The following is a 59,900-nucleotide window of genomic DNA, read 5'->3' as shown; positions in this document are numbered from 1 at the left end:
TCTATTTACATCTGAAACAAAAGAAAAGGTGGCATGGTTGCGGGCAACTTCTACTTTTATAGGGCATCAATGAAAAATATAATTTTTTCTTTGACTCTGCTGCTTAAATCATATGATAGTTTTCTTAAGTTTAAACAAGCTTAAAATCAATTTTTGTTCTCTTCTTATTTTTAAAGTGAATCAAAAGCATTTTAACTGTATCTGCAAAAAACTGTGACGTCCGGAATCCGAACCGATGGTGGAATGAAAACAATGATAAAAAAAATAATATTCCTTTTTGTCTCATCTTTCTACACATATAATTAATTTCCTTACACATATTTTTACGCATTTTAGAGTAAGTTTTTACATTTAGATTCAGTATTTCTGAGAAAACGTTCTAGTTATATATTTAACTGGTAATAAAATAATAAGATACTTTAGTAATGTTTTACTTTAAAGGTTAATCAAGTAACTCTTCATATTTCGTATTTGCCTTGAATAAAATAATAATTCTAATCAGATTACAAATTTGAAATGTTGTAAACTGTAAGTTTAATTATTGAAGACAAACTGTTAATAACGTATCACGGGTCATAGTTGTTACATGCCTCTCAAATTTTAATCTAAGCCAACTGATAAATATATTATGGGAAGGGGGGGGGGATATGCTTCATGAACTTTTCTTAATAACTCAAAATGTCTTTCATCTATAACCAATACGTCTCCTGATATGTTACTGTATGTAAACAAACCTCTGACTCGTGACATAGTATAAAATGAAGTGTCCAAAAAGCGTCTGTTTGTTTGAACTCGCAAAACTCGAGAACTACCCGGCCGATTTCGCTGAAATTTTCAATTTGTTCCTTTAAGTCCTGAGAAGGTTTGCAGACCAGTTCGAAAAAAATTCGATGAATAGTTCTTCTTTTATTCCAATTTAGGCCCAATTTTCACATAAATTCCCGAATATGGGGGTTAAATATTAGTCGCGATTAGTAATATTATATATCGTTGGAAAGGGAAGAATTTTCCGCGTTCTACGCAATTTGTTCCAATGCTCTAACTTAATTGCGGCGGGAGTTATTTACGTTTTTAGCTCGAATTTGTTTAGGCTTAGCTAAAATTTAGGCACTACTTTCTTCATTAAATTTATCAATAAAAAGTGAATGCATTGTCCTACAGTTTTCGTTTTGACACCATTGAAAAGAGCTACCTTTTTTACTCCAGATCTAACTCGACCTATGGTCGGAAGTTTAATTCTCTATCTCCATTAGAAAAAAAGTTACAAGCGAATTAAATGTAGTTCAAAAATCTGTTCTCTATTCAAGTTTTTAACTATTTTGTTTTGCTTTTCCACGGTAACGAGTTTTGAATCCATTGTTTCTATCTTTCTCATTTTCAATTCTGAAACTTATTTTATTTTGTGTTTCCATAGTTACGCTTTTTAAATCCATCTTTCTCATTTTATTTTAATTTCTTAAAAGTATTTTAATATCTGTCATCATTGTTTGGAGTTAAAATTTTGCATGATGATTTATTTTTTCTTTTATTTATGTCTGATTGTTGAATATACATCACTTGACACAATTTTTGTTTTCAAAATAGACCAGGCAAAGCCGGGCAACGCAGCTAGTTAGTTTATAATAGTTTAACAACTTGACAATAACTTGAAATGCTTCAAAACAATCAGACATGGTATTTTTCTTTATAAGCTTGACAAAAATAGGATCAGGACCAAATGATTTGGTAAGAGGCAGTGGTGCAGCCAGAAAAACTTTCTGGGAGGGGTTTTAAAAGTCAAAATTAGTTGCTTTCTTTTTCATTTATTTTTAATGTGAAATATCATTCCATATGTTTGACCAAACAGATATTATTTATTCACATCATTAAGCAAATAAAAAATGTTATGGCTCAGTAATTATTCCTTTCTATCATTTGTTTGAAAATAATAAATAATTTATTGATATCGCAAAAAAGGAGAGGGAGTGCACAAATGCATTTATAATTACCTTTATTTTAATCTTTTTTCATTGGTGGTTTTTTATTACGAGTTCATTTGAAACATCTCCTTAAAGCAGAATACTATTTTAGTTGAGAGGTTTGTCGCTGAACACATGCTTGAACTGCAGAACAATTCTGTTCACGTAAAGGGAAACTAAAGAAAATTTTCTGCAGAAACTCTGCCAACTTTCTGCAAATATTTTGTAACTAAAGATGTAATTTTGCAAAAATTCTGTAATTTTTTACAGATTTCTTCTAATTAGAAGTAAATCTAAAATCAATGCAGACTACAAGTATTCAGCTGAGAACTCTCACAAAATATCAAGTTTTATGCATCAATTGCAGGACCTTCGGATTTACTTCGAATTTGGAGAAATCTGCAAAATTACATTAGTTAAAAGATATTTTCAGAAAATCTCAGAGTTTCTGCATAAATTCTACAGATTTCTGCAGAAAATCATGTTTGACTGCTTTATGCCCCTTAAGCACCCGCATGCCCCCCATCCAGATATCCGTATCCGTATCTGCGCATATCCGAGGGAAAATAAAGATGCGTATCCGTTACTTTTTTGGCGGATCTTAAACGGATCATTTCTATTCTAAAATTTTTTAAATATTTGAATAAAAGACTCTTAAATTCCATTTAAATTGGGTTTTATTCCCTATTTGAATTATAAGGTATCATTTCAGAAGCCAATTTGTATCCCCCCCCCCGGTTTCAAAAAGGAAGGGGAAATACAGTTTAAAAGTGTGTATCAGTGTATCTTTTTGTGGCATCGTAGCTCCTAAACAGATGAACCGATTTTGATAGTGCATTTTTTGTTCAAAAAGTGACTTGATCGAAAGTGTTCTTAGCTTGGCCTTGTTTTTGTAGAACTTTAATTACCGGAGATATTAATTAAAAACCGACTTAACGTTTTTCACAATTATGGTAGTAAAAATTTACCTGTATGTTAAACATTTTGGCCCTAATTGAAAGAACCAAGTTTTTTTGCGTTTGATATTTATTTGAAACTTCCAAGATATATACAGTAGGAGCTATAATCTTGTTAAGTAAATTCTAAATGCAATTCTAAGCCTTTATACGCGTGATTGGTACAGATTTCATAGTTGGAAAACAAGACAAAAAAGCTCAATGATTTAAAATTTCTATCTGCTGTCAGTTCATAGTTGTTAACAATGTGTGTTCTGACCAGTGTTGCCAGATGGTCAAATCCAGAATTCCCCAATTCCCTTCCAACTTTTCCCCAAAAAGCGATGTTTTCTATCAAAATTCCCCAAATTCAAAAATTATTTTTCCACCAATACTTTCATAAAATGAATCAACTTCCTGTAATATTTTTGTCTCTTGAAGAAAATGTTTTCCCCCGAATAGCAAAATTTGTTAATAAAATTCCCCAATTTTTTTTGTCCCTCATTTTCGCTTTTTTTTTTGTGTTCTTTATCTTTATCTTTCTTTTTCTTTACTAATAATAAAGTGAAAGTCTCTCTGTCTGTCAGGATCTCTGTGAGGCGCATAGCGCCTAGACCGTTCGGTCAATTTTCATGAAATTTGGCAAAGAATTAGTTTGTAGCATTGGGGTGTGCACCTTTCAGCGATTTTTCAAAAAATTGATTTTGTTCTTTTTCTATTCCAATTTTAAGAACATTTTCCCGAGCAAAATTATCATAAGATGGGCGACTAAATTACCAAGTTATCACAGGGTTGGCTTTTTGCCGGCAGAAACTAGTTTTTGCCGTGCCAGTGGCAGAAACTGGTTATAACCGGTAAAAACCGGCAGAAACTGGCAAAAACTTAAAAGCATCTTTAATTACTTAAGTGATTGCCAAATAATATTCCTTTAAGTAAACTAAAAAGTTAAACTTCATTTCATCATTTAAAAAAATAAAATCCTATGCTAATTCCCTTGGTTTAGTTCGAGAAGGGAACTTTTCAATTGCAGATGCTCCTCATGTATGGATTAATCCAGCAAAGGAAGAAAAATCATATAGGTGCTCATGAAAGACAAGCGACATACAAAACTAAAAGGCATTTCTGATTTTAATTTGCTCACTTATATACTTCATCTAAATTTTTTGTGATCGCAATTATCACATGCTTCAAGAAGAAAGTGCCAGAATTTTACTTGCCAATATTAACATAGATTTTGTACCTAATGTCACAGCTTTGCAAAGCAAATTGGCCCTATTTTTCGAAACTTATTTTTCCGTTGAATTTCTCCCTCTACCACAGTCACTACATGGTGGATCAGTTTAAAAAAAAATACAATAGATGAAAGTTTCACAAACATTGCTTGTTCCTTCATGCATTGCTTGCTAGCTCTTCTGTTACAAGAATATTCTAAAATTTCTCATTTGTACATATTAGATTGAGAAACTGTTTAGATTTTAGAAACCACCTTTTCTAAGAAGTAACTGCTGGGTTCAAACAATGTAACATTTGATTTTAAATTGTAGTAATATCGTAATTAAATTGTGCTTTGGTTAATAATTATTTTTTCCATGCACTTCCTATTGCATGTCAATAATTTAATTTTTTTTTCGATTTTGTGAGTTTTTGCCAGTTTTTGCCGCAAATGTGGCAGAAAGTGGTTTTTGCCATGCCGGTTTTAACCGGTTTCTACCAGTGGTTTTAACCGCCTCGGCAGAAACTTTCCAACCCTGAGTTATCATAACGTGAAACTGTAACGTGGGCAAGTCAGTGGGTGAAAAATTCATCACGCATTATTTGTAAATATACAAGGGAACCAAAAGACCTTTTAATTTTCTAACTACGGGCAAAGCTGTATGGATGCCACTAGTCATAAATACAAGTGCATGACCGAGAGATAAGAAAAAGCCAAATATTTTTTTCTACTCGCATTTACTACTCTGCTTCTGTATGTACATTACTAACTAACTACTTAACTATGATTTTTGTACTTAACCTAGTGATGTGTACTTAAACTATGATTTTTGTATATATTTATCCAAGAACATTCTTCATCCCACTTATTTTTATCTGTTTCACGTATAACTAGTTACTCAAGCAGAACATTAATGTGAATTCCATAGCATAATATTCCACATAATGCGAATTGCGAATTCATAAAGTTGAGCAAAGCTAAACCAATGCTGTTTGATACAAACGATACAGATCTACCAGATATCAAGACTTGAATTTAAATACGGAAAAAAAAAAATCCCACGAGGTTTTTTTTCCCCAAGAAAACAATTGTTCCCCAAAGAATTCCCCTCAAAACCCATTTCCCCAGAGTGCACCAGATTTCCCCAAAATGGGGAAATATCCCCCAATCTGGCAACACTGGTTCTGACCTGCGAAATTCATCTTCATATGAGGTCGGCCCTCAGGGACGTGTTTTATTTTTATTTATTTATTTAATATTGGTTTTTGTTATGTATTTAGGGTTTGTGTTATTCTTCATTTTGGTTTTTCTCGGCATTCTTTAAAAAATATGAGAATAAATTCTCTATTTACTGTTTGTAAAGGTGTTCCCGGCTCTGTTATTCTGTCGGTCGGTGTAAGTTGGGTGGAATGGGTTAGCGCTGCATTTATACTGAAATAAAATGCGAAAAATATTTCTAACCTGTCCAGTAGCAGCTTTGCACTCCTGCTCCTGCATCCTACATCTATCGAGTAAGCTAGAAATAATTTTTCACATTCCATCTAAACATTAACACAGTGCTGACCCATTCCTTCCAACTCTCCCTCAATTTTAACGGAGATTTCTTTAAAGAGTAAATCATAGTCTTGATTATATTTTTGCCGCAGTTGACTTTTTTTGAAGAAACTGCCATTATTCTGACGGGAATACCTTCTGTAACAAATTTTACACTTGGATAGTTGAATTGGGTGAAAAAAAATTTTGAGATCGGTATCCGTTTCCACGGATCTTGACACTAATGATCCGTATCCGCGGATCTACTTTTTTAACGATCCGGCACATCACTACCTGTAAGACCAATCCGTAAATGATTGGCTTTATAAGACAAAAATTTTCAACATCTTTGTGTTGCCTATAGCGCTATAGGCCTTCATTGCACTATAGGCCATGTACTGTTATTCTGAAGTGAAACACTGCTTCTAATGGGATGAGATCAAAGCGCTCGGAATTTTTCAATGTTTGGAGGAAGAGACGGCAATTTGAGGTGCTGAGAGTCAAGATATTGTACATTGTTTTGTATTTTCTGTCAAGAATGTGTGCCTGAAATTTTAATTTCATGCTTTTTTCTGCAGTAAAACTAAGTACGGAACAAATAAATAAAGTGCTCCTATCACACTCCAGTATGAAACAGCTTTTTATTTTGTAATCATGGTTTCTGGAAAAAGTCATGTTTTTCCATTATACAATTAAATCTTTCATTAATTGTTATATTTTCTAACGTTCTGAAGGTAAATTTATAATGTATGAATTTTTTTTGCAGAATAATTTTGGTCAAATGATTTTATGTTACAGAAAATCATAAAGTATTCTGCTTTGGGATTCAGAGACATCGATTCAATGTCCTTATGATTGTTCATATGACAGCTATAAGAGCCTGACCATTTTCACCATTCTGCCAAAATCATTATAGAAATTCTAAATCCAAGAGAGGAATGTCACAAGCCTGAGAAGTGAAACATTTATTTTATTTAAACAGCTGTTTAAAACTCTTGCAAAGTTCATCTCGGTCAAAATAAAGATAACTAAAACTTTGTCAAATGCAAGCTAAAAATGGTTTTGATATGTCTGGGAGAATTAGGAAAGAGAACCCGGAATTCATCATGAAGAACTTGAACCGAAAGACAACACCTGGTTTCCCTAAAAAGTATTTGTGTAACGCTAGACGTGCTACATGACCATGTACCTTTTGCATTTTATTAAAACTATTTTAATCCTCTGCGGGAACTCATCACAAAATAATATTTCTATGTTTAAGAAATCTATGTTTTCGTATATCCACGTTCTATGGCCAAAATTGTACAAAACTGACTTTATACAAACCGGTTTTAACCGTGGTGAAATCCACCAAAACTGATGCAACCCTTTATCTAATTGACAACAGTTAGAAATTTTATTCATTAAAGTACTCATGCCCAGTGAGCACGATTTTTGTGCATGCAACTTACAACACTTGGGACATTTATGGTGTTGCAATTAGGACCCCATTTGGGGGACAACGACGGCCTCCCAAAGAGATGGAAAAGATGCACATGATACACATTTTACACAAGTCTGTGATCAGGCCCGGATCTATATAAATTACGCCCCTCTTAAAAAAATAAAGCTGTTCCCCCAATCTACTGGATTTATATACCAATAAGAGTCACAAGCCGCTTAGTTCCCATGGGCGCACCCTGCATTATGAGGTCTGCGGCTACGTAGATCCGGTCCTGTCTGTGACATACAAAGAGGCTCCTAAAAATGTACTGAGACGGGCCCCAAACCTGCAAATCTGCCACTTATGTTGAGGAAAATAATAATTTATTTGCTTCATTTATTCTTTAAAAGCAAATTGAACTATATTCTACAGTTAGATTTTAAAATAATTTATACTGTTTTTCTTTCAGATACATCTGTGAAAATGCTTGCCAAGACTTCAAATCCAATGCTAGTTTTGCTGTTTTACAGTGTCCTTATGGTGACTCTGCCTATTAGTTCCTTCTTTGTTACTCAGTATGTTGTGGAAAGATTCTTAGATATTGATAGCAATAGAAGTTACATTTATGCAACAGCAGCTAGTGTATTAATTGTTCATGTCATTCTGGGACTTTTTGTCTATTATGCTTATAAGGAGGATAAGGTCACTCCTGTGAAGGAAGACTAATGGAAATATTTTTGTAGTTTTTCAACATTTTGTATCAATTGAAGTGTGTCACTATGTTTTAGATGACTTGTGTAAAAACTATGTCATTTAATTTGTGAAATGATGATGTACATTGATTCAAATGGTACATGTTTTATGAAACTTGCAAATTGAATAGATAAACAGGAAAATTTACATATTTCTGTATATAATCAAGAATGGTTAAACTCGCATTGTGTGGAATAATCCATTTAACAAATACATTTTCTTCTTAAAATACCTTTTTTTTAATAGTATTGTATTGAAAAATTATAAAAATAATTGCTGTTAATTTAGTATTTCTTACATTTTATAATAAATAAAATAGCTATATTCATTCTCAGTAATTTGAAATAAATTTTTAATAAAATGATACTCTGTAAATGTTTCCTATTCTATTTTTTTTTTTTTTTTCAACATTTTTCAAACAAATTATGCACCTCCCATTACAACTATTTATTATGTTGCAGTAATTGCTAATAATTGTGATACATTGATTGAACCACTGATCAAATGAAAAGGAAAATATATTTAAGTGAATTGAAAACGGGTTTATCTATAGTTTCTATTTAATTATTTCCATTCAAATTCATTCTCATCTTGCTTCTCTTAAAACTTATTAATCTGTGCATTTGTGGGTCTGAGAAAAAATTACTTTTTAACTATTATTAAATCATTATAAGATAAATGATAATGTAATACATTTTATATGTAAGTCTTTTGTGTAGCTGTAGATCATTAGTTTTATTTTCCTTTTCTGACAATGATAAGAACTACCATGATATTTATTTATTTTTTTTTTTAAACAAATAATCTATACAGTTAACAATAGACCCTATTCACATGACGTCACTTGCAGTTATCAACCATCACTGAGGGTACTGTAACAGACGAAAATCCCATTCTCCGGCATACATTAACGCATGCATTTTTTTCAGCTTACAAACTCTTATTTTTGTTCAAAAAAAAAGGTATTTCAAAAATTTTGTTGTAAAAGAATGATGAATGATTTTTTGAAAATGAAATATTATTGTATTTTCTTGATTTTAAGCCTCTCGGCTCCTCATCAGAAAATAAGTCAAAACACACTTTCTTTTTATTTATCCCCTTTCTCAGCATTTTTTCATGCAGTCGTAAGCCCTATGCATGTTTATCATTTTCATAAAATCCAGTAATTATAAAATAATCAGATTTCTCTATAGCACTACTAATACTGAATTACAATGCTCGCAGTCGAAAAGTTAAATAAAACCTTGTCACACCATTGGTAGGGTCCATACGATAGTTTTGCCAAAATTTCAATGTTTTTCAGTCTCGTTTTTTTCATATTAAATGATTAAACCTTAAGCAGTCATCTCAGTTTTGTTGCTTTCAGGAAAGTTGCGGCAAAATTATCATAGTCCTCTAAATGAATCCTAATTTAGGATGGATATTATTTTTTATAGTATTTGAAAAATTTAACTCCACTATAAATCAGAACTAAATTGAGGAATGAATTTGTCATCGGCAATACATGAAGAAAAGTATATAGTTAAATCAAATGGAAATTTTAGTTTAAAAAAAATTAATAATAATAATAAACAACTTATTATAAATTCAAATGTGACCGAGCGCATTGATGGTGGAAGTCTCGACAAATAATACAATCAGTACAAAGCTAAATACACTGCTACATTGCAAGAGAGGTATTAGGCAGCATACTGAATACAGCAAATTTAAACAGATTGAATACATTAAAATCAGTAAGCATATGGAGGATTTTTACTTCTGTTTTGTGTCTTTCTGCGTTAGAGGAAATCTGAAAATGTTCTTATCTGGATAATTGTGTCCTATTTTATGAAAATTTGTAAATATCAGAACCTTTGTTTGAAATATCAGAATGCTGGAAAAACTTTTATTCTTAACTGATAATATGTGTAGGTTTTAAAAATATTTTTTAAATGTTAATAAGTAAATATGTGTTTTTTCGTGAGATGTAAACTGGGGTAGATATAAAGAGGCATACCCCCTTTTCTTTTTGTATTGCATCAAATTTTAGTAGGTACAGTACAAATGTCAATCACCAGTTTGTCCTTTTTTAAATTGTTTCTTAATTCTCCTCATATTTTGGGTCTAATTTTTCTACATGCTACTATCATTCAAAAGCCTGTGCTGAATTTTATTGGGCAAAATTTTATCAATGTTGGACTTACTAGTAAAATTTTTGCTTTAAGTTTTATACTTGAGAAACAATAAAACTAAATAACAGTAGTTGAATTATTATAAAATTTTACACGTTAGAAATATTCACTTAAAATTGAACATACAGAAATGATATAGAGTTCTTGTCAATTCACTTTTTTTGTATGAATAATAGATTCTCAAAAGACTATTGTAATTATCTTATATGTTAAAAGTATTTATTATTATTTTTATTATTATTGTCCTTACAACGTTGGTGAATGGTCTATTTTAGAATCAAAGAAAAGCCTGAATTATTTAGATTTTAATTGAAGTATTTTAGAGTTAGTAGTAGCCTCTTATAAGTTATTCTCTTAGCTTGATGTAGACTGAAAACTACTTACAACACATCTATTAATTTATCATTTTTGTAAGTTTATCATATTACACTTTTCAATACAGTTCAAAATGTTCCAGAGTTTGGAATAAATTTCTTTGTTAGAGTTTTGCTTATAGCGGAAGTTGTTTCATTAATTTTTAACAACATTTTAATTTGTTATTTTAAATTTATTATTGATTCAAGTACTGTATTAAAAATGTTCTGTTAGTAAACATTTGTTTACATCATTTGTTTATGATTTTTGTTTGTGATTGTCTAAATATTTGTGTATTTCTGCAATTACCAGAGCCTTGCAGTTATATAATCTCAAATAAGTACAAAATAAAGTTTTAATCATATATTATCAATGTAGATTGGAGAAATGTTGGACTTTTAATTTTCATCTCACATTCCATTTGTTCCTGTTCTGATTGTTTTTTCTTTCTGCTTCATTTTGTTGATCTAAAGTATTTTTATTTTATGTTTTGAATTATTTTTTAAATGATATATATATATATATATATATATATATATATATATATATATATATATAGATAGATATATGTTTTGATGTTATTAAATACTTCAATAACATCAATTGCATGTACTTTAATAAGGTTAGTTGAGACAGTGAGAAGCAAAGGAATGTAAATGGATATTATAAAGTTTTGAGTAAAACGTTTTTAAAGTTCATATTTCAACCAGGCTTTCATTAAACTTTCCCCCCTGCATTGCAGCACTCACCAGAGCTGCTAGTACTATCTCTAGTCCCGAAACAGAGGAGAGGATTGCTTACCATTTGTACTGGTTATCTCCAAATTTTTAATTTTGACACATCCCTTTGCTTCTCACTGCCTCAATTTTGCTGGTACATTTGTGAAATTTATAGTTTACTCCTACTGAATCATGCTTCGGATATTGTTCGGAATGTGTAACGGTGATACTAGGTTTTGAAATGTTTTTGATTGTTATGTCCAACTTTCCTCTTTGCATGAAAGTTTTATGTGTTGTATTTTGTAAATTTCTTTTATGTGTTATTCAAAGTTTTATATCATTTTGGTATTGATTTCTGTTATTAGTAGATGGCACAACTGAGTGATATATTCCTTATTTATTTAAACCACTACTAATAACATTCTGATGCTTTAGTCATTTATAATCATTTCATTCAATCATATGTATGAGATAAAAATTTATTCAGAAAAATATCAGTTTTGGGAAGAAATGTTTTTCTTTTTTTCAATTTTTTTTACATAGCTTTGTGAATGAATTTTGCAGTACATAAGTTTTTTTTAAACCCTTTGCGGTTCTACATCAGAATCAGTCTGTCATAAAAAATTTACTATTGTGGTCCTATGTCGATAATGTCCTGCTGGTATTTTAACTGCTGTATAATATTTGCATACTTAAAATGGAGTCTCTAAATATGATCCTAGGATACTTGTATGACTCATAGTCAGAGCTGCCAACTTTTTAAAATATTGTTAAGAGTTCGTGATACAACTTCAAACTTTCTTGAAATAACGACACTTCTTGAGAAAACACAGGAGATTTATTTACAGCTATGTACAGGAAGCGTAGTTACAACAGCTAAATCAATCATCAGCAATTAAGCAAATATCAATTAACACCGTAAACTCAACGGTTACACACTTATTTACATCCAAATACGCAAAAAAACAGCTAAAAGGCTTCATAAAACAGAGCTAATACATGCTCTCCAGCGTACTGCTAACACGATTCACAAGCAAAAACTAACTCCATGCTGCACGGCTATTTATAAACATCGACAGAGAGCTTCTCAGATATTCCAGAAAATCGTACTCCGTTCTACCACTTTCTTATTTCTTTCCATTCACAAATTTTATCATTCAGAAGTGTGGTCACCGTATACTTCAGTCAAATGTGCGGGGGCTGTATATTCATAACAAGAAACTATTTACAGGTTATGTTACTACAATAATTTTAGATGAAAGATAATTTAATAAACGCTAAATTTAGCTAGATTACGACAAATTAATCACAAAAATAATTACTATTTACAGATTTTGTAACAATATAGATTATTATCAGAGTTTTGTGTATGTGTGTGGGGGGGGGGGGGACTTAAGCAGCACAGTTAATAGCAAATGAAACACACACTGTCAATAATCAATGTTTTTAAATTTACAGTTCAACAAGTAACAGTTTTTTTTTAAACATTTAATGACTTTGTTTTTTCATGCATAACGAAAAATTGATTTTGTTTATTTTCAAATAAACATTATATACATAGGAAATGTAAGCACGATTATAAAATAATTTTATACATGAATATTACCTGTAATGATTGAAATTTTTCTTGAACAAAAATAAATAAATAAAAATTCCCAAGTTTTAGATATGTTTTTGTATCATCCTCTTTCAGGGCTGCAGTTCCTAAAAGCGATTTTTTTTTTCTCTTTTGTATCAATCTCTTTAGATTTACCAAGAAAGAAAATTCTTTTTTTTAAATAGTCCTGAAAGAGTGAATGTCAATAGATTGATAACTTTTTTTGTATATTCTGTGTAAAATTTATTTGGTTTTGATACAACGGAATGGCTATTTCAAGTTAACTGCAGTTTATGCAATATTTTGGTTTCTTTTTTATCATCTTCATGAAAGCGATTTATCAAATAACCAGCATTTTGGATAACAGATTATTACTGTACATTAATATTCTCTACGTCCTATGGTTAGAGTGATTTCACACCAACAGTGTCAGATTTATATCTTTATGAAAACTGCTTATTTTTTTTCAAGGTGAAATTAAGATATGTTCTCCTATTTTCAGCACCGAACATTTTTCTTTTGCTAAAACAAATCACTACTTTTCCAGATGTAGTAATTCATACAGTTGAAAATATTTTATGAATGCTAATCTTTTTTTTTAATCATCTATCATTTGAGTGAAAAACATGCCTCTTGTGTAGACAAATAATTCTGTGTGTAAAGTGTTATTTGTATGGAAATGTTCGTTTTCAAAATTAAAAACTAGATGTACATATTTGATTGATATGGAGTACAATTTACAGCAAATAAAACTTTTTAACATTGTTTATTATATCATTTTTGAATGTGCATACAATTGATCTGTCTGCATCAGTCATTACTTCTTTATTCTAAAACATTTTTCCTCCTGGTACTGTCAGTTTTAATGTCCCTTAACATATAACGCAGTGAGAAGCGAAGGGATGTAAGTGGACATTTTCAAGTTTTAAGTAAAACATGTGTATAGATAACTTCCTAGGTAGGCTTTCATTGAATTTTTTTTCCGAAATCATTATGTATAATAAAACCTGCCAGGGCTACTAGTACTATCTCTTGCTCCAAGACAGAAGAGAGGTTCACCTACCATTTGTACTGGTTATCTCCAATTTTTAAATTTTTCCAGCTGCATCCTTTTGCTTCTCGCTGCCTCATATAATCATGCAATAACTTGATGACAAATCAAACAGAATTTCACATTAAATCTGGATGAAAAATTTAATGTAAAATTCTGCCTTTGTCTAACTGCAAACTAGTAGTATTGAACCGGTCTATTTCACACTTGGAGCGTTGCTGTCAGCACTGAGTAACCCGTAATAGAGAGGAGATAAAGTTTAATTCTTTATCAAGTTCACAGCTTGCAGAAAAAACAAAAAAAAAGTTCCTTCTAGAACTAAACGAGCCTACTTTTCGTCTTTCAACATCTATTTCTAGCATAAGGTAAATATTTTCTCAATTAATTGAGGTTGCTAATTATATGGAGCATAGCATTTCAACATTTGAAACTGATTTCAAACAACAAAATAGCATCTCTTATGCGAACATGGCTGCCACTGGCGATTAAAAAGATTATTGCTACTGTTTTGAAGCAAATCAACTATTTTAGACAAAATATGGTCCAGAACGACTTTGTTTTAAAAATCAATTGCCAAAAGCGGCGGCAATTTTAACGAAATACCGTAAGAACTCTTTTTTTTTTTTTCCCCTGAAGGGAAAAAAATTTAAATTCGCCAATTAGTTACTTCTAAGTTGCCTACTTTCCAAGGACAAAAAAAAAAAAAAACCTCTATCGCGTTTTCTTTTTTTGAAAATGTACGTTTTAAAAAACAGGAAAATGACGTGAAATAAACATATTCATGATCAGAAATATGATTTTTTTTTTTGCACAAAAAGCTCCGTTTTTGCGATCGTATTTTTCTAAAGAGTTTGCTTTTGCGATTGCGGTTTTTTTTTTCAAAAAGTAAGTTTCCACTTCGACTATTATTTTACTGTTTGCATTCTGAATGCATGTCAACAAAAAAATGTCTCTGTTTAATTTATTGTTATTAAATTTTTTTTTTGAAAACAGCTCAAATTTTCCGATTGTAAATTAGATACACCAAAAATTATACCAGAAAATATCGATATTTGTTTGGTGTTCCTTATGCAAGGGTTGTAAACTGTTCCTTTTTTCAAGGGGTGTTCAGAGAAATTTTTCCCCTGCTGTGAGCGGTCCCGCTTACAAAACGCAACCAAAATATGTCTATTTATGGAAATTAGTTATTAATATGGCAAAAATGATTTTTTTAAAAATGGGACTCTTGTTTTAGAATTTTCTGCATCTGGTAACAAAAGTATCTTGTGGTCTAAAACTAGGCTTGCCAGATTTCTGAAATGGTCAACCGGGACACCGGAATATCGCCCCCCCCCCCCCCCCGCCGCGAGTATTCAAAAGGAAACCTGGGGATGATAGCGGACTCAAGTAAAATTTTCTGAAGACAGTGAAATTTTCAGAAACTATGAAGCACTCGACCCCTCTTCACCCCCCCCCCATAAAAAAACAGACATGCAACCAGAAATTATTAAAATGAACCATTTTAAAAGTTTTCTTTTTTTTTTTCAGCTTTAAAATGTGTTATCAGCCCAAAATATTTGGAAATTTCGGATCATAAACACCCCTTATGGGAGGGAACACATCCCTGGCTGGTTCTTAGCGTATTTTAGAGGGTAGTTCATTCTCAATACTATGAATAAATACTAATTATGAGCCTAAACCAGGGGTAATAATGAATGACACAAGCAGATAAATTTAAACATTTTATTTTTTACATGTAAATATTTATTAGTTACTTTAGTAAGAAGAAATATTTTGAATGAGGAATAAAACCTTGAACAATATTTACATGTATTTTTCATTCGCTAATCGCTAGGACTTTGTTTGAAAAGTACTTCTTGGTTTTAATGTTGTTGTCAAAATCCTCACAAGCTGATTCGATATTAATTTTATTAGTCTATATTTCAAATGACAAACTAATTATCCAAAATAATCCTTCACAGTTAATGTTTTTTAGACTTTTTTGGTCATCTAATCAAATTTATCTTTTTCTGGAACTTGAAGTAAACTGGCCGGGACACCGGGATTTTCCCTGAAAACCGGAACTGTCCCGGTCAAACCGGGACGTCTGGCAAGCCTATCTAAAACACCTATTTTTAGTAGCGGAACTCGGTGGTAGCACTGTAAAATAAATTAATAAAAGCCCTGTTGGCATAGAATTTATACTAGTAATTCCGCGTAGCGCATTTTTAACGTTTATTTTTTAGTAAATTTCAACCGCTAATGAGTTTTCTATTGGGAACACTGAAAGTTAGGCTATTTTGTCTAACAATCAAACGAATCTCTACATAGTATAAAATGAAGTCTCCAAAAAGCGTCTGTTTGAACTCGAGAACTACCCGGCCGATTTTGCTGAAATTTTCACAGTTTGTTCCTTTAAAGTCCTGAGAAGGTTTGCAGACCAGTTCGAAAACAATTCGATGAATAGTTCTTTTTTTATTCCAGTTTAGGCCCAATTTTCACATAAATTCCCGAATATGGGAGTGAAAAATTACTCGCAAATAGTAACATTACATATCGTTGGAAAGGGAAGAATTTTCCGCGTTCTACGCAATTTGTTCCAATGCTCTAACTTAATTGCGGCGGGAGTTATTTGCGTTTTTAGCTCGAATTTTTTTAGGCTTAGCTGAAATTTAGGCACTACGTTCTTCATTAAATAAATCAATAAAAAGTGAAGGAATTGTCCCACAGCTTTCTTTTTGACGCCATTGGAAAAAGCTACCATTTTTAATCCAGATCAAACTCGACCTATAGTCGAGAAAATAAGCTTTTATCTCGAAAGGAAAAAAAGTTACAAGCGTTTTTAAATCAAATTTAAGAAATCTCGATTCCATTCAAATTATGAACCATTTTCTGTCACACTTTAATTCCTTAAACTTATTTTATTTTGTGTTTCCAGGGTTACGCATTTTAAATCCATCTTTCTGGATTTAATTTTTTAAAAGTATTTTAATATCTGCCGTCATTGTTTGGAGGGGAAATCATGTTTTTTTTTAATTTTTTTTTTATTTATTTTTTACGCCTGATTATTGAATATACGTCACTTGACACAATTTTTATTTTCAAGGTGGACCGTACAAAGCCGGGCGACGCAGCCAGTCTCTAACATAGTATAAAATGAAGTCTCCAAAAAGCGTCTGTTTGTTTGAACTCGCAAATGTCGGGAACTTTCCGGCCGATTTCGCTGAAATTTTCACAATTTGTTCCTTTAAGTCCTGAGAAGGTTTGCAGACCAGTTCGAAAACAATTCGATGAATAGTTCTTTTTTTATTCCAATTTAGGCCCAATTTTCACATAAATTCCCGAATATGGGGGTGAACAATTAGTCGCAATTAGTAATATTATATATCGTTGGAAAGGGAAGAATTTTCCGCGTTGTACGCAATTTGTTCCAACGCTCTAACTTAATTGCGGCGGGAGTTATTTACGTTTTTAGCTCGAATTTGTTTAGGCTTAGCTGAAATTTAGGCACTACTTTCTTCATTAAATTTATCAATAAAAAGTGAAGGAATTGTCCTACAGTTTTCTCTTTGACACCATTGAAAAGAGCTATCTTTTTTACTCCAGATCTAACTCGACCTATGATCGGAAGTTTAACCCTCTATCTCCATTAAGAAAAAAAGTTACAAGCGAAATAAATGAAGTTCTAAGTTTTTAACCATTTTATTTTGCGTTTCCACGGTAACGCTTTTTGAATCCATTATTTTCATCTTTCTCATTTTCAAGTCTGAAACTTATTTTATTTTTGTTTCCATGGTTACGCTTTTTAAATCCATCTTTCTCATTTTATTTTAATTTCTTAAAAGTATTTTAATATCAGTCGTCATTGTTTGGAGTTGAAATTTTGCATGATGATTTTTTTTTCTTTTATTTATGCCTGATTGTTGAATATACGTCACTTGACACAATTTTTGTTTTCAAAATAGACCGGGCAAAGCCGGGCAACGCAGCTAGTATAGTATAAAATGAAGCCTCCAAAAAGCGTCTGTGTGTTTGAATTCGCAAAACTCGAGAACTACCCGGCCGATTTCGCTGAAATTTTCACAGTTTATTCCTTTAAGTCCTGAGAAGGTTTGCAGACCAGATCGAAAACAATTCGATGAATAGTTCATTTTATATTCCAATTTAGGCCCAATTTTCACATAAATTCCCGAATATGGGGATGAAAAATTACTCGCAAATAGTAATATTATATATCGTTGGAAAGGAAAGAATTTTTCCCGTCCTACGCAATTTGTTTCAATGCTCTAACTTAATTGCGGCGGGAGTTTTTTACGTTTTTAGCTCGAATTTTTTCAGGCTTAGCTGAAATTTAGGCACTACTTTCTTCACTAAATCCATCAATAAAAAGTGAAGGAATTATCCCAGTTTTCTTTTTGACAGCCTAAGAAGAGCTGCTTTTTTACTTCAGATCTAACTCGACCTAAGGTCGAAAGTTTAACCCTCATCTCCATTAGAAAAAAAGTTACAAGCGAATTAAATGAAGTTCAAAAATCTGTTCTCTATTCAAGTTTTTAACCATTTTATTTTGCGTTTCCACGGTAACGCATTTTGAATCCGTTGTTTATTTCCATCTTTTTCATTTTCAATTCCTAAACTTATTTTATTTTGTGTTTCCATGGTTACGCTTTTTAAATCCATCTATCTCATTTTGTTTTAATTTCTTAAAAGTATTAGTCGTCATTGTTTGGAGGGAAAATTTTGCATGATGGGTTTTTTTTTCTTTTATTTATGCCTGATTGTTCAATATACGTCATCACTTGACAAAAGTTTTGTTTTCAAAGTAACCGGGCAAAGCCGGTTAACGCAGCTAGTAATTTTACAAGAAGCAAATTGAAGAAGAGAATTACCAAAAAAAAAAAAAAAAAAAAAAACGAAAAATTCCAACATATTATTTTGAATCTGAATACGGGCCATTCGAAAAGCCGCCATTTTGCCCTGCACGATTTCATTACAAGGAATAATTTTGAACGGTATAACAAAGTTTTTGTTTAAGAAATCACACATATGTTTGTGATTTCTAAAGCAGCAAATTTTGTTTATTACTGTTTGACCACGGATTGTATGGAATTGGCAAACATCCAGTTGGGGCGACTCCATCTGAATGAGGGGGAAAATAAAAATTTTATGCGCGTATTCCGCTTATTTGAACGAGACCTCAGCTTAATTTAGAGGCTAACATACATCTGCAAAATCTGACATCCCTGAAAACTAATAGATGCTTCCATTTCCGCGTGTAAACCGGATGTTTACCTTTCCATACACTCCGTGGTTAGACAGTACCCTTTTAATTTTTTTTTTACATGAAATACATGAGATGTCGCGTGTGGGATAAATTGACCGTTTTCCTTGAAATGGTCCATATATATATAAATCTGTACTAATAATAAAGCAGAAAGTTTAGATCTCTGTGACACGCATAGCGCCAAGACCGTTTTGCTGATTTTCATGAAATTTGGCACAACATTTGTTTGCAGCATAGGGATGTGCACCTCGAAGCGTTTTTTCGCAAACTCGATTTTGTCCTTTTTCTATTCCTATTTTAAGCCTATTTTTCACGTAATTGGATATTATGGAGGAGAAATATTTCATTCACATGTTTAAGTTTTAGGTCATTCGCAAGTTTGGAATTTTCTGCATAGTAAAATTAATTCTCCCACTGGCGTTATTGTTTTTTTTTTTTTTTTAATTGTTTATTTCGAAAGTTTCTTTTTGAACATGTTCTTCGTCACAAACTATTCCCAACTAAATTTATTTGAAGCAAATCTTCCTTCAAGTTCGAGATCTAGATTTGATTAAAAATTCGCCGTAGGCTTTAATATTAAAAACCTTTGAATTTTTCATTTTAAAATATGATCTTCGTCAAAAGCTTTTTCCAACAAAGTTTGTTAGAAACAAATTCACCTTCAAGTTTGGGATCTACAGTCGACTCCCGCTACAACGCGATTCGACTTACGCGAAATGGCTACAACGCGAATTTTTTACAAGTAACGAATTTTAGAGCTAACGCGATTTCCTCGTCTACAACACGATTCTTTTTTAAAGGAAGTATCGGCTGCATTACTGGCCACTAAATATTGATTTCATGAATGTTATTACACCCCTTTAGCATCACTGACAGCAAAAATTCCCACACCATACAAGTCTGCACGTTGCGTTGTTAGTGCATCAAATAACCACTCAGCTTCTTTCATTTTTTTCCCCTCATTCCAAATATTAAAGTTCATGGAATATAATGGCACCTTAGTGCGCTGTTTCATCCTAAGTTTGAACATGGGAAAAAGAAAGTTTCTGACAAAAAAAGGTCAAGATTCTTGATATGCTTGAACTACCAAACGTCGACGGTAGCACGACAATAAGTATGAGTGAAACCTCCATACATACAATTAAAAGTCAAAACAAAAAAGATATCCGTAAAAGTTCATAACTTGGGTTAGGTATTGAAACTTGCACAGTAATGTCTAAGCAAAGTAAATACTATTATGAAAATGGAAACTGCTCTTGTTATCATGGATTAAAGAGATCAGGAAGAGGGGCTGCTGCCACGAATTGAAACGTTATAAAAGAAAAGTGAATCAACCGAATTTAAAAATGTACTAGATAAGAATAACCATCTGACCATGGAGCGTAAATCATCATCTTTATTTTTTAACTCATAAATATTATTACTGTATCTACTGTACAGTACTATTATCGTGCAACATTTTATTATTACTACATACTGTGCGTGCCGTGTTGTTTTATTTCATGTCTTTCCCTCCCATTGATCATTTTGTGCATCTTAAAGTACTTTATACTAAATTATATATACAGATAAAACACCTTTTTTTTAATTTTTTAAATACGGTAAAAGTTCAGTTCTCTTTGTATAAGAGACTAATGTATACTTGAGAAATACTTTAAAACAGTTTAAGAGGTATTTATAAATGCCTAAAAGAATATGGTATGATAAAAAAAAAAAAAAAAAAAAAAAAAAATGGTATACATACCTTTTTCTACAACGCGAAATTTCGACTTACGCGAGGGGTCTTGGAACGCATCCCTCGCGTAAGTCGGTACTCGACTGTACAATTGTCTTAAACTTCCTGTAGGCGTAGCGTTGATGCTAATTTTTTTAAAAATTCGTTTTGAACGTTTGTTTTCGAACATGTCCCATCCCCCCCCCCCTAGACCTTATTCTAAGGAAGTTTGTTTCAAGCAAATCCTCTTTTAAGTTCAGCATCTGCATTTCCATTAAATTTCCTCGTAGACGTTAATGTTAAAATCTTTTGAATTGTTCATTGTGAACGTTCGATTTTGAACATGGTTTTCTTCAAGAACTTTTTTCAACAAACGACATTTTCACCAAAAAATAAACAGCACATGATCAAAAAAAAAAAAAAAAAAAATCCCAGTGTGCTCTGAATCTTATCGCCAAGTTTTCAAATTATGTTAAATTCTTAGTTATAGGTTAATGTTAAACACAGTTATGTTAACAATCTTAAGAGTTATAAGCACTGTTCGAATCCCCGACCTCTAAAATATCGCAAAGAACATGGTTCAAAATTCAGCTGTATTACGACGTGAATGGTATTCTACGGATGTTTATGACTCTTTCATTTGCAGGACAAGGCTAGACAGGAGCGCCAACTTGCAAAAATTATTGAGGGGGCCGAACGTCTCCATGGGTTGGGGAAAGGTCATGGTTGGGAGGTGTCAAGGGGGTAAGTAATCCCGGAAATGTTTTATACTTTTGTCCTTTGAATATGCTATTTTACATATATTTTCTGATGTGTATAATTTGCATGATCCAGTATAAGGTGACAAATCTTTTTCAAGGTGTAAGAATCTAAAAGTTTGTATACACATTTTCTGGTTCAATTACACCGTGTCGCTTGTCTTAAGGGACATTTCTACAGTTCCATTTTATGGTGAGAAGTGCAGCGGAAATATATTGCTTGTGACTATAAATCTAAAACCAACTTTCGAAGTTCACCAAACATCCCCCTCATATTTGACGTAACTTTTTCGAACAACTTTTCCAAGAGAGCCTACCTAAGATTTGAATTTTGCTCGCATTTTACTCAAAGCTTTTTCTGTTACCTTCTTTTATTTTTCACTGCCTCAAATCTTAAATGAAATAAAACACATTGTAACAACATCAAAAACAATTGCGCAAATATCAATAAGAATTGCTAGCACTTTTTTCAAGGTTTCGATTCTCTTTTTCAATGCAAAAAACTGATGTGATCAGGCCGCGTGCTCATGGGATAGGCGACATATTTCTGTAGCTCAGAGTCAGACTGACGTAAATCCAGAAATTGCGGTTTTACGTTTATTAGTGCATTGTATGCAGAAGTTCATTCCGCATCGAGCGCCATCGCCATGTGAACGTAATTCCTAGAAAAAAATATATACTTTTCAATATTTTACGAGGGTTAAAAGAGCGCACGTTCCAGCCTTCGCATGATCCAGAAAAGTTTTCCACTCGCCTGTAAAATTATCATAATGTTACTTACGTACTTCTGGCTCTGAGGTGCAGATTTTAGGGGCGGCAAATTTCATGATGGCAAAATTTAAGGAGTCAAAAAAAAAAAAAAAAAAAAAAAAAAAAAAAACTCGAGAACAACTTGTTTCTTAGTTATTTTTCTTGGCAGCTCAAATTGCAGCAACACGTGAGAGTATACTCGTTGATTAAAAATATGTATCTTTATTACTGGGAAGAAGGGAAAGAACTTAGCAACATCGCCTGGGGAGACAAAACTACTAAAGCTGGCCCTGGTTGTGATCCGCATTTTTTTTCCATCCCTAAGCTCTTTTTTAATTGCATTGAACAAAAGGTCCTTCTTATCCCCGAAACAGTTGTGTGCAATTTTCAAATTCGAGATTGTTATTAGGTTTTTCACTTGTCGCACAAAAATAAACATTTTATCTCTTGTAGGGGTAACTTGACTTCTAATTAAGATAAGTTCTTTAGTTATTGCACTCGGTCGCTCATTAGTTTCAGAAGTTTTAAGGTACAAGCCTTTCTTTTAGATAAATTTATTCTTTCACGATTCACGAAATCTTTATTCTAATTTGCCAGCCCTAGCGGATTGTACTCGCTGTGTCCATTCGTGTGACCTCAAGCGTGAGATGTTACGAAAACAATTTCAAAGAAAAGGCTCATTCTCTCCCGCCGTCCTTGGCTGATTTTGCGACTGTCACCTGCAAGCGGCGCACCTTTTCAGACAGGCGTGCTGCAAAAGACAGCTCCGATTGCGCCGCATCTCTGTTGGTCTTTCTTCCCAAAACGTAAGTTCTTGTTTCTCTTTTCTTCTTCTTTTTTTAATTTTATTCTTTTGATTTTATTCATTGATATTTTTATTGCTTTTAATTGTCTTGCGGAATAGATCGGCGTTTGTTCACGAAAATATCTCGCATTATGTATCATTATTATTTGCCACTGTAAGTGCTTAACTTTGCATCGATTATAATTTTGGAAGAAACAACCAGGGCCGCGACGAGAGGTCATGTCAGCTTAGTCAAAAACTAGGGGTCCGACCCTTGATGGGGCCCAGCTTGGAATCATAGTAGTATAAGTTTGGCAAGTTTTTGGAGTGGAGGGGGAACGGTGAGGGCGACGAAATTGACAAGGGGCCCGCTTGACTCTCGGTGGCCCTTGAAACAACATTACTATTTTTTAATTTGCAAAATTAGCGATAACACTTGGCCACAGGGCGATTAAATGAAAATAATGGCAATTAAAAAATCATGAATCAATCATCATTGAAACTATATTACTTGCTTTGATTAATGTATTCAAAGATTGTCAACATCAAAAAATTGCAGCAAGAAAAGTTTTTGAGAACTTTGAGTAAAAGAAAAAAGTAGCGACTGGTTAAAAAAAGTGTATATCAAGGAAATCATTTCTTCCGGCCACTAGCGACTTAAGAACTCTCCGAGTTTTGCCCATACTATTTTTATCCTTTTTATTCATAGTTTTATTTCTGGTTGAACAATGAAGAATGTATTTCTGTTAACTGCGAAACATGAGTCGTATATTCGTTTCCATGTTGTATTAATCCTCTCTAATTATTAAAATTTCTCGCCATCCCTAGTAGCACCCGATATCTTAGCGTCATCTGTACGTCATTGCCGTATATCGTTTCATCTACCCGATATCGTATATCGTTTCTACTGTATAGCTCGTCATCGGCACGATATCACACGAAACGGCATTTTACAAAATTGCTTATAATAGTCAAATTTCAAAACTGTACAGTTATTTTTATGAATAAAATGGAATAAATCAAAAATAATTCAGTTTTAATAAAAAAAATTCAAATATTTGAAATTTCACGCACTTCTCTAATCGCGACGCGATGACGCTTACGTTATCGTTACAATGACGCGTAAACGATATAGGCAGATATCGCAAACGATGACTGCACAATGACGCTTGCGTTATCGTTACAATGACGCGTGACGATTTTGTCAATGGCGCACGCTCTGTCGGATTAGACATCATTTTATATCGTGACCCGATGACGCAGCGATATAGGATTGGTTATTTTCACGATATCGTCGTACGTCATTGTAATTTCTTTTTTTTTTTACTTGTACCCATTTATATTGGATAGTCACTCCTCTCTAAACAAGAAATTTCGAAAATAATTTATTCTACGTTCGAAAATAAGTTTCATATTTTTTCATTTTTTTTTAAAGGAATTTTCGGGATCTACATTATGACATTTGACTGTTTTGCGTCAACAAGCTCTAAAATTCAAAGTCAAACTCTAAAATAATGAATTTGTGTTTAAAATTTAAACATTGTTTTAGCGACAGTGAGTTTGAATGCAAGGTAATGGAACGCTGTTATGGCTGAAACATGATTTTTTTGTTGCTAATTGAAACTAAATCACAAATTTAATTCCTTATGCAAAGCTGCTTCAGTAAATTTATTTCAGATGAAATTCCATTAAAACAAACACTTGCATTGTATATAACTAGGTTTAGTATTTTTTTAAACGGTACAATAAAAATGGCAGATATGCTTGCCTGCTCCTGGATTATCCATCTCATTACTAGAAATGCTGCAATTTTGAATATTCTACAGCAAGATGAATTATAGTTTGACATTTTTTCCCCAATAAATTTTGATTTTCTTATTATGTCCCCCCCCCCTCCCCTGGCATTTTAAGAAGACCCTGTGCCCTCTTTTTAGTATTTCTCAGTACACTGTCCTTGCGGGAAAAAAACACAGAAGATCTTGTTTTAAAAATAGGCCAAAAAGCACTGGTGGAATGGTTTAATTGATGGAAAAAACTGCTTTTCTTTTCTGCTAATTTAGTCATTTAAAACAGTTTAGTTGACTGATTGCAATTTTAATTTACAGCATATTGCATGCTTAATTGAAAAAAATGTTGTTTTTTCCTGGATTCTTTTCGATTATTGTTATCAAAATATATTTGTCCCAAAGCTATTGCATTGAGCGTTACTGTACTGTTTTTTCCTAACATTTGCAATGTGTATATGTCCATTGCCTCGCTCCCCGTGAAAAAATTTTAAATGATGGGCTTAGTGCGCACTAGAACTGCCTGAAATTCTACATTATGGTTGCAACAACAGACAAGAAAGCTAGTGAAATAGAATTCCAATATATACAGTGATCTCTCGGTAACTCAAAGTCCCAAGAACGTGGTTAAAACCTTCCAATAATCAGCAGTTCAAGTTACTGTAATTTCCTTTCCTATCATTCTCAAGTATAATTTTTATTTTGTTTCTCAAGAATAGTGCCTGATACATAAACTATTATAACATGCATAGTTTGGATAAATTAAATATTAATATGTATTAAATAAAAATAACTTTACAGAGAACAGAATAAATTTTTTAAGATACTGTCACTTAATGGGGTAACAGATAAATGACTACACCGATTGTATGAATAAAACCTCCAGAAACCAAAATTTTCCCCATAGATGCAGTTTTAAAGACAGGGCTGGATTAAGTTCCATATACACCCTAGGCCAAACTTTGAAATGACGCCCCACCTCACATCCAAACTATATCGAAATCAGCCCCCCACCCCAATGGGGTTAGGCTCAGAAAAGGCCTCCTTCCTCGTATTTTGCTTTGTCCGTAATATATACAGTTGGCTCTCTGTTTAACGACGGCTTTTCACGGTCCCAGATAGTCCACTATAATGTTAAAAGCATTCTATTTAAGGACGCTTTCTACTTAAGGATGATTTTTTGTGGTCCCTTGAAAGTCGTTAAACAGAGAGCCTACTGTATTTTTTATTTTTAAAAATATTTTGTAAAGCATCCTGCCATACTTTTTCTTTTCCAAAAATATTTAACTTTTAGTTTTCCCATAAAGGAATTTTCAAATTTCAATCTCAAATTTTTGTTCCCCCTGAAAAAGGAAATATTGATACTTTGGGCTGAGGTGGGTATCTTATGTATTTTTTTTTTTTTTTATTTACTTAAATTTAAATATGTCTCTTGAATTTCCTGATACACTTTTGTTCACCATTCATTTTTTACCTTAGGACCATTTATAACTGCAAGTATCTCTTCCTTACCATATTCTAAATTACTTTCTTCATTTTATTTATTTATTTATTTTTTTTTTCTATTTAAAACATATTTTGGGGCATCCCATGTATTTTTATCCACTTTGTTGGGGTCTTCGTGATGAAATTTTGAATAAAAATGCTCCAAAAAATAATATGTTGGCAGCAAACTCCGATAACTGATATAATTATGAACAAAATATATAAAACTGTGTATATAATTTGCTATCAATTTGAAACTTTCATGCAATTAATGTGTGTGTAGAGAATTTCAGCAGTCTATGGCAAATATTTTGTGCAAAATAGGTGATATGTCTTGCAGAGGCGCCCCAATGGAGGTGTCATGGGACATCCCCAAACTTTTTCTCTCTTGAACCTGTGCAACATTTTTTTTTCTTTTTCTTTGTGCCTTTGAATGTGAGCTCTTCGAGAGGACCCAGTCTAACCCTGAGCAAAGCTATACTTTGAAGAAATTATTGTTCAAATCAAAGATATTGAAAATTATCTGCTTTTACTGGAAAAGGACCTCGACTCAAGCATACACCCCCTCAGCTCTCCTCAAATAGCTTTTTTTCTGTCTAAAGATCTGGTTGCATATCTATAAAGTTGAATTTTGCTTCTTCATAATAGCATGCCAGTTTTTTTTTTTTTTTTTTTTCAACAAGCTATTAATTTTTTTTTCCCGTGACGTGTGCCCTTTTCGGCTTGCACTTTTAGCCCAGGGCTTAGGGTGGCCTATTGTGTAATCCGGTCTGATTAAAGACTCCAGCTTAATCGAATAATTTTCCTGGGTAATTGAATAATAGTGATCAGCTTTCAAATATTTTTGTTGAGAAATTTTTTAAATAAATTTGAAATTAGTAAGAACAATTATTGACGTAAAAATGTAAAACAATATTTTCCGCCCTCAACGGGCGAGAAAAAACTTGAATTTTCCATCAAAACATTTCGTCTATTCTTATTGTTTTTTCTTGCTGCCATTACAAGAAAAGACTATAGTGCAGTCCTAGGGGTACATTTGAGACATGGAAACAACTTGGTATTAAGAAAAACTTAATTATTTTGGGACCAAATGGAAACTTCGAAATGAAAGAATGTTTAAGTTATAAGCCTTCGAGTTATCGAGAGTCGACTGTAGTATAGTATTCTGATTTTTTTGCTCTTGAAATAGAGGAAGGCTATCATATTTCAATTTTTTGGCTCTTGGTTAAATTTTGCCGTAAAACTAAAATTAGGGTTAAAACAGATTTAACTTTAGTTAAATAGGGATGACCACCTGAGGGGGGGGGGGATCATGGTGCCGACTGCGTCCAAAAAGTTTTTAGGGGGTATTTTTTACCTTTTTAGGGAGGTTCTTGGTTTTTGGGGGGTCTTCGTGATTTTTAAGGGGCCTGGGCACTCCTGAGTTAAAACTGTTTTGCGAAATTCCTTAAGGGCTACAATAACAAATATAGAGTGATTTAGCAGTAAGTTACCACTCCTAAGCTAGGGCTAAGGCAGAAATACATGAAATACAGCACGGTTATCGAGGCCTGTAACTATAAATTTTGGGCCCTCCTACAACAAAATCTATATGCCCGCCCCTCAAAGGCCAACAGTGTAAATTTGCAACGTTAATAAGCTGTAGTGCTCATGTTTTTTTTAAAACCTCTTAAGGCTCTTCTATACCGTCCATCTTGGATTTCGACGCTAATGCTTTCTCTACGGGAAAATCTGCTACCTGTGCAAAGCATAACACGAGAAATTACTGGAATATTTTCATGCGGTTTGTTTTAAACGATGGCTATGACACAGAACTAGATATGCGCTTTTTTATTTTTTCTGTAATTATTTTGAAATTTTTTTAATAGCATTTTAAAACTTTAAACGACTATTTTAACACGTTTGAAAAATGATATGGAAAAACTGAAAAAGGAGCGCAAAAGATTGAACATTTCTCTTTAAAAACATATTTTGAGTTTGTTTCTGAGACAATTTGTTCTATTGATATTCTCCACGGAGTAAAGCCTTGTTTTCGAAAAATTGTGAAAAACTGCGAAAAACACGCCTTTCACCAGACCACACCCATTTCCTCCCACTTTGAGGGGCCACTTTCTCTTCTCCCCCAGGGTCTTCAGGGTCTTGGGGTCTTGTCTTCTGCTTCTCCGCTCCTCCGCTTTGCCTCAATGGCAGGCAATAAATTACTGAATCCCTACTAATGACCATTCATTCTTTGTCGTTTTGTGTGTTGGTCTTGTATTTCTGTGACATCGACGAAACTCGTTCTAAAAAGAAGTTTTTTTCTTCTTTCGAGTTCTATTCGATAAGTTTTTGAAATTATTTAGGTGATATATTTTTCAATGCTGTTTTAATATAAGTACCCCGTTTAAATGTAGAAGTTATTTTGTTTGAAAAATCAGTGAAAATTACCGCATCTTATAATGGGAAAAAAATTCGAAATGCCATTTTTATTTATGTATTTCTTTATTAAATTATTAATTTAAAAAATATATAGCCAAGTACAGTGATTGCGATTTATATCTCGATGTGAAATTTGCAAAAATATAAACGAATTCACTTAAAATACACTAGCCACATTAGGGGAAAAGTGGCGAGTAAATCATGAAATTTCCCACTCCTGAGTGTATGTGCAGTAGAATGAGATTAATCTGGCGATTATACATATTCCTCAGAGATTATTCAAAATGGGGTTGTTTCCTTCAGTCAGAAGTACTATTTTTAGTCATTGAAATTGATAGAATAAGCAAAAAAAAAAAAAAAAAAAACATGAAGCGAGAAAAAACTTTCATTTCCAGATGCTTATTTTTTAACATGTCCGATTTTGAAAATAAGACGTGGTCTTTATGACGTCACAAATGATGTACTTAGGCGCATCTGTGTATTGCGTTTTCACGTTATTGTATTCAAGAAGCGAATTAAATATTGCGCTCTACGTTTGCTATCAACCATATCGTTGCCATTACACTTGAGTAAAGATGCGAATTAAATATTACGCTCTACGAATGGCAACAGTGAATGGTATTTCATCATTTGTGATGTCATCGGCAGAAGCGTACATAATAAAAGCGTACCGATTAAAATAAATTTTTAAAATTATTAAACTTAGTCAAATTATTTAAAGAATGGTCAGATTCTATTTGCAACTCCAGAGCTCGAATACGCTACCTTGCGGTGATTAACAATATTAAAGAAAAAGGTAAAACATTCCATGCCACGTGTTTTCTTTGGGTAAATTACAGGCTTCAGACAGTTTGTTGTGTAATGTAATTTCAGAAGAATAGAAATGAAAGCTTCCCACAAACACGATCAAAAATTACTGTCATTCACCGTCAAAGCAGGTTATAAGTTACGGCATCTGTTTGTTCTACCTTTTACATCCACTATTAGACAGTGATTGCAGCGCCCCCTATAGTTTATTGGAGTTGCGAATGTTTTTAAGCATGCTCTTTCAGGAAAAAAAAAAAAAAAAAAAAAACTTTTAATTTTGGAATCAACCCCATTGCCACTAAAGTTGGGAAATAGTCTTTGTTATAATAAAGCTGAAGTCTGTCTGGATGTCTGGTTGTCTGGATCTCTGTGACGTTATGTCCCTCGGATGTTTTGTCCGTTGGACGTTTTGGTCATGGATGTTATGTCCGTGGACGTTATGGATCTGGACGTTATGTCCGGTTCCCGTGACGCGCATAGTGCCTTGACCGTTCTGCCGATTTTCAGGAAATTTGGCACAAAGTTAGTTTGTAGCGTGGGGTGTGCACCTCGAAGCAATTTTTCGAAAATTCGATTTTGTTCTTTTTCTACTCCAATTTTAAGAACACTTTCCCGAGCAAAATTATCATACGACGGACGAGTAAATTACCAAGTTATCATAACGTGGAACCGTAATATGGTAAGCCAATAGGCGAAAAATTCACCATACATTTTTTGTAATTATACAGGCGAACCATAAGACCTTTTAATTTTCTACTACAAACAAAGCCGTGTGGGTATGACTACTATTTAATATTTATCAAATATATTTCTTGACTCGTAGTGGTGAATACAATAAAAGTCCATAGCTTTTCTAAAAATCAGGTCAGTTTGTATAGAAAAAATATTTTGCTTGACAATGTTCCTGAACTAGCAATATTAATTAAAAATAATCGTCTCTTTCTGGAAGGATCAGATATATCACACACAACGATGCCTTTGAAAATGAAGTTTAGTAAAAAAGTTGCTAATAATTCGGAAAGTCACAGCAGAATGAGTCTGAATAGGTTATCTTACAAGAAAATGTTTTTCTTTAGAATATTGGCTTGGTTTGCTTTTTGATATCGAGGCTTTGTGTGTTATGCATTTACTTTCAGATCTTTAATTTTCAAGACTTTGACATTATATAGAATTCTAAATATGTAATTAAATTTGAAGTTCCGTTTTGTTTAGGTAAACATTAAATAGTTAATAATATAAACTTTTTTTTTTTATAGAATTAAAACTATTATCTAATATACATTTTCCACGGCAAGAAATGAAAGTAATGTACAAAAAAAAAGGCACATTTCAGTTTTTTAATTGAAATATTATTAGAAATTTTAATTGCAACCGAGACATTTTTCTTTTTTTAGACGATTGAGTTTTCTGGTGTTGCTTGAAAATGTTCAGTTTTTGCAATTAAGATCTCATTACTCCACAAATAATCCTAATTTATTGCATTATCCACGAATAGGAAATTATGTGAATAAACTAGTAAATTTGATAAACATTACATAATGTATCATATTTACCAAGTCTATTGAAAATGATGAATAATCGTCGCTAGTTATATATAATCAACAGTTTGTTTCCGTTACACACACACACGGCAGGGAGGTACTTGGGCACCCGAGTAGGAACGTAGGTGGTTTTTGGAACGCCAAAAAAAGAACCAAACCGTTACAATTTTAATTTTAGGGCTTTACGATGCATCGATGCATCGTAAAGCCCTAATTCCCAGACATCATTTCATTGTTCTTTAACTTGAATTTGCAATAATTATTTTTACATTTTAAAGAAATTGTCTGCTTGTATTTTTACATTAATAAAATTTTTTTTAACATCTTTTATGTGTCTCTTTTTTCAACAAATACTTGCCTTTTGCTTTAGGCGGAGAGGGGGAGTGCAGGCCAGTCATTTCGATTTTTTTTTTCCAATTGTGGAAAAAGGTGTACACTCTTCAAAATTTTTATAGAGAACCAACTAAAACCACGGCCTTTCGTACGTAAAGAATAAATGTTCAAAAATCAAGGGGGGGGGGGAATGTCAACCCCCCCGTAAATGACGGGCCTGTGAGTGTGACTATGCGCATCAAAGTGGGAAATTATGGTGGTAAGATTCTGAAGTGAAGATTTGACTAAATCTTATAAGATACAGTCGAACCTCGTTAAAACGAACTTTAATGGATCATTAAAATCGATTATTCTTAACAGAATTCGTCTTATTCGAAAAACAAAAACAATGGGACAGAGAATACAAAAAAGTCCGTTTTAGAAGTAATTCTTTTTAAGCGTGTTCGAATTAACGAGGTTCGTCAGTATTGGCAAAAAAAAAAAGAAAGAAAACTAATCAGCTCAAAAAAGAAAAATTAAAATAAAAAATAAACTCAAAAAATTACGAAATTAACATACTCAAATATGACAAAATTAATTTGACGAAACTAATACTCTCAAAACTACGAAAATGATTGTCGATTTGACGAAACTAGAATGAAGAAATATTTCGTTACATTTGACGAAATTCGCATCTTCAAACCAGAGACGAAAGCAGTTTCCTCAATTTGACGAAATGTTCGCTCGGAGCATATCCCTGGAAGCGATTTCGTCAGAAACGAAGAAAATTTCGTCGAATATGAAAGTCCATTTCTGAGAGTGTGTTAACGTTGTTTCACTTGCTTTTAAACATTATTTACGTTTGGCGGACTAGAAGTATGGATTGATATAATTTGTTTTAATTCCAACTTGATTAACACTACCTTTTATGTATTTGTTTATTTTTAATTTAAAAAATAACTTATTTGTCAAAATTATTGACAGAAACAAATCTTTTCAATAATGCGCAATTAAATTTCGGCTGGAATTTTGTTTTTAAAACTATTATTTGTGTGTGTGTGTGTGGACATGGAGGTATATACTACTCTTCCACTGACCACTGAGTTCAAAATTCGTCACGTGTGTGTCGGTGGTTCTTCTTAAAACATAATTGGAACTTGGAACTCGATACTCGACCAAAGTGCTACTCGGTACGTCTCTAATGCATGAATTACTGAAAGGTTCTTTTGTTCAATGAAATGATAAAAAAATATTTCCTAACATGTTTCCCTTCGACATACTGGGTTGATAAAATTAGAATTTTTATCATATCCTCCTTGAATGTACGCGAACCTTTTGAACCTTTTTTTTTTTTTTTTTTAATGCCTGGTCTGTGCTCGGCAGTTATAAAATGGCTTTTAACAATTTTCCAGTGCACAGTTCACCGTTTTTGTGTAATGTTAATTTTTGTTCTCAAGGTGTCATTATTGTACTTAATGATATTGATCTGAATTATTTTCATTACTGCATTAAAAAATTCAAACCCTGAGCAGTTTTAAATCGAATGAAAGAAGTAGAAATACCTTTTCCGTCGGACTGCGATCTATTGTTTCCACTTTATCTCATGTAACTTGATTTTATGTTATGTTATTAGGTAGTTTTTATTACTTGCTCCTTTCTTCGGATTGAAATGTTGCGTTGAAAACCCGAGTACAGTCAAATACATCAGTTGATATGAAAAAATAGATTCAAGGAACGGGAATTTATTTCTAACTTGTAGCATTGTGGAACTGATAAAATTTTATTCAGGGCGAATGACTAATGTCTGAGAATAACATCCATATTTATAGTGGAATATGTTTTTGTTTTTGTTAGTGATAGTTCTTGAAATTGCGCCTTTTATCTCAATGACTATTATACATCCCCCTCCCCCCTCGCAACGTTAATTTCTGTTCCCGCCCTCCGCCCCTGTTTGTAACTGAAAAGGGAAAAAAAACCTTAGAATGTTTCTATTTATTCTCAAGTATCACTTATTGTGATATGTGCAGTAGTTTCGGAAATTCGATTTTTAAAAATTTTGTTCATCATTTGTGCGCACCATGTTCAATATTGAAATTTAGATGATTAATAAAGCACTTGAATTTATATTATAACTTTTCTTTTCTCTCTTTTTTTTCTGCCTTCATTTCTCAATTCTATTTTCTACGCATTCTGCAAATTTTATAGTTTGCAGAATAAGTTAATTTCCTGACACATGGTCTTCTTTCTTCTTTTCTTCTGTCACCCTTTGGCGGGAGAACTTGAGTGGAAAACTCAGACAGCTTTCCCTGCTATTCCTTTCGCTGAATACTAAATTCTCGGAAATCGTAAGCAGTCAGCTCTAGAAACACTTTGAAACGAAAACACATGTTTACTGATTTACGGAGGGGAAACAGGCCGGGTGGGAAACATGTTTTGGAACAGGATCCTTCGAATCTTTCGCAGCTCTCTCTGCCCTCGTCCGATCGCAAAGACAGTACCTTCGGGCACAGCTTAGATTTATGGCTGTCCATTCACGTACTCAGTGATTGACGCTGTCCATCATGAAATCTGACCAATTAGCAGTGCAAAAAAAATCGAGTTAGACCCTCCCAGAAACACCCTCTGTGTTGCCACAGATTTCGTGATTTCGCCGTGTCAGATTTTACGGAGAGGTTTAGAAGAGCCTTAAGGACGTGCCCCCTCCCCCCCCCCACTCCAGGGGTATGCAGATCGGAGCCTGCGGTTATCACATCCAGGGACTGCAGTTCCGCTCTTATTAGAACTCATCAGTCTAAAATAGCGAATAACCAAGCTGGAGGCAGATGTAATGGCATTGAAGCTGAGAATGCCAACTAACGAAAGGTAAAGTAAATTTATCTCACCATTGAGTGTATGAAGCATTGTTCAGTTTGACTCATGATTAAATTCACGAATTGGGAGAAAACCTATAAAGCGGGCAAAAATGTAAGCCTAACTTGAAAGATTTATAGAATGAAAGCCCTACCCTGTACTACGTTAAGCTGATTCCGTGCAATGTAAAAATTCTTTCAACACCGAAACAGTTTTGAGGTTCTTAAACTTGGATTGAAATTAAAAGATTGGTTAAATCTTGGAGAGCTGTAAGATTATGGGAAACTTGTTTCTTTGCTGACATAACTTATAAACGAAATGAGTTTAACAAAATCAACATTAAAAAACCCATGTAACTACCTCGATACGCTTAAATAGGTAAGTTAAAAATCAATAAACTATAATATAAGAATAAAATGAAATAAAAACACTTGAACAAATAAATCCAAAATTTGAGAAGAAATATTGAAACAGGTAGAAACAAGCAACTATCACTTGGTTAAAAATTCATCGTTTGGGGGGGGGGGGCAATCCAGTGAGCCGCTGAGACACTGCAAAATTTTTGAAGAGGGCCGCTTACAATTTACAGATCCGTGCCGGCTGGATGGCCATGGTTTCAATTCCTGTCGGTGTAAGTTTATCCATGTTTGCTAATGGTGACTGGTGTATGATTAATCTGTAGAAATCTCAGTCTTTCAAATTATCCTGTTTGCATTTTTGAAATTTACCAACCATAAATGAGTTATGTTAGCTGTAAAATTTGTGAAAAAAAAATCGAAAGGCATTGGTTGAAATGACAATTGCATGCGATTGTGGATGTTTAGTTGGGTAGTGACTCCATGATCCTCTCCTTGTATCCGTCCCTTAATACTCAGCTCTTGGCCAAAGTTTGATTATGTAGGGGGAGATGATGCATGTAGTTGTTTGAATGCAATAACATGCATTTTGAGCAAGTCAAATATTTTTAAAATGAAAAAAGTATGTTTTCAGCAGTTTTGAAAATTAATTTCAACACTAGCTGAGTGATTTTGATAGGCAAAATTTTATTTTGTCATTTTAATGACCTTGCTGGTTGCTATTGAATAACCCCAAAGAATAGCTATTGCTGTTGTCTAGTGCATCAGGTAAAGTAAAGAAATTTTGTGAAGTAAGTGTTCATTTTACTATGCAGATCAGCAATTCTCAACCAATGGTCCCATGGACCAAAAACTGGTTCACAGAAAAATTTGACTGGTCCTCAGAGGATTTTGTTAGTTCATGTTAAAAAAGTTACCTTATTTTTTTTAGAAAAAAGGAAAGAAAAAAAAAAAGATTTAATGTTTAGCTCACAACATTTAGAGTACAATCCCTGGCACACATGTGAGTTTCGGCATCTTGAATTCAAATTATGTTTTTCGCAGCCACAAGTTATGATAGGATCATACTCTTTGGGATTCTTGTTTTTACAAATGCCTCCTATTGTAATTATAATTTAATAAGAACTTAATTTGGATTCAAGATGTCAAAATTCAAATTAATGCAGGGAACTGGATGCCAGATGCTGTGCACAGGGTTCCGGATGTCTACAAAGGATTGTATAAAGTCAAGTGGGTCCGGCATAAATGAAATCTATTCCAGGTCAGGTGACATGGATGCCACAGCCCAGGAGGAGCACCAGTCTGTGGATTCTGGGGGGGGGGGGTGTTCAAACAGGAAAGAATGTCTTTCAACGTTCAAGTAAAACCACAAACAATTGTGACTTCTCAATAAAAAATATTGCATTATCTAACCTATTTGAAATCTTTTACGTTAATTTGTTATTAATATTCGTATTTTTCTACTTTGTTTAACATTGCAGTTTTTATTACGCATGTATAATTATATCAGAATAATTTCTAATCTTATAATTAACGTTTAAATATTTTTTAAAAATAGTTCTTTAAAACCAGAGCTGCGAAGTGGGAGGAAAAATGACCAACTCTCTGATTACTCTACTTTAAAATCAGACTGATTCAAACTCTGACTCCGCAAGCACAGGCAGCATTACAAACTTTGGGAGAAAATGACTCATTCCAACTCTTGAAATTTCAAACGTTCAATTCCTTTTCCTTCACCCCAAAATCAATACGGCTCCGACTCCGCAACCCTATTTAAAACTAAACAAAGCTTGATTAAACTATTTATCAATTAATTTTTATCAAAGGTACCCACAGGGGAAGATTATGGCGCAAGTTGCGGCATCAAAAAACAAAACAAAAAAATAAAAAATAATAAAGCAAGGGGGGGGGGGAGGCAGCATTCATTTTTTAAAATTTATTGATTTATTTTTAATTTCAATTATTAATTTACTTCCATTTATTTATTTATTTAGCTTGTGTGTGTGTCATTGGCATAGCACAGATCTTTTCTATCAAAATAATAATAGCAACAATAATTAAAATAAATAAATTATCAAATAAATAATTTAAAAAAATCAATGAAATTACGAAAAAGTGAAAAAAAAAAAAAGGAAAGAGAGTTGAGATGAGGGGGGGGAGCAAACCTGATTTTTATTATTTCTTTGTAAAAAAAGATGATCTTAATTACAGCTAGCGATGTCGACATATAAAGCGAAATAGGGGTGATATCAGAATAGTCAACCAAATGATGACAGCACGATGTCACTTACGATATCGTCACAATGACGCTTACGTTATCGTTACAATGACGCATAAACGATATAGGGAGATATCGGAACTATGGGCAAAACGACGACGGCACAATGACGCTTACGTTATCGTTACAATGACGCATACGATATAGGGAGATATCGGAACTATGGGCAAAACGATGACGACACAATGACGCTTCCGTTATCGTTGTAATATCGAATACGATATTGTTACGATAGCGCACGCTCTGTCGGATTAGACATCGTTTTATATCGTGACCCGATGACGCAGCGATATAGTATTGGTAAATTTTACGATATCGTCGTACGTTATGTGCTACTAGGGATAGTTACATTAACGTTTTGTTGCTAACAAGTCTGATTTCCCTTGTCAACAAAAAAACAGTGTAACCATTTTTGTCATAGTTTAATTTTTGTGCCCGAAAGCTGCTTGTGATTGCGAAACACAGTAGTGCAAACATTTTTCATGCTGAATGAAATAATGAGTCTCTGTGTATCAAGGACGTAGCCAAGGGGTGGGTCCATGGGGTCTGGACCCCCCCCCCCTTCCCGGAAGACCCCTGTCCTTTTTTCTCAGTTGTTGCATCTCGCATCAACAAAATTTTTCCAAAAGAGAATGCTTTTATAAAACCCTGCATTTTCCCCTTAAATATTCCCATTAATCGGAAAAATTCTCAGTCCTTGAGTCAATTCAGAACACGAGAACCTCGTGCAACAACTGCAGGTTCCCAACTTTTGTCTGCCTTTTACTGTCGCGCACTACGTCGGAAACCGGGAAATGTCCGTATCGTCTTTCAAACCAGCTGGGTCGTGTGACCTTGAAATCCAGCCCCTCTCCTTTGGTCCATCAGATTGCCATCGGCAAAGTAAAAACAAGCATTTATTGCCCCCCAGTCTCATTGGTGTGGTTTTCTTTATTTCTGTCTCCTTTCTTTTTGGATTTTCGCGGATTTCATAGACGCATGTTGCACGAAAGACAGCCAGAGTGAGGTGCGTTCCTGGTGAATCAGTAATTGAATTCCGATTTTTTTTCTGTTTTAACACGCAGTTTTTATCTACATCATACTTATAGGAAACATATCTTGAAGAAAACTATATGCAAAAGAAAATTAAGTCTACCCAAACTAGGTAAGAGCCAGTGCTCCCTTTTAAAGTTTTCTTAAAAATACAAGCAATTTTACGTGTTAATGTGTTTTCCATTTAAAAACTAATTTTAGATTCTAAGCCAGCAGCGAAAAAAGAAATTCTACACATTTCATGTGCTTGAGGATGAGAAAAAATTATTATTGATATTTTTTTTCATTTTAACTCTTTATATTTTTGGCATGGTTCATTTCAGATTCATTTTATATTTTGATAACAATTTTATTTGAACTTTTAGATTATTTTTTAACATTTCTCTCCTTTCTGAGTAACAAATTACATAGATTTTTTTTTCTGATGTTTTCCCCCCAATATTTAAGCATGATCATTGAACATATTAAATGCCCAAAAAGAATTCGTGTTTGAAGGTAAAATAAATAAAATAAATGAATAAATAAAACTTGAAGTTGATGTAACGAATTTTTTGCGGAATCAAAATTTTATAGAAAAATAATTGAAAATTACTTGAATATTTTTCTGTGATCAGTTTATGAAATTACAAGTTCGGCCATATTCAAGCATGTAATAAGTAATTTATTACGAATTAATACTTTTAAATCTTACTGAATTGTGATTCTATGATCCCAAAAGGAAAACAGTTAGTTTTTTAATTGAAAAAGAATTATCTCTCTCTCTCATCTCTTATTCGATGTTGTCCCATAAAGCATATTTGTATTCCAATTGTACTGAGAAGTTATTTAATTAGCATCTATGCATCCATCTTTAGTAAATTGTTAAGGTAGCATTAAACGTAACAAAAAACAGGCATTTGCATTTAACTATAAATTACTAGGTGAAAATTACCGCTATTTACTGCGTTACAAGCAAAGAAACAAAAAAGGTGAATACGAGATAATTTTTTTTCAGTTTTTCGTTTCTATATCGTTTTTTTTTTTTTAAATTTTTTCGACTTTTATTTTCTTCAAGCTAACGATATTTGCTATTTCTTGCAATAAAGTGTTTTGCTAACATCGTATTAAAGAAAAAAAATCATTGCCTGCGTTGTAAAATATGATATGTATTGTTGTTAAAATTAACAACACGTTGTTAAAATAAAATCACACAGATGTTTAATTTAATTCATTAGGTATACATTCCATTAATCGGCATGTAAAAGATCCCTTAGGTCGTTTGAGCTCTTGACAAAATTAAATTCCTTTTGCAGTTCGCATCGAAAAGAGATCAGGTGTCTCCATCTGGTGGAAACTGGGCATCAAATTTTTCTCTGACATTCACATCCGCGCCTTAATGGTGGCATATGAATGACTGGATGCCATATGGTTGGTTCTCACTTGTTCCGCAAAAGGCTAAAGCCTCTAACACAGCCCCATTAGAAAAAAAAAATGATTAAAAAACGGCAATACGCCTTTTCCAATATTTAAAATTTTTTCGAACAGCTTTTACCCTTTGAGGAATAGTGACTTCACTTGAGAACCCCATTTATTTCTTGCTTCTCTTTTTTTATTTCAGTTAACTGGAATCATTGTGTCAGTTGGCTGAAGAAAAAAATTTATATATATATATAAAAAAAGGGTTGCATCAAAGGAAGCCTCCGTCTCTCAAAGAGTTAATAGTTGTTCAAGCTTTTAATTGATGAAAAGGAATGATAATTATAAAACGGATAAGATTGGAAATATCATTCTATTTCGCATTATCAAAAGAATATTATAAATATATAAAAATGAACTCGATCCGGTAACTTAACAGTTCTACTGGTAAGACTGTGTCATCTCAGAGGAATGAAGAAACGAAAACAATGAACGCTATCTACCGGAGTTTAGGGTTAATCCACTGGTGTTAGAGTTAAAATTTCAACTATCAAAATATTACCAAACAGGCAATTGCTTCGTTCAAATGTAGAAGAGTTGAAGCAATTTTCACTCATCATACCTTGATGGGCTACTTTCTAGTTTTCAAATAAAATGGCATAAGTACAAATGTACATATTTTGTTGAAATATATTACAAAGCTTTAATATTTTATTAAATTATCGCATGCATTTTCCAAGTAATTTCTAGAACAGTTTTCGTTTTCCGTTTTTCTTTTAATGTGCCCTTTTTATTAATAGAAAATATATCACTCATTTTCAGGAGGACAGAGGTTCACCCATGTTTGGAAACTTTGTGTGTGATAACTTTCAGTTTAATGTTAATTTACAAACTTTCAATAAATAATTTACCACTTAATATAAAATTTTGTTAACTAATTTTAACTAATGGCTCTATTAATTTCAATTATTTAATTAATTTAGTTAATTATCATATTTTAATAATCAGTTTTTAATTGGATTTTTCTTATCTTGTGTAACTATCAGCTACTAATTCTGCTTTAGCATGCATCCTCTTTTGAAGTTCGTGCAACCTTGGACCCCCCCTTTACAAAGTTCTAGCTACGTGCCTGTGTGTATGAAGAAAACAGTGTTCATTATGTGCGCACAAATGTTTCATAGTTAATTAAACCAGTTTTTACTGCTTTTCATACTAATTACACGAAAACTGCAAGGAGAAAACTACATAAAGCACTGTCTGTCAATGAATGTTGTTTGAACAATATTTCTGCTTGTTTGATGTATTCCATTCAAAGAATTTTAAAGTTTACAATTAAGATAAAAATAATTCAACCAAATAAAGTCATTTCGCTTTATCTTCTTTATAAAAAATAAAGAGCAATTTTCATTCTGATAGTATCATTAGTTTGAAAATAATTCAATAAAATTAATTAGTTTGACAAAACTGAATTTAAGTATTTTACAGTAAGTTTAGTTTTTCTATAGTTGTTATTTTCCTTCTTTTTTTTTCCTTGATGTGATACATACTTAAATATTGTGGCAGCAACATTGAAAATGTGGTTAATTGCAGTAATTTTGTTTTAGAAAAATTACCAGGACAATCGATATTATTATTTCAGTTTTTCAGTTACAGGCAATAAAATATAAACGGTTATTGTTTCACCGACTGTTGACTGAGATGAATAAGACTAAATTTACGCTTGTATTTTATACTAGTGGTACCCGCACGGCTTCGCCCGTAATAGAAAAATTAAAAGGTCTTTTGGTTCGCCTGTATATTTACAAATGTATGGTGAATTTTCTCGCCAATTGGCTTGTACCCATGTTACGGTTCCACGTTATGATAATTTCGAAAATTACTCGTCCATTTTATAATATTTTTGTTCTTAAAATTGGAATAGAAAAAGAACCACATTGAATTTTCGAAAAATAGCTTCGAGGTGCACACCCCCATGCTACAAACTAACTTTGTGGCAAATTTCATGAAAATCGGCCGAACGATCTAGGCGCTATGCGCGTCACAGACATCCTACAGACATCCAGACATCCTCCGGACAGAGAGACTTTCAGCTTTATTCTTAGTAAAGATGAGAAATTAAACTGACAAAGGTTATAACAATTTAAAAGTGAGTCGGAAAAAGAGAGAGAGAGAGAGAGAGAGAGGAGGAGGAAATTAAAAGAAACAATGAAGTTTCCTAAACAACTTAATAAATGACTTTCATCGAAATGAAAACTAAAGTAGTATTAATAAAGTTAAGTTATGAAATTCAAAATAAAAAGTAATACAGAAGTTGTCATAACTTAAATTGTGATAAGTAGTAACGCAGTTTCTTTCAAAAAATCCCAAGTGAACGAGTAAAAGCTTTCTTAATCTTTTCATATCTAGAATAAATGTAACATTTACTAATACATTACCGGAAAAAAAAAATCAATACATGCTAAAAAAATACTGATTAAATTACCTAATTAAAACAAGTATATATATATATATATATATATATATATATATATATATATATATATATATATATATATATATACATATACACAAACACACACACACACAGGGTGGTTATAAAATAACATGAGGTGTTCAGAGCCCTGTAGCAAGTGAAGTATTGGACGAAACATTGCCAAGTTTCATGGACGTACACAGTAGATCATGGAATTTCGATTTGTGAAATAAAAAAAAAAAAAATTAGTACAAAAAATCGCCACCAGGGGAAATTTTGGCGTTGAAAATGTGCATTATTGCGAATATTAAAAGATTAAATGCTAATTGCAAAATATGCATCAATTTTGCTCTCAGAATATGATTTTCACTATCAAATGAGGTTTAATATGACTAATATCCAGATTTTCCAGGTACTGCATTCAATGCACAATATTTTACACACATCCGAAGGGGGGGGGGGGGTAATTTCTCCGACCAGTAATGTTATTCGAGCTTTCAAAATTTGGATATCGGGAGCATGTCTTAGATACGCAACACTGTTAAGAAATCCCCATGACTAAACGTTACAAGGGGAAAGATTGGGCGACCACGATGGCTATACCGTAGTAAATGCATGATTAATAAAACTGCTATAAAAGAATTGTTGTCACCATGTACTCAGTACCTAAAGTCCAACGTAGGGTGATGCACCATTTTGCATGAATATTATTCAAGAAAGAAATCCTTTCTGTTGTGCCGAAATTTCTTCTTGACGACTTTTGGTATTCTCGTTACAAATTGAAATTTCTTGTCGGTTTTGTAGTACCATATTTGTAAGCAACAAACAATTGAAGGAAAAACTTGATGTGTGCTGAATTTTTTGGCATTTATTTCTTCAGTATTCGCAAGTAATACACTTTTGCAGCGCCAAAATTTCCCCTGGTGGTGACTTTTGGTACTATATTTTTAATTGTATAAATCGAAATCCCATGGTCTGCTAAGTACGCCCGTGAAATTCGGCAATGTTTCGTCCAATACTTGACTGGCTAGAGGGCTCTAAACACCTCACGTTATTTTATAACCACCCTGTGTATATATATATAATATATATATATATATATATATATATATATATATATATATATATATATATATATATATATATATATATATATATATATATATATATATGTGTGTGTGTGTGTGTGTGTGTGTGTGTGTGTGTGTGTGTGTGTGTGTGTGTGTGTGCGTGCGTGTGTGCGCGTGTACAAAACAACGTAACACATAACTCATAAATTATCAACTCTAATACATTTAGTCAGTAGCGCAGCAAAACGGGGCCTTTAGTTTTAACTAATTCAAATCTGGTAGTTTATTATACATAAGGTTTGTTATCACCACACCTCTCCCTCGATCGTAAATTCTAGCTGCATATTGCACTGAGTATAACACCATCAGATGAAAATGCTGGTGCATCCCTGCAAGCAAATTTTATGATTATGTTAATAAAAATGTTAAATAAATAAAAATTAAAAGGAAACTCCGAAGAAAGTGATGGGGTACCTACTGAACCTGTATAATTCAAACTCTAACGTAAACAATTACAATTTTAATGCATTGTTTGTCTTCTTTTGTTGTAAAAACACGCCTTTTCTTTTGAACTCTATTCTTTTTCACTCAAACTTTTCATTCATAGATACAAAAGTTTTTCCTCTTTTTACGAGACCTGAATAAAAGAATTCCTTTCCATACCAAAAATCGTGACAGTTGTTTAAGGATAACATGCTCCATTTTTCAGGATGTGACGTCAATTTCGCTTTCGCCTACACCTGAAACGGGATTTCTGACTCTAGTTTTTATATGTTCTCGTCGTAAATGAGCAAAACCGAACTAGCTCTTGTCATTATTGTCGTGTTCCATTTGTTCTAGCATGTACGTTCAAAGGAATAAGTTGGTAAGTGCTCATCGATAATTATTTTTATAAATGTAGGCTCATAGCGACCTTGAAAAATGCTTGTTTTTTATCGAAACTGAAAGAGTCCAACAGTATTTATAACCGTTTTTCTGCCCATGATGTTTTTTCAAAAAAAAAAAAAAAAAGGCAGCCCCCTACGGTTTTTAAAAAGCAATTATTTTTTTGCTCCTTAGATTTTTAAGCGTCTTTCAATTGCTTAAATGGGTTGATTTGAATCATCTCGTGGTCTAAGTTTTCATTTGGAACATTTACTTGTACGTTGAGAAAATACAGCAATAAAAGTAGGGAATACAAATAGATAAAAGATTTCTCTACCTTAATGATTATGGATAAAATGAATAAAAAGCAGAAACGGCATAAAAAGCAAATTTTCACTGAAAATTACATTTTCTGAGTTTCAATAAACCTGTATTTTCAATGAGTAAATTCTATACCCTGAGGTTAAACAAAGCGCAATAACAAAATATTGAGTCAGTGAGGATCTTTGATTCAAGCATTTTTTTTAAATTATTTTTTTCCAGCCTGAAAGCACAAAACTTATGCGTAAGTAGTTTACACTTTGTTGCTAACGCATAGTTCTTTGTAGGAAATTTAAAATCATATTAAAGACTGTTTAAATCTATAGATTCATATTAATTCAAAATTAAACGGTTTAATTTACTGCTTTCTTAAAAAAGAAAATGACGAAATATATTCAGTAGCGTATATAGTATTTATATTTAAGCGAATAGTAGAACGATAAACTCTTTCAAAAGTAAAAACGCCTACCTATCTGTTGTTCTTAGTCTTCCTATCTATCAATGCTTTTTTTCCGTTTGTTATCATATATTTAAGATTTCGTACAATTTCAGACATGACTTTTCACCGGTCAAAAAAAAAAAAAAAAAAAAAAGTAATAATCTTTTTTGATGAAATTGTTAATTATTCTGAAACCGATATTGAATTCATTTACTTTATTACGCGCCATATTTCTGAAAATTGAAATTACCTAGTTCTTTAAGAAAAAAGTTATAATGTTCAAATACATTTTTTCAATACACTTGTACACATAAAACTTTGAATAAAGCATGGAAAGGCAAGGCAAGCAGTTAGTAAAATTTTGAGTTACAACAAAAATTCAACTTGTGCAAATAGGAAAGTGAATAAGTCGTAACACCGAGTGTTATTCAAGCGCACTAAGTAAAAAAAATCAAATCAATCTGTTTTCTTCAAAATGAAATAAAATTTAATTTCAATTTTGAACGATTGCCAAATTTATCATCAAAATGAGCTTATGTTTTAAAAAATAGAAATATAAATGAAAGATTTAGGTTTCGGTAATCATATGAATAAAAAAGTAAAACTGTTCGCTGTGTTTCTTTTATAAATCAGAGTTTCTCAACCTTTTTTCCACCCGCGGACCGGTAAAAACGAGTAAAAAAATGCATTTAGTAATTTTCTTTCTTTCCTTCTTCTTTTTTTTTATAAGTACTAGTTCATAAATAAATAAGCAAACAAATAAATGAAATAAAATCTCGGCAGTGAAGAATTGTTGCATAAGTTAGTTATAACATTTTTACTACACTTTACTTCTAATAACATTCAACTGTAAAAATAAGTAATTATTGCATTTTTTGTACAAAAATAAATAACCTTTGAGAAAAATTACAGGTATATATGAAAAGTAATCACAAAATTGACAAAAAGTTTCAAGAAATAACTTGCAAAAGTTTTATTGTTGTTGTTATTTATTATTATAATTATTTGAATAAGGAAAATTTTTCGACGCGGAGACCTAAAAATCACCGAAGAGCAATCAAAAATTTCCCATGAACCGGCGAGGCGGTTGGTAATCTGCGTTACAGACGATAAAATATTTCTTCTTAAATTAAAATGGCTTTTGTTTTTTGGTTGAAATTAGTACTGAGACAATGGATTTTTTCTTTTGCCTACAACTTTTTTTCTCCTCAATCAAACGAGAAATAATGAATCTGTTCGGAATATCTCGCTTTCTAGACATGATATTTTTTTTCTATTAAGGTTAATTTTTACTAAACACTTTTGTTATACTTGGCCCGATAGTCACGGAAAAATCTGAGGTCTGCTTTGCTCATATCTCAGCAAGTAGACCGCTTAGAGACTTCGTGATTTCACTAAATGATTTTCTTAATCTTAAGGTACAACTTAACGCTAAAAAATTAAATTCTAAAATAAAATTATTATTTCGGTTAGGATGGAACAGCAATTTTCATGTAATTTCCCCATTAAATGTTAAAATATGAAACCCATTCTTATAAATTTTGTTTCCTTTCAACAGTAAAATATTAATAGTAATCATAATAAAAATTTTGAATCAAGGCTTCTCCAGAGCAAGCATGAAATTTATCCACTATCATTGCTTTCTTAGGATTTTTATCCTCATCTATGCCAATAATTGAAAACGGGGCTAAGTAAAGACGCATATTGGGATATTTATCACGAGTAACTTGTATGTTGTGAAATAAGAATTAGTTTCGCAAATCTTTAATATTTAAATGGTTCTGATTAAATTAGCGCACAAACAAATCCTACTGGGAAACAAGGATTAATTTTTTGAGTCAAATGCTTAAAGTTTTAGACACGTATGTAGTTTTTTTTTCTTTTAGTATGAAGCATTTATATGAAAAAAAAAGAGGTGAATTTTCCTGATATTAACACTATTCAATTTCTGAAATACATTTACACTAAAAAGAATAAAATAACAGAATTTTTTGTAAAATACCAAACACTGTTCATAATGCACTCAAAAGGACAAAATAACTTTTCTGGGTCAGAAAGTACAATATTTAAATTTTCCTGTAGTTTTCAATTATTCTAAGAAAAACGACTCCACAAAGGAGGAAAAGTGCGGCTAAAGTCATTTCAAACCAAACCTTCCCAGAAAAAATAAGCATGTTTCAACACTCAAATTTATGACAGAAAGTTAGATAATGATAAAAAATTCTCTATCTGACTTGAGCCGCACTTTTTTTCGTTTCTGGAGTCATTTTCTAGGAATAATTGAAAACTACAAGAATACTTAAATATTGTATTTTCTGACCAAGAAAAGTTATTTTGTTCTTTTGAGTGCATTATGAAAAGTGCTTAGTATTTTTTTTTAATTCTGTTATTGAAAATTCTGTTTTGCACTTTTCTCGTAAATACTCTCTCTCTCTTTCTAACGTTAGTACATTTATAACCGTTTAACAAAGTATTTAAGCAATGAAAACAAAATTAGCTTTGAATTTTACCCGAGCAAGTTTGTTCAGATCTTACGATTTGCAAAAGATGGAATTTTTCTCTAATATCATAAAATACTTTTTTAATAATGCTCAAAGCTGAGCAATATTTGATCAAACAACTACCAGGAGAGGGGGGGGGGTGGAGGCAGGGATGCATGGGAGACTAAATCGTGAGAGTTTATCAAGCAAAAATAGCATAATTTGAAACGAACTCTGAAGCTGTTTGGGGAAGGAGGCGTTCTCCGATCTCTAAAGACGTTTTTTTAATTTCTTATAATTTTAAATTGGTTAATTAAAATTTTGTATTTTTGGTTATGTTCGGTTAAAGTTAGCATTTTTTTCTGTTTTCTTATATTCTTGTCATTTTGTTTATTTTTATTTCATTTACTTCATGTTTTGGCATAAAAGTGAACAAATTCGACTTTTATTTTTGAGGGTTTTTCACTTCAACGTAATTTGTTTCTCAATATGACTTCAGGGAAAATAAAAATTTGCATGTGTAAATTCAAGAATATCCCAACAAAATATTCTCTTTCAAAATTTCTCAATTGCATTATAACAAAATTGATAAAGCAGGAACGAGAACGGAATGCGCTAATAGAAAAAGAGCATTTTCCTCATTCATCAAGGTCTTTTTTAGGACTGCCAAATATAATGTGTAACATCTATGTGACCTTTCCGTCTTTTATCAATAACACTGACAGATAAAGCTAGTGATTTATTATGAGTTTATGATGGCCAGAGATGATTTGGCCAGTCATTTTATGGTAAGATGTTCGAAAGAGCTCTTTGCGTTTTAACTTTATTTTGTTAACATTAGTTTGCAAACGTGGTAGGTTGAAATGTACTAATGCAAATGAATTATTTGCAGAACGATGTTTTCCTCTGTTTTATTTACGAAACGATGTACGTGTTTGTATGTTTGTGATGTGCCCATAGGCGTGCGCTGGGCTTCAGAATTGGGGGTACCACTGTATCAAGAGGTTGAAATTACGCTTGGAATAGGCTCCCATACTTGCTCGCTTTAGGAAAATTTTCAAATCTTGTGAGTAAAAAAGCATTTTTAAATCCTATGAGGTAAGAAATTAATGAACATAAAAAGGCAAAATTTCAGCTACTTTTGTATTAACTTTCATTTCTATGTGCTAATGGGGGTACCACGGTATCCCTTGTGACCCTCGTGCGCACGCCTATGGATGTGCCCCTAAAATGCGTATACGGTTTCAAAATTTGAAATAGTTGAAATGCAATAAAAAATTTAAATTTTAAATTGAGTCACAAAATTGTTCAAAAATTGCTCTTTTTCTCTCGGACGAACTTCCGTATTTTAATAAAAAATACCTCGCAGAAAACAGAACCAGATTAAGTTTTTTCGAAGTTAATTAGAACTTTTGGAATTTGCATCGAAATAAAGTTGTGAAAGTGCAATTCAATTTTTTTCGTACTATCACAAAACCCGATTCCGCAATACTAATTGTAAAAATCCATTATTGCACAATATTTCTTTTGCGAATTTTCCTAGAAGGTAGGGCTGATGTATTAATGTTGATAAATTCAATCTTTTAACTGCCTAGGAGAAATGTGACATCATAAACACCTGGTCAATTCAGGATCATAAACTAGTAATGAAAATAAATTTAGGACATGTGGAAAACACTTGACCATTTTTCTTTCTTCCAAAATTTCTTAAGCAGTAATGACTTCATAGTGTTTTTCTAAATGCATAAATTTGCTTGATGGAAATACAGAGCCAATGCTAACGATTCTGTAAATACAAATGATTTAAAAAAAAAAAAGAATAAAAATAAAATAAATGAAAAAATAAATAAAAATTTAATAAATAAACTCAGCTAACTTCTTTAACAGTTCATAATAAAACGTGATACGTGTCAAGTTGCTAAATCATTGATAATAATTTTAATAGTTTGAAAAGTTCTGTAGTTAGGGGGAACACAGGGAGGGGGGATGCCGTAAACAGAAATATCTAACTTTTATTGTAAAAATACTGCAAAGATGATGTAAATTAGTTTCGAACCGCCTTTCCTTTTGGTGAGTCCATCAAAATATCTTTTTTCAACCTGGTGACTAAACTGATAGGGGGCCGCCTTGGCCCTCTGCGGCCCTGTTTTCCAACCACAGCACTAAGAATACAGTTTTAGATTTCTTAATCTAAGCCTTTTAATTGTTTCCTATTGTAAGTCGGCCTTTAGTCATTCAATTAAATTTAGTAGCCGCAATTATTCATTTTTATTACCATTCATATTTTCTTTGACTCCTGTCACACTATTAAATGTGCAAAATGCAACCAAACTTAGAAATCTCTTGCTAATTCCTACTGCTGCAGAATTTATAGGTCCAAGAAAAGTTTTTCTTTTTCTTATTTTATTAAGCGATAAGAAAATTTAATCGTTTGGAAGAATGCCCATCTTTCTCCGACTGACCTTGTAGATTTGTTTCCTGGTTAGAACGCAATTTCTTCGCGGTTAGGTAGTTCCGTAACTTGCGTGGGTTGGTGCGTTGACTTTTTCAAGAAGTGTTTCTGTTTCTTCTCATAGTTAAATAATTTACTGAAGTAGAAAAGACGCACTTTTCTTTTTCTATTAAGGACGATCATTTTATTTATGTAATGTTCATGCTCCGTAACTCAAGATTTGCTCACTTTCAATGGTAAGTTTATTTGCCTTTGATAGGAAGTGCTCTGGAACAAAATTTGATTTTATGTGTTTTTATTCAGTCATCACACATCAGTAAAACTTTTATCTCTTCGATCTTCACGGATATCTTTTTTCACAGTTCACGATTGTGAGCACGGAAATTTGACATTTTTCTTATCAAGTGAAATTTAATTTTCAATAAAATTATTTTTTCAATCACAGGATCGTTTTTTCTCAGTTTCAGCGAGCTCAGTTTCTTTTCTTTTTTTTTTTTTTTGGGGGGGGGGGGGGCTCTGCTCTAAATATTCATCCCAATTATTTATAGCATGGAATCATAAATGTAACACCAGTTTGGAAACTAGGAACTTGTGATGCGATGTCCAACGCGCTGTTTGTCCGCTTTTCTTCTGTTCAATAAGCAAAATGAAGAACTGTCCATAGACGTTCTCCAGAAAAGCAACTTTTCTTTAAGGTCATGAAAAGAAATCCACGAAATAAACTTCGGTGAAAGCAGTGTTTCAGCCTGTAGTGATTCTTGACGAGCTATTGAGCGTGAAAATATACAAACAAAAAACAACGACAGTTGTGCCATTAAGAGAAGGGGGGGAGGGATCAACTGGTCAACCTCTGGTCAACCGCTGGTAAAGGGAAGTCAACTGGAACTGAAAACAGAAGACTTCAGTTTGTTGCAGGAATGAGTGAGCGAACAAATGTTTAGAATAATTAGAAAAGAGTAATCAATGAGAGGTCAATTAGAAATCTTTCCAAATTTTATGTTTTTTTGATACTGACAGAAATTAGGTAGGATGAAATACTTTTTAAAATTCTAGAGGAAATACAGAAAAGACCTTAGTTACTTTTTGGTGAGACAAAGCGAAATAAATACTTTACGTTCTTATTTTACAATACTTCTGAGTTAAGGCTTTGTTGTTAAATGAAAATTTAACCAAGAATGATTTCAAATAATAATTTATTGCCATCACGATTTCAAAATAAGCACACAATGGATAACTAGTTCAATTTATTACCGCTTTTCACGTAATTTAATGCTTTTTAAGTGACTTGGAGTGATTTAAATTCTAACCCTTTTTTGATGAAAAGTCGCATTCTGACCCATATCATGAAAAGCAATATGTTTGAAGCATACGCTTAAAAATAAAAATTGAATAATATGATTTCATTAATTAATAACAGTAGCGCTATAAAAATATACATCAATTTCGTCTAAAGTAGAGGTCTATTTTTCAAAAACAATTTGAAGTTCAACTATCAATTGTTTTTTTTTTTTTTTTCTTACTTAAACGTAACAAGAGCGATATTTTAAAGTTCAAATGATCTATAGCAAAATTTTCATGAATGAGCAAAATTGTCGGAATTTCCTTTAAGTTTTTTCTTTCACAGTAATGGTCAGATGAAGTCACCGTCACGATAGGCGCACTGAATCATGTGGTCGCGCCTTCGACGGAGAATAAATCCGGTCTTTTTTAAGCATCTTTATTTTATTTTGTTTAGATGCCAGCCGACCTTACTTCCCACCTTCGTGCAACCAGTTTTGACTGAAAACCTTAGAATTACGACCTGCTAGCTTCTCTGACACATTTTTCCTGTCATCCAGAGTTCGTTTACTCTTTTAAAATTAGAGCTGCAAAGTTTTCGTTCTATTCCTTTAATAAGACAACTGTCTGTTGCTTTTTTTTTTTTTTTTTGGTGAAAGTCATGGAAAACGTTTTAACAGGTACGTCTATTTATTCTTTCTCAAAAGCGGCCGATAGTTTGTGGTTGTAAACTTAAAAAAAAAGAAAAAAAGAAAAAAAAAGAAAAGAAATGAGGAATTAATTGTTAAATAAATAAATAAATAAATTAGTAAAAAAAATTTTGAATTATAAATAAATAAAACATGTTGTAATTTATTTTTTAATTTGTTTTGATACGATATGCATTTATGTCATTTATAAATCGTGTGCTATTTTGTACAATAACAAGATGAGTTAAGTAAAAATTGAAGTAGTTACGTATGTGTGACGTAACTACTTCGGCAACTCGCAAACTCGATTGTAGAGGGTTTGTTTGTATTTTATTCCCGTTTTGAGAAACTGAAAACTGAGGTAAAAAATAGATTTTAAAAGACTTGATTTTTAAAAAATGCCTTTAATGCCCTTTATGAATATCCCTTTATTTTATATCTGTCTTTTGTTTAAGAGATGGGTTCAGATGTTTTTATTCATTCAATTTGTCATCAAAGCAGTTTAAAGATAACATTCTTTATTAATAGATGCATCATAGTATCGGTTATTTTCTGTCGAAAATTTCACAGTTTTTAGTATTATATGAAGCACATAAGAAGCAAGCAAAGGGTGTAAGAAAAGATATTACACATTTTTGTGTAGGTGCCAAATTAAAAATTTGGAGACAACTCGTGCAAATGACAGAAGAAACTCTCATTTATTTTGGGCTGGAACGCGCAGAACTTAAAATCTTCGGAGGGTGTAAATTGCCATTTTGCTGAACGGAATCCAAAATTTTGCTGAATGATAAAATACGGTACATCTAATGAAAAGAGACTGCAATATTACAATTATGTCTCCGAATTTACCGAATCATCAAATAAAAATTTCCGAATTCGGACATTTTTTGGAAGCTCGCAGTGACCTTGTCCCAAAACCAAGGGCGTCCCAATGGAAGATCACAGTGATCTCCTGTAACATCGCATAGAGACTTCCCTTCGGGTGGTTCAAAAATACTTTCTTTCAGCTAGAGTCCAGGGCACTCCCTATTTATTTTAGACTTACTAACAGTATTATGCTATAAAAGTTTTAGCTTCCTACTCAAATTTTAAGAGGATGCTCAATGACCCCTTAATTTAACATTAGCAGAAGCATAGAAAATGCCACAAATTTAGAAACATATTATTTCTTCAGCTGTTGTTTTATAAATAATTATTTTATTGCAATCTATATGTATATTACTAGCGTATATTATAATATGTAGAATTGTTTTTTTCAGTTTAATGTATTTTTTTAACCCCCTCCTCATACTTATGCAGTTGGGGGGAGGGGGGTTGAGCACCCTCTTTCAGTTGAAATAGGAAGCTAAAATTCTTCCAGTATATTGCTATTCACAAGTCTAAAAATATTGATGGGTGTCCCGTCATTTAGGAGAAACTTTTTTTTTATATGTATTTTTGAACCATCTTAACATCCGTTCTTTTGGGACAAGAGATGGTATCAGGTTGATATACAGCTCTATTCAGGAAAACTTTTCGCTGAAAACTTACATGAGGTTCGAACTCTGTACGTATTTTATTCATAACTTTAAAAAGTTATGCTCTTTGCTTCTCACTGCATCATATGTTCTATTATTGTGAGCAATGGGTTTTCCGATGGAATTCTTTAAAAATGTTTTCTCCATTTGAAGAAGTGCTAAAAAAATCAGTATGGTTGTTTTACTGAAAAAGATTCTTTTGTAGAAAAAGAATCCCTTCTTGAAGTAGAGATTCTTTTCTGATGATATTTTACTTCAAGCAAGCCAATCAAAACATTGAAACTATCACATAATTGTCCACTCAGCAACTGAACTTTTGCTGCATTCTCCTGATTTTTTAATTTAATCTTCTCTGCAGGGTCATTCCATGCAGATTCAACGGATGAGTTCGCTCGGCCTTTTTTAAATTTTTTTGAAACTCATATCCCAAAAAGATGCATATGAATGATGTTTAAAACCACTTTTATTTTTTCTCTAACCTTAACCCTTGATTTTTTAGGGGTCATCAAAAGTGATTTTCGCAGTCAAAAATGGGACTTTTAGACCTTTGCATTTTGGCCAAAATCTATTTGAATTACATTTATGGCAGTTAATTTTACGCTTTGATGTTAAAGTGCATAAGTTGATACTATACATTTTATATATATTGTTTTGTGTATTTGGTTTTTAAAAAAGATACAAGTCTTTGAAATTGAGCAATTTTGCTAGTTAATTTTCGCACTAAAACAGAAATAAAAAGTGTGAAAACTTCATTGCACTTTCTTAAATGGCCTATATAATATATTATACTGAAAAAACATATTTTAAGTATAAAAAAACTATTTTAATTTGATAACTTAGAAATATTTGGACATAAATGAGTAGTTCATACATGATTGACAGCTTAAGTAGTTAATTTATAGACTATCTACACACACAAATTTTTAATACATACAAACATACGCTCTGTACATTAACTTATGTAACTTGCCTAAACACGTGCAAAAGCATTATCTACATAGTTGAAAGGAAAAAAAGGTGAGTTTTTCATTTCTTGCTTCAGTGTAGTTTTAAGAAAATGAACTCACACAGTAGTACTATAGTTCTGGTGGTGACACAGCATGTGGCGTACTGAAATACTTTACTCAAATACACAACAAAAATAGAAAGAACTTTCTTAATTTATGTAATCACGAAACGGATGTCAACTTGAGAGCTGAATGGCATTTCTATGCAATATCACATGGTAGTGAACATTGTAACAGAATCAGAAGAACCGTAAAAAGAATTGATACTACTAAGACTAGCTTGCAAAGAACTACTAGAAGTCACATTTTAATTCCTACAGAAATGTATACCTTCTGCATTTTTGCTACTAACCATTGCATGTATCCTTGTGAGCATTCAGTATATTAAACTAGCTGAAAAAATGCTGCAAGAAAGGTTTGACTCTGCAAATAAAATTCCCAATACAACATTTAATCACTGCTTTATGCCACCGTATTTAAATATTATCACTGTAAAATTATTGTCCCCTAGCAATAGGTATGAAGAATAGTGTGTTACTAAAAAGACTATCAAAGGAAAATGCCCATTATTGTCAAAAAAGTTATTACATAGCTTGTGTTGATCACTAAATTTAGAACCCCTGTCATTGTCTTGCTCCTAGTACATTTTCAAAGTATCAAATTATGAATGTGCCTTGGTAAAGCATTTTAAAACGCCATATACTTAAGTCACCATTACAATTATAGGACTACTAAGTGAGTTCATTTTTTCTAAACTACACTCAAACAAGTTTGCATATGTTTAAGGCAATTTAGATATGTTAATGCACAGAGCATATAATTGTGTGTATTGAAAATTTGTGTGTGTAGATAGTCTATAAATTAACTACTTAAGCTGTCAATCAAGTATGAACTACTCATTCATGTCCAAATATTTCTAAGTTATCAAATTAAAACAGTTTTTTTTATACTTAAAATATGTTTTTTTTCAGTATAATATATTATATAGGCCATTTAAGAAAGTGCAATGAAGTTTTCACACTTTTTATTGCTGTTTTAGTGCGTAAATTAACTATCGAAATTGCTCAATTTCAAAGACCTGTAATTTTTTTAACAAACCAAATACACCAAACAATATATATAAAATGTATAGTACTTGAATGGAATATTCAATTGGCCAAGAAATTTCATTTTTACTTCCATCCCCTTTTGGTTTACAGGGGTCTAAAAATGTCATTTTTCTCAATTTTCTGATCTTTGAGGGGCTGTAATTTGTAAAGGGTAAACAAACACACAACTACAGCTATATTTTCTCATTAGTGTGACTCCAGTGATTAGTTTTTGCCATATTTCATTTTGTGTTTTCTTCCCCTAAGCGAGTTATGACCCTTTGAAATGAGCAAAAATTTTACATTTGACCTTGAACTTTAACCTGTTGCCATTATTTTAATTATTAAGTTACACCTACGTAACTCAGCATGTGAGACTATCAACTTATGCACTTTAACATCAAAGCGTAAAATTAACTGCCATAAATGTAATTCAAATAGATTTTGGCCAAAATGAAAAGGTCTAAAAGTCCTATTTTTGACTGCAAAAATCACTTTTGATGACCCCTAAAAAATCAAGGGTTAAGGTTAGAGAAAAAATAAAAGTGGTTTTAAACATCATTCATATGCATCATTTTGGGATATGAGTTTCAAAAAAATTAAAAGTGGTCGAGCGAACTCATCCGTTGAATCTGTATGGAATGACACTGCAACTGATGTAACTTAAATACTTGAAAAGTTTTATTCAGTCACCTCAATTTATTATTAGTCACTAACCACTTTAAGATCGTTATGGAACTTATAAGTGTCGTTAGTGCAAAATTTGTTTCATAGATTAACGAGTACAAATAATTTAAATTATATTTTTATCATGTTCTGAGACAATATCAGCAAAAAAAAAAAAAATGTTATTGTTTTTCGTTTACTGTAATTTTTGTTTATTAAAAACATCGCAAAATTCCCATTTTACGATAAAGCTTATGGTCATCAAACTAAAATGTCAGGAACTGAGTTTCAAAAGCAGCGAAAAGAGAGGAAAAACGTTGGATCGTCTTTGAGTACGGTATTTCTGCATTTTTGTTTTACCTTTTTTACGCGAGCGTTGAACTGTTGCTACTATTGTCTCTTTAAATGTAGTTTTTCTGCTATACTGATATTACAACGGTAGAAATCTGTTCACGGGAATGTCACTGATTTTCATTACTATAGTTGCAAGTGCAGATTATTTATTCTAAGCAAGCATGTCTAATTCCTTCAGTGTTAGGAAGATTCCAACATAGGAAGAAAGTTCTTTTGAAAAATTAAGCATTTAAAAATTTTGTGACTATACAATGCAAATGCATACCGATATTTTGCTCTCAAAAGCTCTTAAACCACAAACTGTACAATCGATTAATAAATATGCAGTTCAATTCTCTGCATTTGACAAGCAAGGTAATAACTCTTTTGAAACATTGAAAAATGTTCCTTTTTGTTTTGGGCGCAGCTTATCATTTAGATTTTAGTTTACATAGAATATATGGATTATATTAAATGAAATCGTATAGAAGGAATGAAGAGTTTGTTTTTCTTTTTGTAATTCCAAATAACAAATACTGATTAATCATCAGAACTTCAAGCGAATCTTTAAAATTTGGTTCATCTTGTTATAATATCAATGAGGAACAGTTTTTATATAACTTTTCTCTTTTTGTTAATGTTTACTAATATCTATTTTTTAAAATTTGTTTTTCAGCCATTTGGCCTTGAACAGAGCTCGCGACATGAAGAAATAAAAAATATGAGCGATTCTCTATTTGCCGAGGCAGATGCTAGTGAAGTTCTTGCTGCTGCTTTGAAGCAAATGGATGAAATTATTAATGGTAACATACTTACATTAACCCACTATCCATTAACTGAAGAAAATATACTCACTGCTAAAAGTTAGCACCGAACGAAAAATGTTTTAATTTTCGAAAGCCAATCTGAATATGGCAACACAGGTGCTCCGAAAAGGATCTGTTCTCAAGCTCTTATTTCAAAAAAGATAAACAAAGGGGGCAAAAAAAAAAGGAAAAAAAAAGAGACTTTGCTAGTTGTTAAAGAACTGCTACAAAAGTTAGTTGTTAGATTTATTTACGATTTACTTACAATGATGTTTAAATGTAAAGATAATTAATAATTGTAATTATACAAACGTGAACATTCGTCTTAGAAAAATCACTGAAAATTATAAAAAGGTATCAAAAGCTTAAATAAAAAAATTCGTACCAATTGGTTTACTTTTCAACGCTTAAAAGGGGAAAAAATATCCGAGGACCGATAAAAAAAACTTCCGCAGACTACTATAACTGTTTTTGAAATTTCGACTTTACAACCTTAAAATCTTTTTTATGTTTTAAATCTTTGAGGAAAATATATTCTCTCATTGTCCAAATTCTAATTTTCAGGTTCAAATGAAACGAATAGTGAGAAGCTACTGGAATGTTTAGGTGAACGCCAGATTTCAGCTCCCCAAATGGATATACATTCTTTGACTACAAACCTCAAACTAGCCGTAGAACAAAATGGTATTTTTGATGGCAACGGAAATGATACCAAGTGCTTAAATCTGGATAAAAGCACTGTTGTGTTTCTCTTACAATGGTTGCGAAATGAACTGACGAACCGCGAATCTCAGGTAAGCCAGTGCTTTTAAAACCTTTCTGAATATTGTTAATGCACTGCGATGCACTGCATCAACAACATTATTGTACTAAATTGTTCAATCAGTTCACATTTTTGATTTTACGGGCAACATGGCAATAATACAAGGCATGAAATTGGGGGATACGTATGTTTCAATTGGAATTTTAATAGAAATGAAGGGGCTTTTTTATTTTTAAACCAGCTTAATGCAAATTACTTTTACCTTTAAATAATTAGACAATGCTGCTAATTAAAAAAAAGAAGACAAAAATGAAGTCGTACACCAAATGTTATTTAAATGAAAATAAATTCCTTTCGAAAATTAAGTGGACAGAGCTTGAAATGTTTCTGTTTCTTCTGTAATTTTTTTGAAAATGGTTTTAGCTGATTTTGGTACTAAACGCATCATTTAATTTAGAACATGTTTTTTAATTCCATCTTGTCTCTTTGAAAATATATAGGTCTTTTTACTTAATATATATATATATTCCTTTTCATAACAGTTTTATTTTACGTACTATTACAATTACGCACAGTTTTTGCTGAATTTACTTTTTGGTGATTGCTTTATCCTGTACGGTATGAATTTTAAAATATTAAAATTTACCCACCGTCACATATGTCACCCAATATGACGGTACTTCCTAATATTGGGTACCAACGAAAACCTATGGCTTAGTGGTAGCGCTTCCAAGCCGCAGACCCGGGTTCTATTTCCAGGTTGGGCACGAGTCTTTCCACCCTTCATTGGGGCAACAAAATGAGAACAATCATGAGAGCTTGGGGTTTAAACTCTGTGGGATCCGCGTTCGGCTGACCATCTAACCGAGCACCCCAGAGCCCTCGGTCACCTTTCACTGAGATGGGCCTTGGCCTCATGGGCTGTTGCGCCCCTGAGTTTGAGTTTCCTAATTTGGGGCACTTATGGGTTTTTTTTTATACATGCATCCAACATCTGGGGATAATGTCGCAACCAGTTGTCTATGTTTCTATGAATCTTTGTTTTGAGACCAGAAACAGTGGACTGAATGTTTAGTTCTAGAGATTATAAGTGTTTGCTAATTCCGTAGTTCTGAAAATTTTTACAGTGCTACTTTGAGCTTTTTGCTGAATTTTCCTTTTTAACCATAGAAAAGGATTAAAGATAACCATATTCTCCACCGAAATTGTTTTCTGGGTCAGTCTACAATATATTGCAAAAATGTTCTTGTACTAAATCATCATAAAAATAAAGTTCATGAAAAAAAATCATTTTTTTTTCCTTTTTAGAAAAATACGTGATTGTTTTGTTTTCACAAATTTCAAAACTAACAGAAAAAAATCTTCACACACACATGGAAAAACCTTTTCTTTCCGACCGCAATGTTTTTTTTTTTTTTTTCTGACGAAAATAAAAGCTGTTGGTAAATTCGAGTTAGGATCTCAATGGTCGGGATCCAGCCAGCTCGTTGGCCATATATTAATTTCGAGTTTCCTACTTAAGTGAAACTCGCATCCGCATGGCACTTTTCTTCTCTTCGTGATGATGACGTCACTCCTTTACCACAAAGATGGTAATGACGCTCCTTGAAGATGATTGTGTGAAGGGATGGAATAAGATTCCCTTTGTCTTGGTCGGTACAAAAGGCTATTTTATTTGCTCAGAAGACATGCTGTTGTTTCTTTTTGTCTTGGGCATTTAGCGCACAAGATTCTTAAATTATTATCAAGATTAGAAACATAATAATTTAATGTTAATAGCAGTGCTATAGTCAGTCATAAAAGTTGCAGGAGGTATACTGAACATAAATAAGAAAATAAGAGGGTATGCTAAAGTTGATGAGTAACTTAGATTAAAATTCACAAAATATATTCTATTTTTTATTTTCCTGAAAGTACATCCCACACTGCTGAACTAGGTGCATATTTGCTTATATAATATGATTAACTTATAATTCAAAGCGGAAATTTAATGATGAGCATTAAATTTAAAAAGAAGGCATAAATTTGAATGAAATACAAAGTACCAAGCCCATTAAAAAGCCCATGGTATACGCTAATTTTCGAAACAAGCCAAAAGTTAAACGCCGTATTCTCACCAATACAGCACTAATTAACAGCTGCTCCAGTTAAAAATTCCTTTAACCGTGCCAATTTATTCAAAGTTGTTCTCATTATCTTGGAAACTAAAACCATTAAGCAATAAAAGATATTGAAATGAAATGAAATTATTTTTGAGTAACTCTTAACAGATAATTTATTGAGCAATCACGATTGCTTATTGCTTTCATTTGACTGTTTTTGGCATCCTATCATTTTATTTTCCCACCACCACCCTCCGCACCATCACCGTCGACCGGCTGCTCACGATGCTGCTCCTATAGCGAAAGCCGTCTCCAGGT

The 59,900-nt window shown here is 32.4% G+C and overlaps 1 protein-coding gene across 1 annotated transcript; it reads left to right on the top strand.

The window, feature by feature from the left end:
- Nucleotides 1-22,964: 22,964 nt before the first annotated feature.
- On the top strand, nt 22,965-57,511 carry LOC129233806 (uncharacterized; the record flags this gene model as incomplete). Its single annotated transcript, XM_054867780.1, has 3 exons — nt 22,965-22,998; nt 56,588-56,714; nt 57,282-57,511. Coding segments are annotated over exons 2-3 (312 nt in total), but the record flags the coding sequence as incomplete, so codon positions are not given.
- Nucleotides 57,512-59,900: the final 2,389 nt, after the last annotated feature.

This window comes from Uloborus diversus, unplaced genomic scaffold, assembly GCF_026930045.1.
Source record: "Uloborus diversus isolate 005 unplaced genomic scaffold, Udiv.v.3.1 scaffold_741, whole genome shotgun sequence".
Classification (NCBI taxonomy): Eukaryota; Metazoa; Arthropoda; class Arachnida; order Araneae; family Uloboridae; genus Uloborus; species Uloborus diversus.
The sequence above is the reverse complement of the archived record's forward strand: the minus strand, read 5'-3'. Positions and strand labels throughout refer to the sequence as shown.